Source organism: Dermacentor silvarum, chromosome 8, assembly GCF_013339745.2.
Source record: "Dermacentor silvarum isolate Dsil-2018 chromosome 8, BIME_Dsil_1.4, whole genome shotgun sequence".
Taxonomy (NCBI): domain Eukaryota; kingdom Metazoa; phylum Arthropoda; class Arachnida; order Ixodida; family Ixodidae; genus Dermacentor; species Dermacentor silvarum.
This window is the reverse complement of record NC_051161.1, coordinates 19,081,194-19,153,130: the sequence shown is the minus strand read 5'-3', so window position 1 is coordinate 19,153,130 and position 71,937 is coordinate 19,081,194. Positions and strand designations below refer to the sequence as shown.

The window sequence follows — 71,937 nt, the reverse complement described above, 5'->3', positions numbered from 1 at the left end:
TATTTCCACTTGCTCCCGCAGCTCGGGAAGATCCAGCACTACCACGGTTGCTTCCAAAACGGCTAGGGCGGAACCCAAATCCGTAGCCCGGCTGGACACCAAAGTAACCGTTGCTAGGGAAGGCGTAAAAACCAGAGGGGCCGCCGAAACCGCCGAAGTTGCCATAACCGGTGTCGTAGCCAGAGCCATAGCTGCCAAAAGGAGCATAACCAGCACCATAATAACCTCCGTTGCCGAAGTCGAAGCCGTTGCCGAAACCGTTGCCGAAGCCGCTGCCGAAGCCGCTACCGTAGAAGCCATCGAATCCGCTGTTTCCGTAATACCCAGGGCCATAAGCGGGTCCACTAATGAAACCGTGGCCTCCAGGGTACCACGAACCGAACGAGCCTCCACTCGGAACTACGCCAAAAGATCCTGCAAAGCCAGGCTGTCCTGCGGGCCCAGCGTTAGATCCAAAAGATCCGGAACTACCAGAGGAAGAAGAGACAGAACTTCCGGGAAATGCGCTTGGAAATGTAGGAAAACTGCCAGAAGATCCTCCTCCGAATCCTCCTGATGTGCCTACTGAGGGAAAACCTGAGCTGAAACCGGAGCCAGATCCGACTGGGCCTGCTCCACTTCCGAAGCCAGATCCCACGGAGGCTGCTCCATTTCCAAAGCCTGCTCCACCTCCAAAGCCAGATCCGACGGAGCCTACTCCGCTTCCAAAGCCAGATCCCACGGATCCTGCTCCATTTCCAAAGCCTGCTCCACCTCCAAAGCCAGATCCGAAGGAGCCTACTCCACTTCCAAGGCCTACTCCGGGGAATGATCCGGGGAGCGATCCAGAGAATGATCCGGAGACACTGGAAGGTCCTGCCGGGCGGCGTAGGCCGCTTCCGGAGACTCCAGTGCCGGGTACTCCAACTCCAAAGCCTCCAACGCGGACGTCCACCTTCGAAGAGGGACGGGGTCCAGCGTACGCCAGGGAGGCTGAAATCCAGGAAGAAAAGAGCAATAGGCAAATATTAGCTTCCTCAATACCGAAGTCTGGATCAGCCTTCGATCCATGCTACTCCAGGTAGTCAGCTCAAAGCTCGTCTCCTCCACAAATACCGCTGTGTTGTCACTTATTCTAATTTTCTATCGTTGTTTACCTTAGGTCGCGCACTTATTCTTTATTTGTATTGAATTTAAGTTACCTGGACACACGCAAGGACACAATACACCGAGAACCAAGAGGTTTTCACGCTATAACAAAGATGACAAGCACAAGAGCTTTTATCCCTTCTGTGGCCGTGGTTTCTCGTGCACTAAAAATCGTTTGGTCACAGGACACCAATTAGCATGATCTCTCACATTGGAAACTCTTACAGCAAGATTCTTAGGGTCATACAATAGGTCTCACGGAGCTGGTATGATAGGAACGCTGAGGAATAAATTCACATTTAACCGTATACTACCTTCCCTATTGTACTATTTCATAACTCCTTAGCGACGGCGTCTATAAAAATAGATACGTGGCTCCCTTTTTTTTTTTTTTTTTTTTCTTCAGTAAATTTGAAGAAAATACGGCTGTTACGTATACCGGACAACTGCCACTTTTGTCATTACGCTGGGTGGCTAGGCGGACGTTAGCAGCAGCAACTTAAAGTTTGCCATTTTGCATTACTATCTATTACCTTTAGACCGCATGGTGCAATTTTTCAAGATTACCCATTTTGGCAATTTCAGTCGCATTGTTGTGAGTAGAGCATTAAAGTTATGTCTGCCGAACCTAATTTATGACAGTAGCACTTCTTTCGAGATATTCGTCGTTAAAATATGTCATGAAAAACACTGGCGTTTCAGTTACCTTTTCCAAAAGCGGGTGGTTCGGGTCGATCTTTGTGCGCAATAAATTAATTCCACATTTAGTTTATTCTCGCAATTAATGCTGCTTAATTATTGTGCGCGGGACGTTTGCAACGTCCGTATCATGGACGTAGACATGGACGTAGACATAGACGAATCAACAACTTCTATCTTGGACAACAAGAACTCCAGATTTGCGCAGCCTGTCAAAAATTGCGAATACGCCAATGCTGCCCATATAATACTACAAACGTTTCTAAATACCAGCCGTGGTTTCTCGCAGGGGCTACAGAGGATTATCCTTGTGGAAAATTTAGATTTATACCCGAGCGAGTTCATCTATGCTGTTCTGTTCACTGCGATAAACTTCATCACTCGCACAGCATCTTAAAAAAAACCTTTCGTACAATCAAACCACAACTCCGTGCAGAAGAGCGTGCTGACTGTGTTTAGGTGCAATAAGAGTGGTCGAAATTGAAATATCCTTCCATTTAAACAAAATAGCATTGAGTCCTGCAAACGTTTGTTGCCTTTGCATATGCCAGAAAACTCATCGCATCCCCTCAGTTACGACACATCCCGTACTACACAAACAACCGCAACATTATAGAAGGTAAAACAAACTTAAAATAGGCACTGCATGTGGTGGTCAATGCTGGTGCAGCCGAACCTACCACTCATAGAACAGGGTGCATGATTAGAGAGGGGAAACTCCTTGATGTGAGCCTTTAAATTTGCTTCAGCGGTAACTGCTCCGAAAAATTTCATCCCGTGAGCATCGGGCGTAGAGAATCTTAAGCTCTTAAGCTGCTGCTGTGCACGTGAAAAGACAAACTGCAGTGAAATCATAAAGTCCCAGAACCTTACCGGCGGATAGGAGAGCAATTGCAACGAAGGCCTTCATGGCTGCTGTGTTGTGCTGACCTGCACAAGTGTGAATTCTGGACTGCTGGCTTCGGTTTTTATATGGTTTTCTGGACTCGTGTTCCGAAAACGGTAGGCTCGTGACGGTGTTACTTTTATTCTTCGTTATTGGATTCAATTTTTTTATGTAATTTTGATTTAGTTCTCTCAATTTCATGAAAGTTAAACAATATTCATTCTTTGCGCTGGAATGGGCCCTCCATTTCGTGACGTCTCAGAGAAGGCCCTGTTGTAATAGAAGAGCGCGACCTACATTCCTTTGGTAACCGTAAACGCTATCGGCTAGATTTCGACGTAATGCGTATGATGACGTTGGAAATACAATGCGCACCCAGTGCGTGCTTTGGCAACACAATACGCAATTTTGTTACTCTTGGTTATTGATGTCCCGTCAGCAACGCTGAAACAAGCGCACATTGTCCGTTAACAGCGGGTAGCAACAGCATTCGTCTGACATTGAATTCGACAGTTTGGCAACTTCTTTTTTTCTTTATACCGTTCCCTGACGTGTAGTAAATCTTACCTTCAAGTTCAGTAAATGATTGGTTCAGTGTTCACTACAATTTAAACGTGCAGTCGCCTTCAATATTTGCTGGAACATATTGCCCGTGGTCGAAGAGGCTCTAAGTCTTCACGGCGGCACCCGCACACAAAACATGGGAAAACTGAACACCGTTCCAATTACTGGTATTTATTAAACCAAGTTTTCGCATGTCGGCACCGCCGTGATGTCTTGGAGCCCTTTCGAACACGGGCACTATGTTGCAGCTCATAACGAACGAGAAACATGGTTGATGCTGCACAATTCATTTGCTAAGTTGGCGCTGTGTACTGAAGACTTGTGCAGTGCACTAAATGACGTTTTTGCTTCCTGGTAGCGCTAGCACAATAGCATCTTCTAACCCGGTAGTGTATGAGGATGATTTTTTTTATCTCCCTTGTCTATCAATCGATTATTTTAATATATTCAGCTCTGCAGGTCCTGGCAACGTTCTGCAAAGTAGCAAGTCTACTTCTTCGTAATACTTGTGATACATTTTCTTATCAATCGTATATGTACGATAAGTTGGCGTTATGGATGACACCGGAGCTACTCTTTCTCGCTTAGGCAAACAGTACACAGCAAAGATTGGCTCGCTTAAACAAGCAAGCAAGCAAACAAGCAAACAAGCAAACAAACAAGATGGACTACTACAATAAATACAAATAAATGGTGGAACGTGCTAAGGCCTAGTTCATAGAAAGTTCAAGTTAGTACATTGTACGACAAGTAGTAGCACATGCCAATAGGACAATTGAACTTATTATGAAGTAATAGCACATTCGCACGCAGTTAACATGCAATCGTTGCAGACATATATTTTGCGGGACAACTGGGTGGTGAGAAAGATATTGCACTGCAGAAATCAGGAATCACTCGTCCCCCCCCCCCCCCCTCTCAAATACATGCAAATACCTCTAACCATGCAGATTTCATGACCATATGGATACATGCATATTGCGTGTTTCTTGTGGACGATGCGCGTGGGCGCGCCGACGAAGAAGACGCACTGATTCTGGCTCTCGAGGTGTCGGCTGAACTGGCCAGCGCTGCAGTTATCCTTTGTAAATATATCTTGTAAATAGTCTCCAGTTCTTAATCCTTCGTTCGCGTAACATTTTGGTGGAGAGTGCCGTTCCTCGTCCTCGCCACGGACCTCCGCAGCGGCCGCACCGTCCTGCTTTCTGCCATGGCTCCCGGTGACACCTCGATCGTCTGCTTCTATTCCTGCGACCCCGACAACCACGTACTAATCCCCGGTTACTAATCCCCGCGATCCTGGCGCGTTGACGTTGAGGACTGGCTCAGCCTGCATGAGCGTGTTAGCCGAAACAACCACTGGGACCCTACCATTATGCTAGCGAATGTCCTATTCTACTTGGGCGGAACTCCTCGTGTCTGGTTCCGGACACACAAGGACGAGATATCTAGCTGGGATTCTTTCAAGGAGAAGCTCAGTGACCTGTTTGGAAATCCGACTGGATTCGACGACACTTCTTTTGGTAAGGCCTTGCCCACTCCATCCGGAAATACGTTGCGGTGTGTAAGAAATGCCCGTGCTGAAAAACACCATCGATGCTCCCTGCCGGGTGCCTTCAACCACTCGACATTCCTGCGGAGCCGTTCTTTCGCGTTGGCTTGGACTTACTTGGCCCTTTCCCCCTATCAATGAATTGATTCATTGATGACGGACGTCCGTCCGTCCGTCCGTCCGTCCGACCGTTCGTTTGTGTGTTTGTTTCTTTCCAGGAGTGGCTCATACCCACTAAGAATTATGATTGGCTGGCCAAGAATCGGGTACTTAAGAAAATGAATATACGATTCCAAAAAGAAGCACTATTGTTGTACACTGCCGTCTTCAGCTATTGGTGCTTGAGTCTTCCACATACAAACATGGATGGAACGTATAAACCAAGGAGTACAAACACAGAGCTCGGAGGACTTATATTTAATGACCGTTCCAAGATTAGGTCGCGTGGCAAGCCAGGCGAATAAAAAAAAAAAAAAAAAAAAAACACAGCTGCAGTTCAACTTCCGACATTAACATCTGCCCTTTTTATATTTTGCTAAAATAAAGCAGCCAGTATGGTATGGTATGGTATGGTAAAACTTTATTATTGTCCCTCGGAACGCGCGTCAGCACGTAGCAGCCAGTGTTTAAAAAAATTATGGGGTTTTACGTGCCAAAACCACGATCTGATTATGAGGCACGCCATAGTGAGGGACTCCGGAAAATTTGGGCCACCTGGGGTTCTTTAAAGCCCACCTAAACCTAAGTACGCGGATGTTTTCGCATTTCGCCGCCATCGAAATGCGGCCGCTGTGGCCGGGATTCAATCCCGCGACCTCGTGCTAGGCAGCCCAACACCATAAAGCAGCCAGTGTGAGCCGCATTCTCGCCTCTAATCTGCCATCCAGAAAAACTCTGTCAGCCCAACGCTCTGCCGATATATTATGTTAAGGTCGATATTTCAAAAAAAATTTAATTATGGGGTTTTACGTGCCAAAACCACGATCTGATTATGAGGCACGCCGTAGTGGGTGACTCCGGAAATTGGGACCACCTGGGGTTCTTTCGCGTGCACCTAGTCGATATTTCGACGAGATCTCGTCCGATAGGGAAGTCAGTTGGTGTCAACAGAAATAAAAGAACTCCTTCGATAAAGTTAATAAGTGTTAGATGTTTAGGATTCCCTTCAAAAGCCTTGCTCGCGGAAGATTACCAATGATTCCAAGTGGAAGTCTTGTAGGGAAGCCTTGCTTTCCATCATGTCTTGCATGGAAGCTTGTATGGAAGCTGATACATCCAATACTTCTAACCACCCCTAAGTGATCGGTACCCTTTTCTTCCTTTTGAAGGGCCATTTTCTGGTGATCACTCGTCTCTTTAATGTATTCGGGCTCCCAGAGTGAGTGAGTGAGTGAGTGAGTGAGTGAGTGAGTGAGTGAGTGAGTGAGTGAGTGAGTGAGTGAGTGAGTGAGTGAGTGAGGGTGGGAGTGAGTGAGTGAGTGAGTGAGTGAGTGAGTGAGTGAGTGGAGGAGTGAGTGAGTGAGTGAGTGAGTGAGTGAGTGAGTGAGTGAGTGAGTGAGTGAAGTGAGTGAGTGAGGGGTGAGTGAGTGAGTGAGTGAGTGAGTGAGTGAGTGAGTGAGTGAGTGAGTGAGTGAGTGAGTGAGTGAGTGAGTGAGTGAGTGAGGTGAGTGAGTGAGTGAGTGAGTGAGTGAGTGAGGAGTGAGTGAGTGAGTGAGTGAGTGAGTGAGTGAGTGAGTGAGTGAGTGGAGTGAGTGAGTGAGTGAGTGAGTGAGTGAGTGAGTGAGTGAGTGAGTGAGTGAGTGAGTGAGTGAGTGAGTGAGTGAGTGAGTGAGTGAGTGAGTGAGTGAGTGAGCGAGCGAGCGAGCGAGCGAGCCACACTTAATCCTTGATCCCAGCAGACCGACGCAATAGCGAGCTGCGCCACGAATGAACTAGCTAGGTGTGAGCCGACGAACCTCCTTGACGCCAACTTGGGACATTTGGGTACGTTCCACTGAATATGCGGCTAACGAGGGAGCAATTCTCAGTGAGTAAATACGTGTAGCTAGTGCCGCAGCTGATTTCTTTGAATGCAGCTTTCGTATAGCTCCTTTCCAATTCGATGTCAGCAGCGTTCGGTAGGACGTAACAATGATTCAATACTAGGCAATAGTAGCCGTCATATTGGCTTGTTCAAAGGTATTGTTCATTGTGCCTACACCTGCGCTGACTCAGCGGCGTTGCCGTTCTACTTCGTACAATGCCGCAGGATCGAATTTCGGTAGCGGTGGTCACGTTCCGACTTAGGCAGATTGTAAGGGTGCCACGGTCCTGATATTTATGGACCCTGTAAGGTTAAACTTTAGTAACATCGGTACTGCCTATGGCTGGGAGTGATGTTCACGAACACTAATACTTTCTTTGTGGAAATGACTGAAAGTTCGACGATCAACACCTGTCGACGTGAGGAAATCGTGAAACAGCTGTTTTGCACCTGTTCTCGATATGACGTCCAACGCCTCCTCATCCAGACCGCGATATACAAGCTGGACATCGAACATTTCTTGAGACTAGAACACTGTAAGCGTGACCCCACCATCGCTGACGCAACAAGCTATTCGCGCACTATCGTACTTTTTGAAGTGTACCAGCCTGAGTGACCGTTTGTTGCACTGTTGATGCTTTCACGTGATCGCGTTATTCTCTCGCTTGTCTCCCTCTTTTATTCCGACCAGTACTTCTAGGTTAGTTCACGCAGTTTTTTTCTCTGCAACGATCTGGGTACCCAGCCGATTTCCCCGACCTCTTCAATTAAAAAAAAAGAAGCCTTTAAATCGAGACCATGCCACACCGATTCCTTGATCCCAGCAGACCGACACAATAGCGAGCTGCGCCCCGAATGAACTAGCTAGGTGTGAGCCGACGAACCTCCTTGACGCCAACTTGGGACATTTGGGTACGTTCCACTGAATATGCGGCCAACGAGGGAGCAATTCTCAGTGCTCGCTTTTCACTTAATTATATTATTTGAGATGTTGAATAATTAATTAAGGCTAATTATGTAATTAGGCGGAATGCAAAAAATAATCCGAGTATCTCCAAGTGACGGCAAACAACATTACCCTGGTTCTGTCGAGCTACGTGAGCTACGTGGCATTTAAATCTTGATGCATGATAGTTGGGACACCTCGTATAAGTTGTCTTGACTTCAGCCCGTATTCCAGAAGTAACTTGAACGTTAGAGAGAGGCCGAATTCACAAAGTTTTCCGGCAGTAGGAAATGCTTGTCACGGACTGGCCACTTTCGCTAATACTACATTAACTCTACTATATGATTGGTCGCCGCCTGTGCTTGTGAAACGCACCAGAGTACCAAATATGTCTCTCATTACCACTACGGGGCGAGGACCTTAAACGTGTACAAAAGAGTATGGTGGGAATAAGGGAACCTTAGGTCTTCCCGGACACTTGTAAACGGCACTATGGCAACGATATAAACACAGCCAAGGAAACATGTTGTCCCCCTAACGAATACAAGTCCCCTTTGCAGAAGGGATATATATATATATATATATATATATATATATATATATATATATATATATATATGGTTTGTGAGTGGGGGCGCTGGCTAACACTCCCAGGGTTGGTTCTAGTTGTGAAACATAAATACCCCAGAAAGTGGATGGGAAAACGGCTCCGCGGTAGCTCAATGGTAAAAGCATCGCGCGCGTAATGCGCAGACGTGGGATCGTTCTTCACCTGCGGCCAGTTGTTTTTTCATCCATTTTCATTTCCATTAATCTATCAGTTCTGTAATTCAATTAACGAGTACAAGTAACTTCCCCTATGTTGTCCTTGGCGTCATTGTTTGTTGGCTTCTTATGATATGATTAATAATAATCTGGCCCTCGGTTCCCTTTCATCTCGTTCATGTATATATATATATATATATATATATATATATATATATATATATATATATATAGGCCAGAGCTGCAATGGCACTCAATCGCGTTACCTTGCGCGTACGGAAATTCAGGTGGGAACCTTCTCTTTCCCTCTCCCAACTTTCCATTGCTTTCTTCCCCTTTCGCTGTGTAGGGCTCCTTACCTTGCTCTTTTTACATTCTCCCTCTGCCGACCGGTGCAAACCCGTTTCATTTCACGAGTCGCAACCAGTGGCAGCACTGCCTTCGTGTTCTCCTTTCTATGTACAGAATTCCATACACTCATGACGCGATCCTGTGTATTAAGCTTTCCGCTAACTATTGAGCTTTTCATTAAGCGAGGAGAAAAGGGCGCGCGCCGAGCCTTTCCTCCTCTGGCTTGTGCGAGTCGGCGTGGCGCTGCTTAAATACGTTACCTAGAGTTACTGTATAGGCTCCCTCTATAGGCTCCCTCTAGGGAGGGAGCCTATACAGTTACTCGTGTTGCTATCGCGTGCTGCGGAACAATTTGTAGATGTTTTAAGGTGAAAGCCTTATAGGCCCCATAAGGATAAAAATCCGCCATCTGTTGTTAGCATCCGATGGTACCAAAACCCACGTGACCAAGTGATGACGTCGCGTTTCCGGCGCTGGACCTTCTGCTGCTCGCACTGCGAAAACCCACGGTGAACAACGACGGCGTTGGACGGACGGACGCCGTGGCCCAAACCCCAAAACCCGACCTGATCACCTCCCGAAATTGGATTAGGGTGAAATAAAGTGGATTAAAGTGGGCTACGGCAAATTAAGGTGGGTACAAGTTAGAGCAAGGTGGTTAAGGTTTAAGGATTAAGGTTGAGCTTTAATGTATGGTGATAACTTAGAAAAGCCACAATGGTCTCGCATTCAAATCACACAATCATACTTAAGTGACTGTCAACTTTTAACTTCTTCTCTGTAGAATTTACGTGATGTCAGCTCATACGAGGTCGTCTAAGAACCACTGTGTAGCCTTTTGGTGCAGCGCTAACTACAGGGGGGCTATAACGTTAATATATTCCAAACTGTTTTTATTCCAATCTCCTGACGTCAAATTTACGTAACCACCAACGCAAGCATCGGGCGGTGACCCGCAGCGTTGCCTGAACAACCCAATCAAACAGTCTTCCCGTTTATAGGAGGTCACCTTGGTACGCTTTCAAAACCAATAACATTGCCTGCACTGAGAGGTGTTTGTTGTCTAATTAGCTGACAAGAGGTGAGGAGCACGCTCTAGTGGAGAGGGTTTCGATGGGGCCGAGCAAGCACAGTGAAAATAGATAACCGCATGAAGATGGTGGTGCCGGCTTCTCCGATTGGTAGAAAATCGCTGGTCGAAAATCGCGGCGGCGTGCAACGGAAGGATAAGAATGCCGTTAAAACGGATCCTCAGCAAGGAAGAGTTAGCAGAGCGATGTCGTATACGTGCCCAAAGGGCTCGATAACGTTTTACTGCCACGCAAAAAAGGTTTACCATGCGCAAATAAATACATGCTCACTGGCAGGTGCGAGTAGAGAGGGCCTGAGCGATCGGCAGGCAGCCGTCTTCTATTCCTTTCGGAACGGGGCCATCTCTGGCTATTCCGAAAATTTTTCAGTTTTGTTCGGCATATTAATGCATTTTTTTTCGCGTACACGTCACTTTGACGCGGTGAGTTTTCGCGGTTGCGTGAGGTTGCGTGACAGACAGGCGAAGTGGGCGCAGCCCTAAAACATTGGACCAATAGCAGAGGGCTAATGGTGAAAAGGCGTCGAATCATCAATTATTATTTTTCTTTTGTGCAGTTTAATCATGCATAATCAGTATGTAGACGTTATATTAGATGGGGAGCTATCGCGGTTTTCGTGACGTCGCGTGACAGACAGGCGAAGTTCTGAGTGGCCCAATAATATTTTTGACCAATCGTGGTGGGCTGATTGCAGAATTTGAATAAAAAAGTTTGGAATAGCTTTACGTTATAGCGCCCCTGATGCGGAAATTTCTATGGCTCCGCAAACATGCGACACGCATCATCAGCCACGGCGTGTGTGCGTGTGTGTGTGTGTCTTGTGAACTACTTTGGCTGCATCGGTTTTAGATGCGAAGCATCTTATGCTCGGGGCTATGTCACTCCCTCCCTCCATCCATCCGCCGTGCGCGCACCCGCACTGCGCATGCGCATCCTCCTCCCCCTCCTCTCCTTGTCTCATCTCTCCTCTCGGCATTCCTCCTATCCTCTCCGATGCTCCTCTCCTCTCCTCTCCGGATTGCGCAACGACTGGCAACACCTGCGGCTCCGCGCGCGATAATGCGAAGCAGCTTAGGTTAGAGGCGCGACGGTAGGCGCCCTAGAGGCACCGGCAACAGTCACCAACGCCGCGCGCGTTCGGTGCGAAGGCGGGCAAAACGCCGACGGCGTCCACAACAGTTCTGCGCGTTGCTCGTGCTGCTGCATGTCCAAGTTTATACAGCTAATAAAACTACCTTGAATGGACCCCATGGCTGCTTCGCATACTACTCAGGGTTCCCCTACGGGAAGATGGTGTAATTTTTTACTTGACGAAGAGCAGCGGTGCCTGTGAATTTTCGGCTTGAATTGGAAAATATTCTCCCTATCTCAACGCTTGGCGTAAGAACTAAAACACAAGAGTGTTCCTGTACGGCCACCCTAATGCAACCCCCAAACCTCTAAGCGTCAGTTGTTATACAATTTTTGCTTCAGCCACCGGCACCCTTCTCACACATTTCAAGTATAGTAGACCTGAAATCACTATGCTATGACTATTAGCCTCCTGTATGAGGCCGATGGCGTTGCTCAACCCAGCGATCCCAGCGATTGGCAAGCCAGCATGCTACATATAAGATTTGAGCTTCGGCATTGTCTTTCTACCCTGTAAAACGCTAATATCCGAATGGAATCGCATAAAAAAGAATCCGATGGGTATTTGTGAGGACACAATTTCCGCAAAATGGGTGAGTGTATCGTAGAGGACGGGACGAACAAGACCGAACACTGAAACGGCTCAAGAACAAGAAGAAAGAAAACAAATTGGAAACAATATCCGTTTCCATTCCTCCTTGTTCGCTGAAAAAAAAAACGTCGCTGGCTAATGCCACAATAACACCTAGCATAGTCATGCCGCATGCTTCGACCATGTGCCATATAGAACAAACAAATCTGTAACCTAGCGTCTACCACTGCTTCGGACGCTCGCGCCGGTCGCTCGACAACTCGACAAGCGTGATTCACATTGTGTGGTATGCTGTTATTACTAGCCAAACCTATTTCGTTCCATAGCGGAAACCACGTCCAACAAATTAGGTAGTCGCGCAATGTATCTGCAGAGAACAATTTGACAGCTAGTCAAAGCAGACAGCACAACTTATTCCGCAGCTGAGTGGTACCCACGCTGATATGATCGTCATATATTTCGTAACTACTCCTTGCTAGTAAACCAAAGCTTAGAATCACAGTGAGAATGCTGCGATAAGGCCACATTCGTGAAACAAATTAACAGAGATACACAACTGATCCCCGCGGCTCACGCTTAGGCATCGCGCTGGGTGCACTGTCCACCTCAACGCTGGAACAAACTCCAGCTATGCCGACTTAAATAACTTCTCAATATCTCACAGAATCGTTTCTGGTGTAGAAGACGCGACGTCATAATAAATAGACCGCGGGAGCGCGAAAACAACCACCAGAAATTGCCGCCGCGCGTACACCTGGGATACAACACCGAGCGCTCGCCGAAGCCAGCATGCCTATAGTGGCCATAGATGGCGCCACCGCCTGCGCAATATGGCGGCGCTCCCGATAAAAGGCCTGTACATTAGGCCATCTGGCCATCGAGAGCTGCAGTTTCTAGGCCATTTTGCAAATTATAGAACATTGTAGGTGAGATTCAGCTCGTAACGAATACGAACTCAATCGGACAGTTGCTGAGCGCCTACTACGATAGGAATTATCAGGCTCAGCAATAGGGTGAACTCGAGTACATATTTTGATCCTAGTATATATGACATATTTTCTTCGAATCGCTGCTCACTTTCCTGATTGAATTTAATTGTAGTTTTCAGCAAATACTGTCAGGGATATTGTCTTAACGTTTTATTTATCGTGCTACTTTACTATCGTGCCGCGTGGCAGTGGAAATAGAAAACTGTGTATTTATTGTAAGGCGTCTCTTTCAGTGTCCCAGTTTTTTTTTCTTAATATTTGTTTTCCTCTGCAAAGTAACGATACTCCGCAATATATTGGTAAAGCATCGGTGGTCGCTGCCTACACCCACTCCCGTGTTATAAACGAGGTCACACATTTTCAATAACAAGCTTAAATAACATGGTATTTGTTGGGCCATTGCAAAGGATGGTGATGAGGTGTCCCTTTATTTTGTACACAATCTTCCTTGTTCTTTGAAATAGTCCAGAAGGAACCACCAGAGACCTGAAACAGACCGAAATTGATATTGAATTTACCTTTGCTCCTTTTGTGAAACCCCGAATGTCACATTTCAATGAGAAAATAAGTTTTCTTTGTGCTCATTAGCGTTCATATATGGAGGCATTTAGAAAGGTAATGAAGTTCATCAATATTTAGCAGTATTGAAGTACGTAAAGGGTAACTAATGGTATGGTATGATAAAACTTTATTACAGTCCCTCGGAACGCGCGTGAGCACGTAGCGGGCAGACCATGAAAAATAGGTTAGATTTTCGACCTCTTTGAGGTCTTTTCGTATATTTTTTAGATCATGAGATCTTTTCTACCCTTTACACCACATAAAATATAAACTTTCACCATGTCTATGTTTTAACATGTGACGTTATAATGTAATCATTGGAGACGTAGCTGGCATGCTCATAATGCAAATGTCTCCCTTGCATAAATTCAAGTTAACAAAGCCCACACAAAGATTGTTTCTTTTTAAATATAAAGCTATCGTAAGAATATTTCAGTCAGGATCAAATTTTATTTGATTTGACACATTTAATGTCATTATTGCATCTTAACGTCTCGGTTATCTTGCCTTCCAGAGTAGGTCCCTCTCAAGCAGTATTCTATGCTGGCATATGCATTTTGTAATGATTTTTTCCTTGAATCATATTCCCTTCTCATTCACAGCGCCCAGACTCCCATCCTGTCCTGTCAATTATTGAGGTAGCAAATCATGCGAGTAAATGACGACGACCAAAAAAAGAAAAAAGAACAGTCATGTGACTGGTTATGACGGTGCTTCCCTCAAGAAGCGTACTTACAATGATTTTCCTACGATGATTGGGTATGGTGGCGTAGATTAATTAATGGCTAGATGAAGAAAAGACGAGCTAGAATAGAAATGTAAATTAACGTAAGAATGCTGGTATTCATGAACATAAATAGTTAAATATGCTGGTAACATATATTTCATTGTTTCAGGGTGATTACGATTCTTATTGCTCAAGTACTTGTGACCGAGTCCAAAGGAAAGAGAAGGATGCGGCAAGAACGGGGATACGAATTCCAGCATAGTAGGAGAGGGGGGGGGGGGGGGGGACTTGTAGGCTGTTGTAGCACCAAATAACGTGAATATATTATCTGCCTAGGCTCAATAGCCTGTAGTTGTGGAATGAATCACCGCAGTCGCTAACGCGAGTTTCATATAAGCTCTCAATTTAATATCTAATGCACGACCAAGATAGACGCCGATTTCTTCCGTTTTTTATGGCTCAAGCAGCCAACGAACATTTATTTCATTCAGAACATTAGTGAGAACTTGCCATTAGACACATGTTGCAAGCTGGACTGGCACTGCAACTAAAATAGCGCTTTTGTGTGGTCTCTCGTTAAGAATTTGTCAGTACATTAACCGCAGCTTTGAACGTCAATGGTACTTCGGTAACACAAAGTTCCCACTGAAATTGACGATTTGGTTGTACTGAATCCAGCACCAACCTTCAGAGAACCCAGTGTCCCTAAGCACTCACAATAAGCCTGAGAGTCGTTATGTGTTGAAGCAATGAATTCACAAGGCACGATTGCTAGTTATTCCCTAAAGATCTACTAATCTGATTTGGCACGATGGTACGGGCCATGCCGCGCCATAAGAAACAAACGCGGCCACATTTTAAAAATAAAATGAATTCACTCAACGTCCGTCGACCGGTGAACAAAAATTATCGGCAGAGAAGGAGAAAGTTATGCTCGTTAAAAAATCCTTACCCAGCGCTTCTTGCTGCCGAGCTTCCACTCGCTCGTGCAGACGCTCCAGAGGATCCAAAACTGCGACGGCTTCTGCCAGAACCGGCTGGAGCCGGAATAGAATCCTAAGTCTTGCTGGCCACCGAAGTTACCGCCAGCTGGGAAAGAGAAATGACCACTCCAGGGGGCTCCAAAAGAACCGAAGCTATTTCCGAAGTTTCCTCCATAAACATCAGAGCCAAAACCAGAGCCAGATCCGGAGCCATAACCGAAGCCTGAGCCATAGCCACCGAAAGGAGCGTGACCAGTGCCATAACTTCCATATCCGAAGCGATTGCCGTGGAAGCCATCCAAATTGCCATATCCGTAATATCCGGGGCTTGAGCCGGGTCTAGTGAAGAAACCGTAACCTACAGGGCTCGATGAATCGTCAGAGCCACCTATTGGACCAAAGCCGAAGGAACCTGATGAGCCAGGTCCTCCGACGGATTCAATGCTAGATCCAAAAGATCCAGAACTACCAGAGTAAGATGATCCGGAGCTTGAGGGAAATCCGCTCGGAACGCTAGGAACACCACCTGGAAACCCTGACCCAGGTGCAACTGGTGCGCCTAGGTTAGGGTGCCCTTCACTGGCAGACCCGATTGGGCCGGCAATGTTGAGTCCACTTCCTAAACCCCCTCCGGGCAACGCCCCAGATGCACTGCCAGGTCCGCCCAAGCCGGTGACACCGCCTCCAACCCCAACAGTGCCAGCGCCAGCGGCACCAATATTCGGAACGGGCCCTGGGTCAGCGTAGGCCAACGCGGCTGAAATGGGGAGAAAAAAGAGCAATCAGCAAATATTCTCTTCCACGATGGTGGACTTAAGGTAAAGTGTTAAGGTACTTTGCTTCCTGCAGACGGATCTTCGTAAACTGTGAAAAGCAGTGGTTTGCCGGTAATACTAGTACTTTATGTGTAGCTGCATTAGGTCAAGTAGGAACGTAGGAACACGAAGGGCCATAGTGCCAGTGCAGTGAAACTGTCGAGTGTAGAATTTCGCAGCTGGACTCTTACGCGGGATATGTCTCACACGCATCGCAGCAATACGGCTGCGAATACTAAGCTTGAATTTTATTTTTCTCTCGTACGCTTTTCCTTCTATTTGCCTCCTACTTCGTGACCTCTTAATTACGGCTCCTAGTTAGACGCAGTAGGAATTTCGAGCGCAAAAGGGCAACTGTGATCCTTGCAGCTGGGTCACAACAGCCCTCGCGGAAGCTCGAGGCGTTTGATAACACTAGTTTCCTCGTGCTAATATTATGTGAGCCAGATGGTTACAGGGTCGCAAGACAAACAAGAATGAGTTTCACAGGAACATTGAGGTTTGAAGTGATTAACAATGGTCGAAAAGGGAATTTCACTGAAGCCAATGTTTCGACTGTTTTCGTCAGGGCAGCAATTGCTGCTTTGACGAAAACAGTTGCCCTTGTCGAAACGATAGCTTCTAGAGGCACGTTGTACGTCAGGTCATTTCCGTCCAACCCAGTGCGATGTTATTCCTTGCTCCGGATATTAAGTGCTTGGTTGCGCGTCACCATCATTTAATTGGAAGTTATTTATATGCACGGTGCCATCAGTTTATTTTGTGCTAGTGAGACTGTGACGTGTAGTTTAGCACTTAGGTGAAATCGTCGGAGTATGGTTTTATGCCTGTGTCAGACGCTCTGGTCCTCGGTGTCACTTATCAGTTCACACAAACGACGCTGGCAGCCATTTCTATTCTGCTCGCAAGCGGGGAAGAAATCAACATAAAGCTTCTACACCACGTTCTGCCCGACTGCAGCTTAGTATTACCAACCAACTTCTTTAGAAATGGCACCGCAAATATGCAAGTGAAGTGGGTGTCAATAGGCAGTAAATAAAAGTGAAAATAAATGTAATCAAATCGCGCGCTAGAGAATACGCATACCTCAGGTATTTATAGCAAATATTTTGTCAGGACAAAAGTAAACCACTACTTAGATCTAAGAAGAAAGTTGACGCACCACCCTCGCGTTGCTTCTAGCAGTGCAACCTTTCCATGGTGCCCAGTTGTATCAAATTATTGGCCTAATGCTAATAATTTCGGTCAGACTTCTACAGAGGGGCAAATGCTGCGAAAAAGTCCGTGCAACCCTTTAGAAGTGGAATTTTAATATGGTCTTCTGAAAAAGGAAGGATTCATGGTACTAAATTAATTATGCCACGCTCTACACATAGAGTTGAGCGGACCATGGAGTAATATGACATAAATTTTAAATACCTGCCGCCTGCATAAATAGTTTCGAATCCTCCTGTCATCTGCTGCCTTGCGCATGTAAACTCGAATAATCTCCTTTATGACACAGTTTGTTTTACGCAAGAAAGCGCAACATTTCTCGAAGCAAACGAGATAATAAGTAGGCACTCTACACGCTTGTTTTGAGAAGCGGGTCTCACGGCTCATTATAAAGGGGGAATCATCATGAAGGAAGAATTTCTTGACACGAACCTGCGTGTTATCTTTAGGTCTAGCAGTTGGAATACAGCTAGGGCCTATCGTGAATGGTAGAAGCTGTTACTGTAGAAAAAGAGTTGGAGCGAATTCGTGTAGGACCTCACCAGCGGATAGGAGGACGATCGCAACGAATGCTTTCATGGCGGCTGCGTCGTGCCAGGCAGCTCTTACTGCTCAAGTGGAAACCTTGGTCTGCAGCGTCGCTTATTATATACTGCACTGGACACGTTTCCGTGCTGCAAAAGCAGTAGGTTGGTGACGGAGTGTATTTTATTCCTTCTTTACAATGTTTCCACCAACTTTGATTTCGTTCAGCATATACTAAGCAATAAAAAAAACATTCATTGTTTTTGCGTTCAAATATTCATTTTCAGCAGTCTCTTGACGTGTCGGAAATGTACGCTATTTTAATATAAGCGTCCGAGCTTCCTTCATTTCGCAACCACGCACGCTCTTGGCGCGATTTTGACGTAATATGCTGTCGTTGGAAATACAATGTAGACCGAGTGCAAGCTCAGGTGATACATTGTTTAATTTTGACACTCTTCGTTATTGTTCTCCCGCCAACTACGCCGAAGAAAGCACACACTGCTCGATCATAATGGCCGTCGGACGAAGTCGTCCGACACTGAATTTGACGCACCGCACATTTTGGTGCTCTTCATGCGCACCAACTAACGTATAGCAAGTCTAATTTTTCGGCTGAGTAAATGGGCCGTTTCCTGTGCTCTCTACAATCTAAATGCACGTATGGCCGGCCAAATCTTTAGCTACCTCGTGCTAGCACAGCCTTTTCTGCTTTCCAGTACATTATGAAGGAGGTAGCTTGCGAAACAGTCAAGGTTAACCTCATGCTCACAAAGCGTGTGCTGGATAGGAGAATCACCTATTCGGTTGTTACTGTCCTAAGGCACTGGCATGAAGCAAGTCAGTGCTCGCACACGCCAGCTAAAGATTTGGCCGGCTGTACACGCATATGTGAACCAACCATACTAATTTCTCCTTCTTTCAGCTGCTTTCCTAGAATGCAATTTATGCATGCTTCTTTTCCCATTTGATGTCAGCAGTGCTTGCCAGAAATGAACAAAGATACGGTACTAGACAATGAGACTTTCTGTATTGGCTTTCTCGACGTTTTTCTTCAATGTGCCTGTCCCTTAGTTGGTTCTCCGTTAGGGTGTGGATTCTGAGCACGAGTTTGTGTCATTGTATTTCAGCTGCGGTGGCCAATTTTGACGCTGGCAGAAGAATGTACAAACGTCCCTATTCTGCCACTGCCGCGTTACATTCTTACTTTATCTTGATCTTCTCATCGCCCCTGACGTGCGGTCTTATCACATTATGTTTCAAAGCACGAGTGATCACGTGGCTTAAACTATTGAACGCAGTTGCAATGTTATCGCCATATCAGAATGTCACTTCAACATTAATCTTCCAGCGCATTTGTCGAGAAAACGAGAAATTTCCCAAAATACATATTTTCGCTGAACACTGGCTAATCAACAAAAACGAGAACAAGCATACGAAACCCACAACCGAGATCCTTGGAAACTTAACACATACCGAACCACATGCGGCCTGCAAACATTAGAAGATAGATTACGTCGCTTACTTAAAAATTTAGCCCAAATAAACATTTGTCTTCCAGAGGCATTATTTCAAGAACTACTTTCACACTTTCTTCACTCCAGGTCCGCCCTTAGATAAAGCTGTATTGGAGAAAAAAAAACAACTATTCATACTGCCAACTTTTTGTCTCCTCTCATATGCTTTCTTTTTTTCTTGTATGCAAAATTATGTATTGTACACATTAGCATTGTGTATTTTCATTTGTGACCGCTAATTGTTTATAACTATATTGTATAATTGGTTCCATTGATTGATCGAAACACTGTTAACAGTTGCATTGCGACCACTGGTATAACGTCGCCAAAGTGGGGGTTTGAGACTCTGTCACCCTGCCTTGAGGCAGCTTTTACTCCAGTCTCCCGCCATCATGTACACTTTGATGGTAAAATAAAACAATCCAAACAATAAAAAAAATCTACGATGGTTCTCTGTCAATACGACACAACCCCAGTAAGGTGAACGGCCATAAAACATCGCCAATTACTTGATAGCAACTCATTTCGGCCTCGACAAGCCACCATTTCACCATCGCCAGGTAGATACCGTTCACCCCAAAGTTGGCCGTAGATCGGTCGCCTGTGAAAGGCTCAATTACACGGAAAACTTTACCCGGAAAACTGAAGGCAGCAACCGATCGAGATGCTGTTCTGGTTCGTCTAAATTCCGAAGATATCCGCCCAGGAAGATCCTGCAGAATTTTTTTTATTGTACTCTCCCCCCTTACACAACGCCTCTAGGGGCCTGTAAGGTATCTTTAAATAAATAACTAAATCACAGCTGCGACATAGTATCTACATTGACCGCACGTCATGAGGCCTATAGGAAACTTTCTACGAAATATATAAATAACCACCGGCTGAGAGCAACTACACCTCTGAATCGACGATCGTTGATAGTGCTCGCTGCGTTGGTTGCTATTTTGCCTTGCTTGATTTCTTGTCACACGGTGGTCCAATGAATGGCCTAATTCTTAATTATTTCTGGTAGTGTTCATGATTCTTCTGCGCAACTATACACCGAGGCAATATATAGATATACGCTCGTTAAGAAAGCCTAGGTGGTGAAAATAATTCGAAAGCCTGCACCGCGGCGTACTCCCATCTCACAATGGAGCTTGCGCGTGGCAAATACCAGAAACACTGGAAATCAAATGATGAACTGTTCTGTTCTTGAACTTCTTCAACAACGTCAGCCGCGAACACCTTCTCGTATTAGCGACACAAAAACGTAATCAAAACACACAAGATCACAACCCCCCCCCCCCCCCTCATACTTACTGAAACTCTTCTGGAAGTTGCCATTACGCTGTAAAAGTGCGTCAAATTTTACTAAAGATGACGATATGCTTTTGTAATTTCCCAAAAGTAAATTAAGGAAGACTGCGGACACTGCAGAAAGGGTATGTACCAAGATACATTCCAATAAACATAACGAAAGTAGTTTTGTCAGCGGTGTTACCTTCCATTCCACTATTGTGGCACTCTGTGGTAATCAGAGTACACCTTGCCATCTAGTAAATGCTTGTGAGCACACGCATATACCGTCGACATTACATAAAGAGGCTCGACCTTATCCTGTATTCTCAAAGCTATTGCTTCGATAAAGAGAAGTCGAATTAACAAAGGTCTTCGGACTTTGTAACTGCGAGACTGGACGACCACCTTCGCAAACAAGTTCGTTCTCTCACGATTGACTACCGCCTAGTCTTATGAACGACATGAGGGCATAGAATATATCTAGCTCATCCAATTATTCCACCAAGAGGCGAGGCGCGTATACGAGTTCAACAGAGAAGAGTAAAGATCAGGGAACTGGCGAGAGAGAGAGAGCGACTGAAAGGGAAAGGCAGCGAGGTTGACCAGGGGTTATTTTGTAAGAGTCCATCTAGTGGACTGTCCATTTCGGTTGTCGCCGATTGGATCCAGCTGCACTCGTGAGCGAGAAGGAGACTGGCTGGCGCCTTCTCGCTCGTGCTGCTGGAGCCAATCACCGACAGCCGAAATGGACAGTCCACTAGGTGGACTCTTACAATATGCCCCCCCCCCCCCCTTCCCCTCCAGGCTACGCCGCATTTGCTGTCTTACATTTGAAGAAGGTGAAGCGAGATAAAAAGAAAAAGGAAACGAACAAGAATAAGAAGTGATATGCGCGCACACACAACAGCATTCGCCGTGCAGCTGAAGACGGTCGCAAAACTCAGCGGTGTTCAAAACGTGAAGTAGTGCTCTTGTGGCTTGCCAGCGGAGCATTATGCCATAGTGCGAGCACGGTAGCTTGGAGCCTTCCTTCTTAGCTCACCCTCAGCCGACCGCCGTTTTCGTTTGCGTACCTCGCGAGCGGCCGTTATTGTAACCGCTACACCCCCACATTTGGTCACTTCGGTCACTACACCCCAGTGGGTCATCCTGTGACGCCTCTGTCTTTTTCAGATTAAACGAGCACGACTGATTCTTCGGGTGACAAGCATTCATTTATGTGATATCGAAGCTAAATGTATGCATTATGTGGTTGAGTCAGTGTACAGTGTTTATTTTTCCGACATGTTGAGCTCCTCAACGCTTAGTATGATTGCACGTCCATTGTTTGTTTACGAGCAAGGTATCAGAACACCGACGTTTTCGTTCATCGGCATTGAAGGATCCAAGACGCTATTGTGTATTGCAGTATCGACTGGTCTGGGTCATCGCTTTCTGTACAGCGTGACGTTTTCATTGTGCGCGCAAGTGTTGAGAGAACTTTCTCTATTTCCCTTTAATTTTTCTATTCCCTACTCCCCCTTTCTCTCTGTTGTATAACCAACCAAATGCTCTACAGCTTAGCCTCCCTGCCTTCCTCTCGTAGCAATCTCACTAGTTATCTATGCGGACAAGTTGAATGAATGAATTCTGGGGTTTCACGAGCCAAAACCAGGATTTGATTATCAGGCACGCCGTAGTGGGGGACTTCGGATTGATTTTGACCACCAAGGGATCTTTACCGTGCTCCTAATGCACGCCCTCATCAAACTGCGGCCGCCGCTGCCGGGATTGGACCCCGCGACCTCGTGCTGAGCAGCGCAACACCATAGCCACCAAGCTACCCCGGCGGGTAGCCGTAAAGTTCGATTTTGCTAGCTGTAACCATCAGCAGCAATTGTGTTTATATGCTATATGCAAAGCCTCACATGGGATCTGCCTCCGACGTTGTACGCTTTCAGATCGGCCTATGTAAAGAGCTGAAAGATCTGTATGGCAGCTCTCGACGTCCCTATGTCATTTCGCTGTGCAATTACGAAGTTGTTGTACTGTTGGAAATTGCGTAGACGTTGTTCCGAAATCTAGAAATGTAGGTGAAGTATAACTCGGAACAAATACGAGCTCAAGCTTGGCCATGGCTGAGGAGTTTCGACAGTAAGAGATAAAATTCTATAATATTGTGAACGTGAGTTCACTATTTTTATTCCGCTAATGCATTATTTTTTTTTCACCGAATCGTTTTTCACTTTATTGTAGCCGCGTCCGTGGGACTACAGCCATTACTTGCCTCATCGCAGTAATTTTTGAGCGTTGAGGTCACATTGCTGCGCGTGGTATTGAAACTGGTAATCTGTGTTTTAATAAGTAAGATGTCCTTGTCGGTGTGCCTATTATCTGAATGTTTGTTATTTGTCGCGAAGTCAGCTATACTCCGAGGGGTATTGACAAAACGTGGTACGTCCCCTCCTATGCATTTTCTATGCCTAAAGACAATGACACGTCACACCAATAGCAAATTTGAATGTCATATTTATTGTTGGGTAATTATAATGGCATGGTGGTGAAATGTCCATCGATAGTGTAGGTTGTCTATATTGTTTGTTTTTTTTTTACATCACCGGGAAAAGGCCACCAAAGACCTGAAGCAGAAAAGAAATGCGCACTGAATTAATTTTTTACTGTTTTGCAAAATGGTGCCATCACACTAATAATCTAATAATGTAATAATATTCTTATAATCTAATAGATAATCTCGTACATCAGTCAAATATTCAAATATTTAGAATTGTGAAAGATTTAATTAATATTTACACCTATAAGAAAACGTAATGGAGGGTAGACGATAAACGTTACTAATTCCTTGAGGCCTCTTCGTAGGAATTTTTTAAACATCGTAAACCCTATCTTTTGCACTTAGTCATTGTAACCACAACCTACTATTTAGCTTGCACTGTTGGTCATGCAGCAGTCGGTGGAGACGCAGCCGGCATCATCAAAGTGCGAACGCTCGCGCTTGTACCCACTTCCATTTAACAATACCCGACGGTTTTTCTTTTCTTTTTTTTTTTTAGAAGATAAGGCTACCATAACATTTCATCAGAATAAAAACTGATATTGAAGAAGAAGTTGGAATGATAACATTGCACTTGAGCTCTTCCGTTATCTAGTTCACTAGACATCTGGATCAATATCTTATCAAATTCATTTTGTAAGAATTTCTTGCTATAACTATATTAATTGCTTATCCACACCTTCGAGAGGCCCGGCCTTGCAATAGTTGAAGCTAGGCATCATGAGCGCCAGTTGCTAAGGGAGACATAGTGAAAAATTAAGACAATCGTTACGACACACGACCCTAGTGGTCACGAGTGAGGTTCTATTAGAAATCATACTTACTCTGGTTTTAATAGGATGACTAGGTTTGGCGACGTCCATTAATTATTGGCTGGAGGAAGGAGAGGATGAGCTAGAAGAAGAATATAAGAAAGCTTAAGAATCTAGAAAAAGTTTATTTTATAAAGAGTTTGTTTACTCAGAGTAATACTGCTTCTTGTTCAAATTCTAACGACCAAGGAGCAAGGCTAAATCAACTAGATGCAGCACGGGTGATAATTTGAATCCTAACATAATATCTGGAGAAAGCTTGCGGACCATTGTAGTGACCAGATAATTTCGATTTATTTTTAGCATAGGCTGTTTGACATAGAATTAAAAGCTGAATCATAGGAGTCAACAGCGCATGTTGGATTTGGGCTCTGAATTTCGAATTGAATGATGATCGAGACCGGTGTCGGTTTTTGTTGTTTCTTACCACGAATGTGGCAAACTATGTTTTATTTCCTACGATATACATCCGCGAGAACATGCCAGAAAAGTCACGTCGCCCCCACTGGGTTCATACTCCAACTGAAGCGGCCTTTCTTGTCTTGTAGCATGACATTATTCATGACAAGTCTTGTAGCACGACATTATTAGCTGACCAAAACATTCAGTTAACTACGACACTGAGCGACACGAAAATGATGTAACGTTGTAGTAGGTCTGCTATATTTAGTGACAAAACTACAGGAACATATTTTTTCCGGCTGTATTCGCAGGACTAAAGAAGGAAGCAAAACATATATTTATTTGACGCTACTTGAAAAGGGAGATCACGCGATCGGGCGCACAGAGCGAGCGGAGGTGATGAAGGTGTGTCACACTTCGACGTGACGTGGCATAAACATATCATTCGCTCCACTTGCGGAATAAAACCCGAACACACAAGGCAAGAAAAAAAAGAGAGAAAAGAAGGGAAGCTCGCGCTTGTGTAAATGTTGACCGCAGAACTGTTTTATCGCGAAGGAAAATGCAACTGTCATGTTCTTCGATTCGTTCGCGATCATATCTCCCTGGAGAGAGTTGCAAGCGCGTATACCTTGCGGCCGCCGGAAACGCCAAGCCCGTGCCGGAACTGCTGTGCAGATATGCGGATTTCTTTTCTTGATCGGTCGTCTGGGAGCGCCGAAATAGTGGCGCTATCGCACGCTTATTTGTATACTTCGTGGGATTTCTTTAAAGGCAATACCAGGAAGTTCCATCAATGGTACTTAGTTTCAAACACTTCAGTCGGCCATTTTTAAATATGATCTACAACTTTCGTATTGGCACTTCCTTGATGAAGCCAATATTTACAAAGTTAGGCAATTAGTTGATACTAATTAATTGACTTTGCAAAACCAAAAACAATACCGAATCCCAATACGCGAGCCTCAACACCATTGAGTTGTTTTGAACCTCCTAGCATACTCCGTCGTTTTTAAACATTGGTACTTTCTGCTGGGACACCCTGTATAAAGCAAACCCAACAAATTCAAATGGTAACATACGCCGCTTCAAGCTAAATACTAATACTAACTAAACAATCATAAAAACATTTTCTAAGATGTAATTAAAGGGGCAATAGGGTATGCAGTTCTCTGGGTGATGGCATCGCGAGTATTCGCAAGCGTCACACAGTAATATTAAAGCTGGTGTACTGTCGGTTTTAGTATTTCGCGAGTCGACCACGCAAAGATTAGTACAGTTGAACGAAACGTTGTCGTGGTTGCTGTGCAAGTGCAGAGAAGATTATGAAATATTGTGCGACGGGTTGCTGCGGTGTAGATGTTAGTACGCTATTTATTGTACTTATAGTTGAACGCTTGCCAAGATCTTGGTAGTAGCTGACGTGAGGTAGAAGAAGTGAAACGAATGGCTGCAGAATAACGGGTAAAGTTGGTGGCAAGTCAAACGAGCGGCACTCATGTGTGGAAGCAAGGACTCAACGCTATTTATCTACAATAGTGTTCTTTTGTGGAGACACTGATTCAACTCAGTTCACTGAGGCTTCAAGTTTTAGATAACCCCAACGTGCTGCAGTGATTATATAAAACTTCCAAAGAAAATAGTAGGGTGCCAAGCCGAAAATTTACCAAAACGTTTGTCATTTGTCTGCGAAAAGGAGGGCTTGGGACAGTAAGACGTGCATGCGTCATTACAGGAGAGAATATTTTAGTTTGTTGAGGAATGAAAATTTGAATCTTATGAACAGACCGTTACGAGGGGGACGCCATAAAAAAAAAAGACTTACCTGGAGCTTCTTGCGCTAGAGCTTGCACTTCCTCGTACAGGCGATTGAGAGGATCCGGGCCTACCAAGGCTGCTGCCGGAGACGACTCCAAAGCCTGGCTGGCCACCGAATGAACCACCGGCTGGGAAACCGAAACTGAACGAGGGGCCGTAAAATCCGAAGCCATTGCCGAAGTTGCCTCCGTTACCACCAAAGCCAGAGCCAAAGCCGGAACCAAAGCTGGAACCAGGGCCGAAACCAGAGCTGGAACCAGAGCCGGAGCCAGAGCCAGAGCCTGAACCAGAGCTGGAACTAGAACTGGAACCGGGGCCAAAACCAGAGCTGGAACCAGTGCCGGAACCGAAACCGTAAACGGGGCCAAAGCCGAAACCATAGGCGGGTCCAAAGCTGGGGCCATAGCCGGTGAATGATGGAACGTAATAACCTGCATCACCAAAGCCGTTACCGTAGAGACCATCGAAGCCGCCATTTCCGTAATAACCAGGGGCAAAACCAGGTCCACTGACAAAACCGTGACCTGCAGGGCCTGACGGACCATAGAAGCCTCCGCTCGGGAAACCGCCAAAAGAGAATGATGAGCTAGGTCGTCCCACAAATCCAGTGCCAGATCCAACAGATCCAGAACTACCAGAAGAGGAAGGACCAAAATTTCCGGGAAGTGCGCTAGGGAAGCTAGCCGAAGATCCTGAGAACCCTGCTCCGAATGAGGGCACGGCGGGGAACCCTGAGGCGCCGCTGCCAAATCCAACAGGGCCGGCAGCGTTAGGTCCATTTCCTGAGCCTAGTCCGGGAAGTGCCCCGGAGGCACTGCCAGGTCCACCCACACCAGCCACACTTCCACCAAGACCGCCAGCTGCCAACAGCATCGGTCTTCGAAGCGGGTCGGGGTCCAGCATAAGCCAGTGAGGCTGAAATTGTGGGGAAAAAAATGTCAGTAATTATTCGCGTCCACAATGGTGGTGTAAAGACAAGTGTGTCGACGAACATTGCTACACAAGCGGCTCACAACGATCTGCGAAAAGGAGGATGCATTTGCGGTGACACTAACAATTTATGTGTACCTACGTTAGAACACGCAGAAGTAAAGGAACGTTAACGACTGTGATGTCTCTGCCGCGAAGCTGCCCCACGGAGAATTTTGCAGGTGCACTCTTACGCTGTGTCTCACAGGAAAGGAAATAACTTCTAGTACTACATACGCTACATGAGAAATGTATAAGCTGTATAGCCCGAAATCTTCACCGATAAAATATGGTAAGTAAGCGTACCCATCTGCTGCGTTATCAATCAAATAATAACAAAAGACCTGCCCATATAATGTCGGCTTTGTGGTATCCCTCCGAAGCGTACTGCACGCTTCATGGACTCTGCGTCATAACGGCTTGATTGCTTTTCTTATATTTCTTATGTTTCGGCTACTCGACTCTTAGGCCACGGAGTGTGTGCTATTGGGTATGTGCCCATTCTGCTGCCATCCCCCAGAATGAGTATGCGCCTCTCTTACTCTCTTACCTTAAAACACTCTTACCTGTAATTCAATAATAAAGCTGAAATAACTTTCTGTTTACTGTACCGTTTAAACCATGTGTCCCAGCTAACGTTAGCCAAGCTGCTCAATGGAAAAAAAAAAGATTTGAAAATGCGGTGCAAGTTACAACTATTAAGATATACGGTCTTCGTTCATCAAAGATCCGCCTACCGAGCACCGCAGGTCTCAAAATCATATCTTGTATCGTGTTTTCTTTTTCTTTTCTTTTTTTGTAGATCTTTTTCTTTTCGCTTAACAGTTCGGCTAACGTTAGCTGGGGCATCCTATATGCAGGTTTTTTATATACAAGATACGTGTGACCCGTATTTTGTGCACTAATAACACTGTTACGTGCGCTTAACCAAAACATTAGGTTTTAACGCGATAGCGTTTACGGCCCCGTGTCGCAGAAAATCCGGCATCGGCAACCGGCGTGTGATCGCGGGTGGCGGAGAAAATCATCCAACCACATCGACCGCGCAGGTCCTCCACGTGGTGCAAGGTTTTTGTGAACCAAAATTGAATTTCTTACAGTGAAATCCGTCAGAAAAAATGGTAAAGTACGACTTTACCATTCGGCGTCAGATTCGCCATCGGATTGTTTACCAATCGGCGTTGAATTGTAATTTGAATGTACGAGAAAACCTAATTTTGCTACGAGTAAACTCAAACATTTCTACCAGACCTGCGTGCGTCGGGGCAATAGCAAACAATTAATAAAATAATAAAGAATGTGCTAGGGCCTTCACATTTTAGTATAAGACCACTTATATTGCCCCTGGAAAAACGTCTTTCTAGCAATGCATTTCAGTTTAAAAGTGAAGCCGACTTTAAGGAAGATCGGTGTAAGCTTGTTCTTTGTAAGCTGGCTTTCCCACATTCAGTTTGCAGTGAATGAAGCCTGCTTGCCGTATGCGAACGATGCGATGCGAACGGGTCCCGATAACGCTAGTCGCATTCTACTCTTAAAGGCGAAGCTTAAGTGTCCTCCCAAGTTTTTTGGTGCTTATTGCGCTTATCCAAATCAGCCTGGACTGTGGTCTCACAGTTATGAAAAACCACTTATTCGTTCACGCAAATGACACAGGCAGCAATTTTAAGTACATCATTGATCAGGTAACAAGGATTAAGCAGCACATTAGACGATAAGTGCAAGCAACTTCATTGCGGCAATTTATACCATGAAGGACAATGCCGAGATTCCAGTCTCAAAATACTGAGCACAGCTTTGAAATTAGGCTTCCGCTCGCAAACCACATTCCGCAAGAGTGTACTTTCGTACAAGCCATCCACCTCCTTCAGAAGCATGCAATGTCATCGCTTAACAAAACATTATTCTTCCTGCCCTCTTTCCAACTTTATACTTCCCCTACACCAGTACAAAGTAGTAAACGGAAAACTCGCATCTGCTTAAACTAGCTCCCTGCCTGCCCCCTCTCTCTCTAGTTTAAAATGTGAACAAAGGTAATCGTACAGAACACACAAATCTCGAGCGTCACTGACACATTTTGCCTCTAATTCACCACAACCTAAACCTTAAAGGTAAAAGCTTTCAAGCGTTCTTGTAACATGCTATCCTCGTGGCGTAAGAAATCTCTAATCGTCTAGTCTACGAAGCAATTCGTTTTGCAAATAAAGACGCGAAATTTACAGAAGGGCACACATTTAAAGTGACCACTGTAAATGAGTTTACAGAGAACGACCTGCAGGTTAAACGAACGAAAGAAAGCTAGAGCAACATTAAAAGCCGACTCCTTGACTTCAACCTACGCATTTGCTTTACTGGTAACTGCTCGTGAAGCACTCAACCCTCGTATATCATGCAACAAGCGTCTTAAGCTGTTGCTATAAGACTCACCAGCGGATAGGAGAGCAATGGCAACGAAGGCTTTCATGGCTGCTGTGTTGTGCTGAGTGGCTGTTGCTCGAAGACCTGCACAAGTGCGAATTGTGGATTGCAGCGTCGGTTCTTATATAGTACTGCGGGGACTATCGCCTCTTACGTTAACAGTAGGTAGGTGACAACTTTCTTTTTTTTCCTTTTTTCATTTTTTATTGTTTCAAGTAGCCTTTGCTGTGACTGCCTACATTCCAAAAAAGCAAAGTAATATTTCTTATTCTCACAAGAATGGGTCACTGTCTCTTGACATGTTGGAGATGGTACTGTTCTCATAGAAAGCGGCCGAGCTTTTTTTGTTCTGCAACCTTATATGCTATCGACAATATTTCTACGCAGTATGCTGTCGTCAGGAATACAATGTACACCGAGTGCATGATCAGGTTTGCATGCATGCTCATTTTGGCACTTTTGGTGATTAATCGCTCGCCAAACCCGTCGAAGAAAGCACACATTGTCCGATCACAGTTGTAGCCGGGAGAAGTCATCCAACACTGAATCTGACGCACAGCACGTTTTGGCGTCCTTCACGCTCGCCACTACCGTATAGGAAGTTTCATCTTACGGTTGAGTAAATGGGCCGTTTCCGGGCTGACTATAATCTAAATGCACGCACATGTATATGTGAGCCAACCATACGTAATTTCTCCTGCTTGCAGCTGCTTCCTTCAATAAGTTCATGCATGCTTCCTTTCCCATTTGATGGCAGCAGAGTTCACCAGAAGAGAACAAAGATACGGTACTAATCAATACGGTACGGTACTAATCGATACGGTACTAATCAAGACTTTTCGTCTTGGCGTTCTCGACGTTTTTCTTCATTGTGCCTGTTCCTTAGTTGGTTCTGACGTTAGCATTTTGCTTCGGTGCACAAAGTAGTGTCATTGTATTTCCGCAGTGGCATAATACAAAAATGCCCATATCCTGCCACTGCCGCGTTATGTTTTTACTTTGTCTTATTGTTTTAATCGCCGATGAAGTGCAGTCTTATCACTTTCTGGTTCAAAGAACGAGTGCTCACGTTGCCTAAACTATTCTCAAACTTGCAATGTTATAGCCTTATTAGAATGTCTGTGCAACACGACGCTTATAGCGCCTTCATCGCACATTAAGAGAGTTGTCAATAACCTTCTGCGTCATACGTAGATGCGGACCGGCGGAGAGTCATTTTAGTTGCTTCGACGGTCGCCGACAGTGCTTAGCACAATCACTGGCGTTTTAAACCCGTCGTGGTTGCTCAGTGGCTATGATGTTGGGTTGTTGCATGAGCACGAGGTCGCGGGATCGAATCCCGGGCACGGCGGCCGCATTTCGATGGGAGCGAAATGCGAAAACACCAGTGTACTTAGATTTAGGTGCACGTTAAAGAACCCCAGGTGGTCCAAATGTCCGGGTCCCCCACTACGGCATGCCTCATAATCAGATCGTGGTTTTGGCACGTAAAAATCCGATAACTTTTTTTTCACTGGCGTTTTAGTGTTGCTTCCTTTCTGCGCTAAACTTCGCCCAATAATGACTTCCACTCTTTATTCTTTCAACTAGTGTTCCTGCGTTACTGCTTCTTTACCATCGCTGCACCGTTGCATCTGCTGCAGGTGCTTCTCCGTTCATGTTACAGCCCGGAAAGCTGTCAGCATAACCTGGGCCATTAGAACAACATCATCTACACAACCCAGCGAGGAAATTTCCGGCTGCAAAGATCACTCCCAGAGTATGGACGCATGACAGACACGATCAGGAAAACTAAGACAGCGTCTGCAGGCCACGATGACGTCTCCAGGGTCACCTGCGACCATTTAATTCCAGCGACCCTTGAACTCGCTAATTTTCCGCGTGTCAGTGTCTGGCCACGCCAACAGCTGGCTGGAGACTTCTGAAATAGTCGCCACTTTGTTCAACAACTGGAACTCCGAATACAAGTCGCAACACAGCCATTTCTCCTTGGAGGACGCCGCTCAGACGTGTTTTGAAAAACGAGACTCCACCCTAATGTTAGGAGACCTGTTTCGCAGCAGCTTCCTCAAGACCTTCACGAACGTCACCAGGAGATGAAGGGCCGATGTTTTAGTGGGCGCCCAAGTACAAGTGCCGAGCAAGCGCATCGCTGTCTTCACGGAAGAGATGACCAGTTTTAGTAACCATGCCGACGCAGCCACACCAGAACAGAAGGCATTTGGTACCTGATGCGAAGTATGGTAACAAGAACTGTTTGCACGAGTGATAAGGAACCTGCCGAATACCATGGCATATTTTTTTCGGTAGCCACTCCGATTGATAAGATATTGGAAATGCGCCCCTGGCTACACAGCCACTGAATCGACTAGATGATGTCAAACTGCGCCCAACTTCGAGCACTAGGTTCTGGCGAGCTTCGGGAGACCATCAGAGTCGTCATGCTTGAGAAGTGTTTCTTTAATGGGAAGCATTCTTTGCCAACTTGCGCAACTTGGAATCAGTTAGCGAAAGACACGGGTAATTGAAGAGCGCAGGGAGAGGCTTCGTCCTGCAGTGGACATAAATATATGATGATGATGATGATGATGATGATGATGATGATGATGATGATGATGATGATGATTTGCTACCTGAAGACACTTTGATTATATCTATCTGCATATCTATCTATCAAGCCTCCTACGTCGTGAGGCCGTCGTGGTAGTTTTTTTAACTGGGTTTACCTATAGTAGAATCGGCTTGGGGGGCATGTTATGTATGCATACTTAACATGAATGACATGCCATGACATCAGTGGTATTACATATTTGTCATGGCATATATCATCACGGTCATCAGCCTATTTTTTTGTCGACTGCAGGATGAAGGTCTCTCCCTGCGACCTCCAATTACCCCTGTCTTGCACTAGCTAATTCCGATTTCCACCTTCAAATTCCCTAATTTCACCACCTCACCTAGTTTTCTGCCGTCCTCGACATGGCACATATGTCACGACATAAATGGTATGAATGACAGGATGTCGGCGTATTTGTTTCTCGATATACAGGTACATCAAGATATCAATAGTATACATGCATGTCCTGACATGGATAAGACATGACAAATGCCATGACATTATTAACATGTATGTGATGGGATGAATGACACGGATTCCATGACATATGTAATATGCGTCATCACGATTGACAAGACAGGCATGCGCCTGTCATGACATCATAGACATCACATGCTCGTATGTCATGACATAAATTTTATGAACATGATGGCGTTGTGGTCGTTTTCTTAACTCGATATATATCTCGATATGAGTGACGTGTGCATGAGCTAACATGAATGGCATAACATAAATGTCATCACATATATCACTGTGTCTTATGACATGAATGCCTTGAATTTCATTACATGTCATTAAGTCATGCCATGACAATAATGACAGAACATGCATGTGCACGTCATTCTTGTCATGTCATGCACTCATGTTTCGTCACACATCATCATCATTGTCAGCCCATATTTATGTCAACTGCAGGACGAAGGCCTCTCCCTGCGACCTCCAATTACTCCTGTCTTGCGCTAGCTGATGCCAAATTGCGCCTACTAATTTCCTAACTTCGTCACCCCACCTAGTATACTGCCATCCTCGGCTGCGCTTCCCTTCTCTTGGTATACATTCTGTAACTCTAATGGTCCACCGGTTATCCATCCTATGCATTACGTGGCCTGCCCAGCTCCATTTCTTTCTCTTAATGTCAGCCAGAATATCGGCTATCCCTGTTTTCTCTCTGATCCACACCGCTCTCTTCCTTTCTCTTAACGTTAGGCCTAACATTTTTTGTTCCATCACTCTTTGCGCGGTCCTTAAATTGTTCTTGAGCTTCTTTGTTAACCTCCACACCTTGTCACACATGTTGTGATACATCCGGGTAAAAATGTGGCAACGACTCCATCACCTCATGTCATTTATGCCATTCATGACAATCCCGTCAGGATATGCACATCATGCCATTTATGTCATTGATATCCTGATACATAACTTGTCAGAAATGGAAGTGACATGAATGACAATCATGAAATGGCATGGATGACATGACAGGCATATCATAACTTGAATGTCATAAACGAGATGACAATAATGAATTGCATGACATGACATGTATTGCTTTAGCTGGAAATATTACGAATATGCATGTCGTTATAAGTTTAGTGCTGATGTCATAATTGCAAACGGATCTACAAGGGTTCTCCATGCGGGACAAGAACGACATGTAATGACCTGCACTTTATAACATGATTGGCATGAATGCCATAAACGCATATCATGGGATGTCCAGAATGCATAGCACCTATGTCAAGCCATGACATGATGCCCAGGAATGTCATGACATGCATGACAGGAATGATATAAATGTATAGCATGCATGCATGCACGCACGGCATCCCATTATTACCATGTCAAGAACTTATAGCAACCCAGTGGACCACATCCTCTACTAACTTGGGCTGATGGCTATATGCTCGTGTTCGTGAAGCGGTGATAGTCGTTGCCTCGTCATTCCAGCTTCGTAATCCGACTCTCGCCCCTGATTCTCGCATGCTACCTGCGATCGAGTCAGGTGGCACGCGTAAGATCCCAGGATGTCGACAGCAGAACATCGGGGAAGTGGTTGCGTTTGTTCAAACAGGGATTGAAAAGAAAGCTTCCCACGGGCGTTGATTTCCAAATGCCGGACGGCAACTCCCCGCCACATCGTTCCTCCCGAAGCTCGTACCAGACGGTAATGGCCATTCTCGTCGTTACGAAGTCACTTAATCAAACATCGAGGCCGGCTCTTTCCTCGCGCACTAAGTGCCCGAATACGACAACGCTGTACCGAATTCCACTAAGGCGGCGTCATCATGGTTCGGCCGTGCACCACATCACTCGTCGACAATGGCTATAAAAGGAGACAGGCTTCAGGTTGTTCTACCATTTCGCAATCAAGTCACCCGTTCATGCCTTCCAAGTGATACCACCTTCTAACATCAGTACGCATTTAATTTTTGCGTTTGTTACCCATCTCGCACCTCCATGCCACTCATTCACGTGAATTCGAAACTTCGTAGAAATCATGCCACCGTCGTTACCGTCGTCGTTGTCTTGCTGCTGCCGTCCAGCACACGCACCTTTGCCTTAATTCTGGCTAAATGTACTCGTGCCACACAGACAAATACTGTATTTGCACAAACACATTGGTCAACCTGGTATCGCTTTACGGCATCCCAAACAACGCTCCAAAGCCAGCTGCCTGCAAAATGCTTCGCATAACGTCGGTTCCCGCATTGCGTGAGATCGGCATTTTTTTTGTGTGTGCAAGAAGTTCTCCACATCGCATCCCCAAGTAGGCTCCACTGCCGAGATTGTGCGAAAGAGCTGCTGCCACCAATAAGATTACCCGAACTACGTACCACTCCAGCCGTCACAACCTCATCTAGAAGCGGACCAACTCCGCCATCATCTGTAGTCATGTCTGCCTTTTAAGCCCAGGTCATGTCTTAGCGCCCCACTACTGCTTTCAGTCGCCTACTCCAGCTCACATGTGCCAAGGAAGACGGACGTTTGGCGCACCACCGAACGCCACCCACTAAGCTGTCATGGTGGGGAAGATGGACAAGCTTAGTGCTGATGCCATAATTGCAAACGGATCTACAAGGTTTCTCCGCCAACACGTCATGCCTACAGTAAAGTGCATGCATACAATACCCAAGACGCTATTGTATATTGCAGTAAAGACAGGCCTGTGTCATCGCTTTCTCTACAACGTGACGCTTTCCTTGCGCGCGTGCGTGATGAGATACCTTCCTTTTTAAAAGCGAAACTTTTCTTTGCTAACCTCGCCGAGTATTGTGACCGTGGACGCTGCGGCCTGGCTGTTACCTTGACAAATAGGCCAACCAATCTCAGCGGAACACGCACGCGGCGTACGCACTGGGTTCCTTGCAGCATCACCAGCTGGCGCTCGCCTCCGGACATCCGCGGAGGGCATAGAAAGGCATTGTTATTTACGCTTTATGTCACGCATAGAAAGACGACTGGAAAACAGTGAATTAGGGTTTGATTTATCCTACATACGTAATGGACAAATGGTGCCACAGAAGGTCCCTGGACTGATGTATGTGGATGACATAGTGCTACTAGCGGACAATACAAGAGATTTACAGACACTTGCGAATATCTGATGCAACGCAGCGACAAATCTAGGCCTTAAGTTTAGCACAGAGAAATGGAGAATTATTATTTTTAGTGAATAGATCAGTATTTACGAGCTGTCAATTGAACAGCAAGTCCTACCCATAGTCAAGCAATATAAATAACATGGCATATACAATAACGAAGGAAAGACAAACTCAAGCACCCGCCAGGATAATGTGAAAATAAAGGGGAAGCGGAATGCAGCAATAATGAAACATAGAGTACTGTGGGACCACGATAAGTATGAAGTGGTGCGTAGAATCTGGAAAGGAGTGATGATACCAGCGATAACGTTCGCAAAGGCCATTCTATGCTTAAAATAGGTTTCTTGTCGGGGTTGGAGGTTAACCAAAGATCGGTAGGCCGGTTGGCTTTGGGAACCCATGGTAAAACCACAAATAAGGCAGTGCAGGGTGACATGGGTTAGGCCTCCTTTGAAGAAAGAGAGACGCAGAGCAAATTTAGTTTTGAGGAAAGACTCAGGAACATGGATCAAAATAAATGGGCGGCTAAAGTATACAAGTATCCGTACCTGAAAAGCGTGCACACAGAATGGAGGAAGAGGTCAAGAAAGTTAGCAAACAATTACAGGGTAATGGAAAGTGTAAATAGACAACCAGGAGTCATCAGATAGAAGGTGATAGAAACTTAGACAATAAATTCAATGCAAAGAATGGAAACAAAAAGGACAATGGAGATTTACAAGAATGAGAAGAAAGAAATTACAAGCGAAAATCCGTACGATAACGGAAACGGAATAACCTTGCTATTAGAGGCTCGAGCCGGTTGCCTAAGGACAAAAACATACCGGAGCAAATATACGGAACTAGATGAGGCATGTGTATGCTACAGCAAAAATCCGGAGACTACTCAGCACATCCTAATGGAATGCGAAGGGATTTACCCAGAACCGTAGGTAGCGCACACCTTCCAGGAGCGCTTTAATTTAAATTGGACGGAGGCATCAACCGATCAGCAGTCGATATAAGCAAGAGACGATTAGAGTACTGGTGGAAAAAAAGCAGGGAAGAGATTGATACGACCGGATCTGTTACAATCATGGTAGAGGGTACAAGGTAGATTTTGAAGGGGAAATAAAGATTAACGAGATGTATACGAAAATGCTAGCTTAAAAACATGTATAACGTACCTGATTAAATCAAGCAGGCCAGGTGACTACTTGTCACCGCACCGTTTGAGAGGGGATGTCATTAAATAATCATCAAATCATTATCATCACCGCGAAAGAAAAAGAAAAGCTCGCCTTCGCGCCAACCGCGGCTAATCGGTAATAAGGAAGTAAAGACTTCTTGCGGATACAATGCATTACGTATATATACCTATGCGCATACTGCCTCTGAAACCATGATGCGTTCAAGGCGTCAGTCGCACTCGCTAGTAGCTCCGCTTAGAGCACTGCACGGGCTCGGGCTTACCCGAAAGCCCGGGCCCGGCCCGGCCCGTGGGCCGGGCCGGGCCGGGTAGAGCAGTTTTTTCACGGGCTCGGGCCGGGCTCGGGCACGGCGTGTGCTTTTTGACCCGGGCCCGGGCCGGGCTCGGGTTTTTTGACGCGGGCCCGGGCCGGGCTCGGGCTTTCTGCGAGTTATTCTCGGGCTTCTCAACTCTAAAAGACATGTATTTTTTGGTCTCGGGCCGGGTTCGGGCCAGTTTCGAGTCGGGCTCGGGCCGGGCTCGGGCTTAAGGTAAAGGGGTAACGGGCCGGGCCGGGCGGGTAACGTAGATTATTTTCGGGCCCGGGCCGGGCCCGGGTCTCGCCATAAAAGTTTTGATCGGGCTCGGGTGGGCCGCCCAATGTAAAAACGGGCCCGGGCCGGGCCCGGGCCGCAAAAGTCGGCCCGTGCAGTGCTCTAGCTCCGCTTACCAAAAGGCTCGCCATAATTTGTGTGCGCCAGCGCTTGTGTGTGTGTGCACTCGTGTTGCAACTCTTTATGCGCGTACACAAAGCTTCGCTGTATTTATAATCGAACTCGTTGTATCTGCTGCATTTCTACCTCTCATTTTAAAGCGAAGCATTCTTGCCGAGTTCCAGGCACTTTTTCGCAGGTATATGGCCTCTAACGCCGAACGCGTTTAACGAGACGGCGCCATATAGGAATGGTCCAGCGAAAAAGTACTTAAGTGGTTTACCGTTTCAAGCATAGAGTTTATACAATAATTACTAGGGGAAACTGTGGCGCTAATGTCTACGGGAGGTGGATGCGGTGTGTTTCAGCCAGCATGGGCTTGGTGGTTGGTACATGGATTTGCCTAAACTTCGTCCTTTTGGATTCAAAGTGCTTTGTGGCTTTGCAAAGTCATCTTGTTAAGGCGAAAGCCTTAAGTGACTCGTTGCGTCATGGCCTTGAAAAAAAAATCGAGGTAGCTTGCACTAGTGGCTCAAGGCTAAACACACAGCGGAGTTGATCAGTTCCTAGCTGGTCCTAGCTATACGAAGTGATGCTAACTTTTACGAAGTAATGCCAAGTGATGCTAAGTTATACGAAGTGTATAAGCATTTCCTCGTGGTCCGTGGCATCGGGGAATGCCTCACGAAGCACTTGCAGTCCGAGCACACGTAGGGGAAGTGCGGCGAAAGCTATGCGCAGTGTACGGGCGGCGCGCAGCGGACGACACGCCGGGCTGACGTCAAGGCGCATGCGCAGTAGCGCGCAGCCGTTGAGAGCTCGGCCGAGCCGCCGCCATAGGCGCCTGGTGCAGTCACGGACACCGGGAGTAGAGTGTAGTAGATTGTGGGAGTGGGTCAAACGAGGGCTCTGCGCTGAGGCATTCTTTATTGAAAATCCAGGTGGCGCCACCATCACTTTCTTCCGAATGAGCGGCCCCGCTCGCCGGCCGGACGCTTGTCGCGTCGGAGACCCTACCGCAGCTGCATGGAGCTTTGACAGACGGATACTCGGTGGCGGTAACACTGACATTATTCCCCACCGATCTATTGTAAATAAAATGGAAAAATAGCGGCGGAAAGAGTGCAAACGACGCACCAACTACGGTGCGTCGAGCAGACGACAGCTACTCAGCCCACGAGCTCGCCTCAGCCAATGAGCGCTGCCGAAACGGCCGGAGCCAACGTTTATTGGCCGAAGATTCAGAAGAAGGCGACGGCAGCACCGCTAGATTTTCCGCGTTTTTTGCTTCACCCTTGGCGCTTTTCAAGGCGTCCGCTGGACCCACTCCCTGTATCTAGTACACTCTACCGCGAGCGTTCGGCGCTAATGCGGGGAAACGGAGAAGCGCGGATGGCGTCGGCAACACCTCTGCGCGTTGCCTCGTTGGTGCTGCTACAATTTGTTTCTCTCTCTCGCTCTCATTTTCTTTCCCTCTCAGATTCAGATTCAGACGCTCCGCGAGGTGGTTGCTAGGCAACCCAGTGACAGGCGGCACACATACGACCCGCTTAAACAGCTCCGCTGTTTAAAAAGCCGGCAGATCCCACGCCCTGTGGGAATCGAACTCATCCGAAGCAGTGTGCGGGGAGCCTTACAAGTTAACGAAATGATCATGAGATCACCAAGAAGTAGGCGCCTGTTTTATGACCTACATGACACGCATGTCATGTCATGACTCCTCAGAAGTCCCTTTCGGTACGCCTAAGAGACCATGAGGCGAAAGCCTTAGTCATGCTCATGGCTATTACTTCGACCATAAACCTTTAGCCTTTTCCTTCACTTAGTAGCACATCCGAACCCATTTCATTGTTTTCTGAGCGTTAATGTTTTTTTCTTAGTCATTGTCATGTTTGTTGAGTCATGGTCACGACTATGACTTCGACCACCATCCTTTAGTGTTTCAGTGTTTCCTTCACTTAGTACCCCCGTCCGAACCCATTTCAGTGGTTTTTGAGTGTTAAGCTCCTTTCGCTGTATCATTATCATTTTAGGCGGCTGTTTCATGACCTACATCACAGGCAAGTCATGATATTCATGTCGTGACCTGTCATTTTATGTTCGTCATAAACTATTGTCTTACTAGGCCAATTTTGGTACTTACAAAGTTAACAAAATTGGGTACCGTTCCGGGACTCGGCCTTGGTAAATTCGGCGGTAATGCAGTTCCACTCAACGTGAAAGCTGGGAAAGTGAGAAGCAGTGGTTCGCCGGTGTTTTCCTTGTGTTCTCCTTGTGTTTGTCGTGTTTTATCCTGTGCCAATTTCATGTTTAGCAATCCATCATCCGTTTTTACACCTGTGCTATGGCACAACTGGTGCGAAACTGCCACGCACATGGAGCCAAACCAGCACGCACATGGAGCCAAAGTCATTGTTGCGCGTGACCACGACGACATGAGATCACATTACAAGATTTTCACAATTTTCACGAGTTTCTGCTAATTAATGCGCTTAATGCTTGATTATTGCTGTCTCTTAAATTATTATGAATCAAGTTCGGGCCGGTTTTGATCAATTCTACAATTTGTTTTGACCCTGTTTTTGCGCGTCACTCCGACATGAAATCACATTACACGCCGACAGCCCGTGCCCCTAAAGTTCTTCGCACTTAAATTAAATAAGCATTATTGAAATTGTTCGACGGCAGGATTCGAACACATGTAGGATCTGTAGCACACAAGCCTGAAATTTAAAAAAATTACGACACGGACGCATGCGTCGACAAGCCGCATAGAACACCCTTTCTCGCGGGCAAGCCAGCGCGTTGAGACACTTGGTGCCTTCCGATCTGCAGTTGCACTAGAAGACACCGACGCATCAGAAACACCGCGAGTGCAACACGACACTATGGACACCACTGAAAATTTAACGAATACATATATGACGTACTGGGTGTATATATGCCTATATAATACCCAGCTTGTCTATAATTCACTGCAAACAAAATCATTTCTTCGTTTAACACGCTGCTCTTTTATACCAATGTTTATACCTCGAAAACCACACTTCATATCCACCCCCCACACACACACGTTTCACCAGCAGATCACACCAAGAATTCCTCCATTTACGTAGATGTCATAGAGTTGAATCTGCCTAGTTTTTTTTTTTTTTCTATTCCCTACTCACCCTTCATTTGTGTCGTGTAACCAACCAAACGCTTACAGCTTAGCCTCCCTGACATCCTCTCGTCATAATCTCTCTACTGATCTATGCCGGAAAGTTCTAATTTGCTAGCTGTAACAACCAGCTGCAACGTGTTTCTTGTTGTATGCAAAGCCTCGCATGGGCTTTGAGATGGGCCTATGTAAAGAGCTGAAAGATGGTTGCTCTCCATGTATTATGATATCATTTCTCTAGAGAAAGAAAAATTTTGTTGTAGAGTCGGAATTTCTATCGACGTTGTTCCGAAATCTGGAACAGTATAGGTGAAGTTCAACTCGAAAAAAGAAATTACGAGCTCAAACTTGGCCGTGCCTGAGGAGTTTCGGTGGTTAGAGATGAGATTCTATAATATTGTGATCGTGAGTGCACTGTTTAAATTCCGCTATGCTTTATTTTTTTTCATGGATTTTTTTTATTTTTTTATTTTATTGTGGCCATATCCAGGGTATTTAGGTGTTACGAGTGGGAGCGGCCCGCTGCGCGCTAGAATGCGCCCTAAAGGACACTAATAAAGTTCTTCATCCATCCATCCATCCATCCATATCCAGGGTTCTACAACCATTGCTTGCGTCATCGTAATAACTTTTAACCTTAAAGATCTTACTGTTCCGCATGGTATTCAAAATGGCAATCTATGTTTTAGTAAATAAGATGTCCTTCCCAGTGTCCCTATTATCCAAATATTTGTTATTCCTCGCGAAGTCAGCGATACTCCGCAAGGTATTGATAATACGTAGTCATCGCTCTCTATACCTTTTGTTATGCCGAAAGACAATGACACACCACACCAATTGCAAATTTGAATTTCATGTTTATTGTTGGGTTATCCGAATGGCATGGCAGATAAATGTCCATTGATAGTGTTGGTCATCTTTCCTGTTCTTTTAAATCCCAGGGAAAGCGCCACCAAAAACCTGAAGCAGAAAGAAATGGGCACTTAATTCATTTCTATCGTTTTGCCAAATGATGCGATCACACTAATCATGATAGTCTCCCGCGCGTCTGTACCAGTCATATATGGAAGTATTCAGGATTGAGAAGGGTTTAATAAATACTTACATCTATTAGAAAACGGTGAAGTAGAACTAATAAGGACAAGCAATGAGCGAGATTACTACACCCTTCAAGACTGTTCGTAAAATTTTTTTACCATCGTAAACCTTAGCTTTTGAACTACGTGAAAGACGAGACGATTCATGCCTGCATTTTAGCTTGCACATTTTCTGAATCCAAAATCAGTGGTGACGTAGCAGGCATCATCATATTGCAAACACCGCTCATGTACCCACTTCAATTGAATAAACACCCGGTTATTGATACATTTTATTTCAGTAGATAAGGCTAACGTAACTTATTATCGGGATAGAAATTGATATGAAAGTTTTAATGATAACCCATTTTAGCTCTTCAGTTGTGTCGTCATCTGGAGCAGTATGTTAATATTAGCAGATGGATTTAACATAGAGTATATCGCTATCATTTTTATTATTATTTTTTTTTTTCATTCGTAGCGCTGAGAGGCCTTTTCCGGCAATAACTGAAGCTAGACGTCATGTGCGCCAGTTACTAAAGGAGAAATAGTAGGACAATGAAAACAAAAATTGTTGCGAAACACGGCACTAGTGGTTGCCCAAGTGCTGGTTCTATTAAAAAGTCATACTTACTCTGGTTTTTATAGGATGATTACATTTCGCGACATCCATTAATTATTGGCTAGAGGTAGAAGAGGAGGAGCTAGAAGAAAAAATATATAAAACTTAAGAATGCCGAAAAATATATATTATATAAATGGTTCATTTATTCAGAGTAATACTGCTTCCTTGTACAAATGCTTCGCGACCAGGTCCAATGAGTTAGCTGAAGCGTGGGCATTAGTTTGAATGTTAACATATTACCACGAGAAAGCTTGCGGACCATCGGGCTCACCAGCTAAAATAACTTTAGTTTTAGCATAGGCTGCATAAACTAGAATTAAAGGCTGAATCACAGGAGTTGCTGGCGTATGTTGGATTTGGGCTCTGAATTTAATCTTGAATGCACAACTGAGACCGGTGACGGTTTTCGTTCTTTCTTACAGCGAAAGGGGCGAACGATGTTTCATTTACTACTAAACATCCCCGACAATATACCAGAATAATCACGTTGCACAAACTGAGCTCTGACTCCAACAGAAACAGCCTTTCTTGTAGCATGTCATTATGACTTAACTATGACATTGAGTGGTAGGAAAATGCTGCGGCGTTGCAGTACGTCTGCTCTATTTAGCACCAAAACGATAGGAACAAGTGATTTTGCTGTATTCGCAGGTGTAAAGAAGGAAGCAAAACATATTTATTTTACGCTAGTTGAAATGGGAGGGCTTGCTGGAAATTGTGGCTCAGTTTTTAATTGTATACCCCTTCTATTGACGCAGCGACAGTATAGTACAGTACTGAACTTATGCCCTTCATTTAATCTGAAGATATTGCATTGCATTTAGGTGCCACGAGTGTTGCATAAATAAAAACAAATTGCGTATCGTCATTAGTAGCAGATAATATTTTAGTTCGGCGCTCTTTGTAAAGCAAACCGATCAAATGTTAAGATACGCCGCTTCAAGCTAAATACGAATTCTAACTAAACCATCGTAAGAATTTTTTCCATGGGGTAAGGAAAGGGGCGATAGGGCTTACAGTTCTGTCGGTGATGGCATCGCGAGTATTTGCAGGCGTCACACAGTAATCCTAACGCTGGTTTATTGTCGGTTTTCGTATTTCGCGAGTCGACTACGCTAAGGTTAGTGCAGTCGAAAGAAACGTTGTCATGGTTGCTGTGGAAGTGCAGAGAAGATTTTGAAATGCTCTGTGACTGGTTATGTGGTGCAGGTATTAGTACGCTATTTGTTCTACTTATATCTGAACGGCTGCAACGAGCTTGGAAGTAGCTGACGTGAGGTGGAAGAAAGAAAACGAAGGGCTACGAAAGAAGGTGTAAAGTTTGTGGCAAGCCAAATGAGCCGCACTCATGCGTGGATGCAAGATGTGGACGTTACTTATCAACAATAATGTTCCTAATGTTCCTTGAAAAGGACAAGTCCCCTTGTCGAAACATTGGCTCCTGCTCTCAAATTGTTCTCGTGTTGCTCATCGTCTTGAATTTCCATCTCCCGCGTTCCCCGTGTTTTCCGGGGATGTAATTCAGCTGGCTTCACTGATGCTTCAAGCTTTATATAACCCAGCATGCCGCAGTGATGATAGAAGAAAGACAGAAAGCAAGAAGAGGAAAGGCAGGGAGCGTCCGGTTTGTTACCCTACACGGGGAGCAAGGAAAAAGAGGATTAGAAAGAGGAAAAGAGTGAGCACTGAGTGTACGTGGGAGGATGCCGCAACATAAGCGGTCTCTCAAACCGGTGTGCTTCAAGAACTGCACTAGTGCACGAATCTTAAAACTTCCAAAAGAAGTAGCCGGGTGCTAAGTAGAGCATTGACAAAGAATATTTGCCAGTTGCCAGCGAAAAGGAGTGCTCATGGCTGTAAGGCGTACCTGTATTAGTACAGGGAGTCAATAAACACTTGCATCTTTAAACTAAAGCATTTTCTTAATGGGTTGGTGACTGAAATTTGTAATCTTACAAGCAGACAGTTACGAGAGGCACGCCATCAAAAAAAGAAGGAAACCTTACCTGGAGCTTCTTGCACTTGAGCCAGATCTTGCACTTCCTCGTACAGCTGTTTGGGAGGATCCAGCACTACCAAGGCTGCCGCCAAAGCTGCCAGAGCCGAATCCAAAGCCTTGCGGACCACCGAATGAACCACCGACTGGGTAACTGTAACCGAAGGAGGGGACGAAAAAGCCGAAGCCATTGCCGAAGTTGCTTCCCTGACCAGCAAAGCCAGGGCCAAAGCCGGAACCGAAGCTAGAACCAGAGCCGGAACCCGAGCCGAAACCAGAGCTGGAACCGGAGCTGGAACCAGAGCCAGAACCAGAGCTGGAACCAGAGCCAGAACCTGGGCCAAAACCAGAGCCAAAACCAGAGCCGGAGCCGAAACCATAAGAGGGGCCAAAGGAACCATAGGAGGGGCCGAAGCTGGAACCATAGAAGGGGCTGAAGCTGGGACCATAGCCACCCAATGGAACGAAACCATTGCCGTAATAACCTGCATCACCAAGGCCGCTACCGTAGAAGCCATCGAAGCCGCCATTTCCGTAATAACCAGGGGCAAAGCCGGGTGCACCGACAACACCATAACCTCCATGGCCTGACGGGAAACCACTCGGGAAGCCTCCACTGGGGAAACCGCCAACGAAGCCTGATGAGCTAGGTCGTGGCGCAGATCCAGCGCTAGATCCAGGGAAGCTGGCCGAAGGTCCCGAGGACCCTGCTCCAGGTGAACTTAGTGAGGGCAGTGAGGGAAACCCTGAGGCGCTACTGCCGGACCCAAGGTTGGGTCTAACTCCTAAGCTTCCTCCGGGAAGTGGCCCGAAGGCACCGCCAGGTCTGCTCGCACTACCTGCGCCAAGAGAATCCGTCTTCGAACTGGCATAGGCCAGTGAGGCTGAAATTGGAGAGAAAAGAAGTGAGTAAATATTCGAGCCCAGATTGGCAATGTAAAGGCAGATTAGTCAATGAGCATCACTCCCTGCGATCGGCCCACAACAATCGGCGACAAGCAGCTGTGTTGGCGGTGACAGTAATCCTTTATGTGTACCTACGTTAGGTTACGCAGAAGCGCGTGGACGCAAACGAATGTGGTGTCCCATCCACGTAGCTACACACTTGCGCCTCTATATTCTAAAACATATTGTAGGGAGAAAGTAGTTGAAGTGTTTTTCTCGGAATGAATAAGTTATGGTATACCACAGAAGGTTTACCGATAGAGTAGTGCCAGTAAGCGCGGATCTCTTCTGTGTTATAAAAAATAAATCACCACATTAATTTTGCACCATTAGAATAAGTTAAAACGCGGGCAGGAACGAACGCCCATTGCACGTAATTACATGGAAGTGCTATATGCGTGTAGTAGTTTTGTAGCCGATTTGAAACATTTTGGTCCCAAGTGTAGTCTGAATTAAGTCATTATTACAAATGCAGATAAACCTAGAACCAAAACAACGCATTGAAGGAGTTTCGCGATTGTTCGCGTTTTAATTTATGGTGACAGTAAAGACAATATCGGTTTGAAGCCTTTAAGTATATCTAAAGCACCCGGATTCTTTATTGCGGCACATTATATTCCTTGATTTGCTTATATTTGTGCTACCGTATTCTTGGGCAGCAGGATATGCGCCATTGGATAGATGGTCCCATTCTTGGGCAATCCACCAAGAATGAGTATGTTCCACTGGGAAGCAAGTGATACAGAAGTCTTTAAATGTAATAAAGCGGCGATTGAAAAGTTAAAACGCTGTAGTTCAACCCGACCTCCCAACTTTTCCCTTTAATAAATATATCTCTGAAAGCGTACCTATATACGTCGTACTTCTAAGAGCGAACACACGTCACCACCATTATTCCTTCGGTAACCACCATAGAACGTCTTCGTTCTCAAGACCAAGAACAACATCTGCATGCGTTGGGACCATGTGGTGTCATCCTCTACTATTTCAACCTGGCTCACACAAAAAAGTTTCACCTCATTTCCATTTACGTCATTTAGCAATTTGTATTGTGTTCGACGGGCGTGTTTTTTTATAAATTTTTGTGTGTTGTTCTACATCATTTTTAACCTGCTTTGCACTTCCTATAATTCTACAATCGTATGCATTAATGTTGCAAAACTATATAATTATAAGAGTCGCAGTAAACGTTAAGCACATATTATTTAGCATAACATAACAGAACTCTGCGAGTTCCATCGTGCCCCTTGGTGCGCCATGTTTAACTACTGTAATTATATTTTCTTCCATTTCGTAGACTTAGGTTACTAAAAGGACAGCTTTCATATGATACTCACCCTGGTATCTAATTCTACCTGTACGGACAGAAAACTGACTGTATTTTAGTTATACAAAAGCGCAAAGTTGAGCTTTTTTTTTTTAAGAAACATTCTAAGAACAGAGCAGCAGCAGGACCAAAGAAAGGCAGAACCGCACAGGTGCTGGCATCTATTAGTCCTGTTGCTTGGCTGTATTTCTCAAACTGTTGCCCAACCGACTAGCTCAACTTTGCACTCTTGTGCAGTAATTTGTTTTCTGCACCACGCTCATTCGCGCCACTCGCTTATCGACAGCATCTGTGCTGATTTGTCTTTCATTGGTCATGTTGTTGAGCTGTTTTTCTCCGAATGTATTTCGAATGTCTCACCATCAAGTTACGTACACAAAAGTTTCAGAGTGCCTGAAAATTGTCATTTTCTTTTTAATTCTCTAATGTTTCTAAAAGTAACTAGTTCAGTTTGATGCATCAGCTGCCGCATTTTACAAGAGTTATTCTATAACTGGTATTATCTGTAAATTGTCCAAGGGCACCACCGTTCTCTAAAAGCTAAGGCTAACATTAGGAAGCTTTATAGGTTCACTTTCACACTAACTGCTGCAAAATTTTCACGATGACGTCTCGAATTCTGTAGCGCAAGCGTTTATGGCATTCCGCTTGGCTCGTTAGACTGTTTTCTTTTTTTTTCAAACGTCCGAAGAAATATACTTCATGTTGCCAAATCAGCTGATACATAGCTCCGTACATGGAAGAGAACTGACCGTGTGGTAAGCTCTCAAACATCCTAGTAGCCATGCCGTCCTCGAGGCGGCCAAATTCTTGAATCCTCCGTTCATTAGCCAAGGCAATTTGTTTAAGACAAAAGCGCTAAGTTTCGAAAAGTACACAAAAAAGTGAGCGGTGCACATGTTTGTTTTATAAAATAGAAATCGCAGTTAAAACAAAAATAAACGGCGCAGCATTAGAAAGGGATTACTACTTGACGTGAGCATTCGCGTTTGCTTTGTGGCAATCGCTTCGAGGGAATACGGCCCTTGAACACCGTGCAGGAAACATATTAAGCTGTTGCTATGGAAAAGAAACTTGAAGTGAAATCGTCAAGTTCCAGAAACTCACCAGCGGATAGGAGAGCAATGGCAACGAAGGCTTTCATGGCTGCTGTGTTGTGCCGGGTGGCTGTTGCTCGAAGACCTGCACAAGTGCGAATTCTGAAGCGCTGCGTCGGTTCTTATATAGCACTCCGGGCACGATCACGTGTTGCGGTAACAGTAGGTAAGTGACAGAGTTTATTTTTCTTTATTTTTTAGAGTGTTTCACGCAACCTAAGATTTCCTTGCCTGCATTTCTAGACAGCAAATGAATATCTATTCTTCACGCAAGAATGTGCCGCTGTCTCTTAACGTTTTGAATAACGCGCTATTCTAATAGAAGGCACCCGAGCTTTTTTCGTTTTTCAACTTCACACGCAATCCGCACAAATTTCAACGCAATATACTGCCGTTGAATATGCGCGATACACCCAGTGCGTTTTTAGGTTGGACAATGGACAATTTGGCCACTCTTGGTTATTGATGGGCCATCTACCACGCCGAAGCGAGCACACATTGTCCGATAACAGTGGCTCCCCATCTGCCGAATTTGCCAAACAATGAATTCGAGGCACCGTGCATTCTGACGTGCCATTTTGCGTGTCCGTTTCTTATGGACAATCTCACCATCAGATTGAGTAAATGTACCACTTCTGTGTTCACTACAATTTAAATTTATGTTCATATGTGGGCCCACCGAGGTAATTTCTCCTGCTTGCAACTGCTTTTTTTCTGCGCGATTTCTTCCCATTGAATGTCAGCAACATTCGGCCGGACAGAACAACAAAGATACCATAAGAGAGAATAAGACTGTCCGTGCTGGACTAGTTCAAAGTATTTGTTCATTGGTCGCATACCTGCGCTGGTTCAGCGGCTTTGGCTTTCTGGTTGTGGGCAAAAGATCGCGGGATCAAGTTTTGACAGGCGTGGACACATCCCTGCGCAGGCAGAATGTAAAAACGTGCCTGTAATAAGACCAAGGTGTGTCTTAAGAATCCCCAGCGGTTAATAAATGTGCTGAAGCAACCCCCCCCCCCTTTTTTTTTTTTTTTTTTTTGCTACGAACTGCTTCTGTATCTCAAAGTAAAGCTTTGGTACGTTGAAGGCCAGGGACACTATAAATTAAATTGTAGGACGTGGTTCTGTTAAACTTTTTCTGGCAACAAAATAGTTGAGGTCATAAAGGTTTACAGAAATCCAAGACGTCAGTCCTTCCCAAAACTACGTACAGGTTAAGTAAAACTGTCCTACGTACGGCAGTGATGCGCCACAGTTTGAATCAAACCAACCCGCCGTAGTTGCTCAGTGGTTATGGTGTTGGGCTGCTGGTCGCGGGATTGAATCCCGGCCATGGCGGCCGCATTTCTACGGGGGCAAAATGCAGAAAACACCTGTGTACGTCAATTTAGGTGCACGTTAAAGAACCCCAGGTGGTCCAAATTAATCTGGAGTCCCCCACTACGACAAGCCTCATAATCAGCTGGTGGTTTTGGCACGTAAAACCCATAATTTAATTGGAATCAAACCCAAGCCCAAGGTGTAACTTTGCAGATGAGCCTGTTTAAGTACTGTGGGGCTGTGGGTTTCTGAAATCGAGGTCATGGCCCCCAAGAAAAACACCAATACAACTAACAGTCAAGGTTTATTTTTTCTCAGGCGGAGCTAGGGCAGTTCTGACCATTGGACGTTTCTAGCTCCTGAACCATAACCCGGGCCATCCCTCGCCACGCCCTAGTTCGGGACCTCCACCCAGTATTTGTAAGGACCAGTCCCTTACGGGCTGGTCCAAGCATACTTCCTGTCCCTCCATAGCGAAATAAATGTTTTCACCACCACCACCCTCACCACGCGCAGTATACTTCTCAAAGCTGCCGGAAAGAGGCCCCCTATACCTCTCCCCCCTCGCGGCTAGTAGACGACCCCTGTGTCCAGGTGGGCATGCAACCACGGGAAAAACCATTAGCCAACAAACCCAGGCTTGCATGCAAACTCTGGGCACTTTTAACTATGCCTGTTTGTAGTATCGGCGTCCCATTTAGGGGGGCCACGGCCGCGTCCGGGAACTCCTTGTTGTTGTTGTTGTTGCTTCAAACCACACTGTCCCCACAGTACAGGGAGTGACATCTTGTGCGTAGTGTGCAGCGTCCGAGACGCAGAGTCGCGGAAATGTTATGCGCGCGCATGTCTCCCAGGCCACAGCAAATAGGTTGCTTTTGACACAGGCAGCATATAGAAATTTTCGTACACTGCGAAGTGGCAGTTGGAAATGATAATTAACATGAAGTGGAAATATAGAATCTCAGAAGGTATCGCCTCATCGATAACAAAGAGGTTGAAGCGGGCGTGAACAGGCGTGATGCGAGCTCGACAGTCACGCAAGGCATAGAAAAGATCAAATTATCAAATTTAAATCCAATTTATTTTCACCATAAATACAAAAATACATACATACGCTGAGGGCAGACACAAAACGTCATGAAGGCTTGATGGAGTCTGTACCCTGTTTGCGCAGCTTTGCAGCTTTCTTGTAACGTAAGATCAAGTAAAATAAAATGGCATGTCCCACGTTCACACGAATAAGTTTTGTGAATTCATACGTAGCATCTACGCAAAGAATAATAAAAATAACCGGTGGTCTATTGGAATAACACAATGGGTGCTGAGATTAGTTATAAGCAATAAATAGTGGTGGTGGAAGAGTTGGGCTGATAAGTTAAAATATTCTACAGGCGTGGGCTGCAATTGGCAGACGCCAGGAGCAGCGTAGCCGGATCTCGCTAGGAGAAGTCTTCGTCTTGCAGTTCGCTGAGGAATGATGATGATGGTGATGATTACGATGATGACGAGGATGACAGCTACATTGATCATGATTATAAGTACGCTACGGTACTGGCCAGGGCCGTGTATTGCCCGTATGGCTGGGGTCTTGCCCGTATTATGACTCTAAAAAAATGGATTACACAGGAGTTTACCAACCGGTGCCTATATGCCATAGACAAACATATGCAATTAGAACTTTCACCGGGTTTTAACCCGCGGGAAAAAACTTTATTGTGCCGCCTGCCAATAAGAGGGTTCATTTTTTTACAAACGCTTATTCATTCCTAATTGGAATGAATCATTCATTCATTCATAATTGGAAAGAGTGTGGCGTTGAAGAAACCACCAAACATCTCTCATGTGACGGCCCCAGATACGAAGATGAGAGGAATGCATTTCGTACAGCTTTGGGGCACTTAGATAACAGACCTTTTACAGAGGAGAAGATCTTGGGCCCGTGGCCTCGTGCGTCTGCTGTGTGCAAGGCTACAAAGGCGCTGCGGCGTTTTTTGAAATGCCCCAGTCTGTATGACCGCCTGTGACTAACTCAGCGATGAACGCTTGACTGTGTAACTGTGCAAAGTATGAACTTCTCTCTCTTTTCCTCTTTCAATCACCTTTCCCCCTTCCCCAGTGCAGGGTAGTCTACCGGGCTCAGCCTGGTTAACCTCCCTGCCTTTCCCTTATGACTTCTCTCTCTCTCTCTCTGCACAACATCTTCACGCGTATACTTAAAGGGGATGTATACTTTATGCGTAGTATTACAAGTGTCACTGTCTACTTGTACAGCGTCCCTCGTTTCTTCCAATCATCACCTAGAGGGAGACGTGGAATAACATGCGCGTGATCGAACAAAGTTATGTCGCGTAATGATGGCGCGCGAGCTCAGAGTGCCAAATTGCTTGAGGGCGCCCAGTGCCATACAGCCGGCTTTTGTAGCATTCAGTGTTTCTTTAGATGCACGGCACAGCTCAGCCGTGAAATGAAGCACGTTCAAAACTATCACTGCAAGTTGTCGTACTGACAGAACAACATTCGATTGGATCAATTCTCGCTTCATTCGTCAAGCGACATCTAAGGCTCATATATCATCACATACAACTGCCGAAATTTGTTTTCTCACTGCCATTTGTTCACCGCACCGTTTCACTACCAAGATACATGGACATTTCCTTGTTTGCCTTCACACATACACAAGCACATAAAATAAACTAGTAGCTGCATTGACATGTGCTTCCGGCAACATGAGTTATGGTTCCCTGACAAGGTGCATTCTCGTTTAGGCTTGCATGACAGTTCCAACAACTGTAAATTAATTCTCACTTGCACAGAAGATGTTTCCAAGATCTGAAACAACGTACATGAGAATTAGCGTAGAGATCATGTCAACAAGAAAATCTGTGTAAGGACGTATGCATTTAAGACAACATTATGTAATAGTCGCAGCATGCAAGGGTGTATACAAGAAAACCTTCCTGTTGTACTTCGTTTTGTATATGCTTCTACAGCAAAGTTATTAAAAATTAAATTCGGGGGTTTAACCTACCAAAGCCAAGATATAATTATGAGGCACGCCATGATGGGGGACTCAGCATAAGTTTTGACCACCTGGGGTTCTTTAACGTGCATCCAATGCAAGGTACACGGATGTATTTGCATTTCGCCACATCGAAATGCAGCTGCCCCGGCTGGGATTCGATCCCACGCCCTCAGGCTTAGCAGGGCAACAACAAAGCAACTATGCCACCACGGCGGGTAAAGCGAAGCTAATCTTGCGACTATCCACTCCAAACTTGGCGAAGACGTATTGAAATATTAATTACAACTACATCGTCATGAATTTTGGAGATGTTGGGCCTGTTACCAGTCATGTGCGAGAAAAATCCAAATGGGTGTCTGAAACAATTAGGCACATTGTTAGAAAATATTGAATTTTAGTTATTTGGCATTTGAAGCTCTATGGACAATATTCCATTGTGCGTCGTTTCACAACTGACGATTATGTATCAAGGAGAAACGTTGTAGGAATAAAGTGTGTCTATGACGTAAGATGTTTGACATGTTTTTCAAGTCTTCATGTGCATCAAAGATGCCGTAGAGCATTATGAAATGCGTGCTAATAGGAATTTCTCATTTGGTTACCTCCCTGCCTTTCCTCTATTCTAGTTCTCTCTCTCTCTCTCTCTCTCTCGATGCTTGCCAGGGTATTGAAACACTCGTCGTTTCCATATGGCTAGGCCAACAAAAACTATCGTAAAAAATGTGTATTAGCAATAATATGCCTCACAAATCCTAATTTGCAGGTACTTTGGCAACACCATAGTAAACTATAGAAGTGCGATCTCCAGCATTTTAAATGCTCCTTCATAACCACCTAAGTCAATGCTGTAAGCAACGGCCTAACATTTCTACTAGAACCGTTGCATTATAAGAGTCACCTTTACGGTTAAAATTAACGACTGAAACTATCCAGGTTCAGAGGAATTGAGTTGAGGCAGTTAATAATAAACGGCCGTGCCATGAAAGCCGTGAACAGCTGCCCTACGCCTATTCTTTACGATAGGCATTATCAAAATGTTTGTTTCTTTTGTGTTATTGGTGCCTTTGGTAGTTTGTATTCAGATGCAATTGAGTACGATCCATGACTTTAGCATGGAGTGGTCCGCCTAGGCAAACGCAGACAGTGAGGAGATGGCATGAGCGCAGCGATAAAGCTCGATAGGAACCATGAACCCATCTTTTACGGAAAAATCCTAGAAAGATTGTGCCCGAAGCCGCTATCTCTTTGTCTCAGGCTCTGCTTCGCTAGAATTGAGGTTGCGATTCTGGAAAGTCACACAAGTCTGCCGTTTTTAACAAAGAAGGCTTAATCCTCGAGTTCTCCCACCGATTTCCAATTCATTGCCGTATACTTGCAAACCTATTTGTGATTATTTTCACTGTCCTATGGCACTCAGAGGCCGCGGCCTCTGTGGTAAGGCAGTTTTTTTGTTTTTTTTTCGTAAATCAGATTGTCATAACTTTGTCTCTAACCCTTAACGTCCACTTTTCGCACATACAACAACACTACGGTTACCTGGTTTTCAAACGCTTTGGAATAAATGCAGAAAAAAATACGTCAGTATACAGTCAAACTGAGCAGCAACAAGCTAAAATGCTTCTTAATGGCCTAACACGGAAGGCGACATTTTCACCATTGCTGCATTTAGCACTAGCAAACCCATGAGCCTTTAGATACATGAGCTATTCTTCGAATTGATAAATACATTTTGTGATCAGCGAATAAGAACGTAAGAAAAGTCGTGAAGACGATAGTTAGCTGTTCTCTTGCGTTGAAGTACACGTGGGCCATAGTGATAGCCCGGCGTCGCACCCTCTGTATACATAGCTTATTGGAGGCCAAATCATTCTATAAACCCGGTGCTTTGGGTATCAACGAGTTTGATCAGTACGGACAATACGTTCTCAGGGACATTCTTGCAGTTCCCGCATGACGCCTTCCTGAGCTGCATGCTTTTCTAAAACTTTCTCGTTATGCCTTGCAGCAAATTTCAAAAAAACATAGTAAAGAAAAAAACGGACGATTGCAGAGTCGGAAGCCTATTGTACGGTGTATGATTCGAGAAACTGCGTCATTGCTACGCTCCTTGTCTGCTAGTTCTACCTTAAAGTACTTTGTTCCATACTGCAATCGATTTTACACATAGCTCATCGTGACATTTTAAGCAACGGCTACAAAACAGAGATTTCACCAGCTGGGTACGAAACCGCATTCATACAGATGCGTAGAGAAAGAGTCTGAAACTTTGTACGAAGCTCAATATACAGTACCTGTTCCTACTTCTTTTTAAATGTATGAATCACCTTTGTAAAATGACGCAGTTCCGCTTTTTAGATGGGGCACTGGAAGAAACAAATTTAGTGCGTGAGGAATCGCAATGTTAGCCTACTAAACGTACATTAAAAATGAATGTTAGGTTTAAGTGGTAAATTAAAGTTCTGGGACCCCAGAAACGTTACTCTAACTGCGAGCGGAGTCCGGGTAAGCAATCTGTTGGGGCGAGGAGACGTGGCGAAATGCTGCTGCCGCAGCATTTGTGGCAACAGCACAGGCGACGTTTAGCTGCGGCATCCAAATGCGTATTTATATAAAAACGTTGCGAGGCGAGAACGTGGTGAAGACTTCCAACGCTGCTCGACGAGTTTCCCGTTCTGATCTCGTCGAAAACCTCCGAGCCGCCCCCAGAGGCTCTGGCAACAGTCACCAACGCCGCGCGCGTTCGGTGCGAACGCGGGCAAAGCGGCGATGGCGTCGACACCAGTTCTGCGCGTTGCTGGTGCTGCTGCATGTCCAAGCAGCTGATAAAACTGATACAGCTGATAAAACTACTATCCTTACTCCGTATAGCTCTCTACTAATTTGCTGTCGCAATTGATGCTTCGCCATTCGGAGGAAACTGCGACATTTTTTTCTCGTATATTCAAATTGCAATCCGACGCTATCATATCTGTAGGCTGTGGTTAAGTCCTACTTTACTATTTTTCTCACGAATTTTACTTTGGGAAATTCAATTTGTGTTCACTAGCACCTTGCGCAACGCGAAGGGCCTGCCCGGTCGGTGTGGTTCGGGATGATATGTGGTTTGGCATGATTATTTCCGCCAACGACGCCGCCGCTTACGCCGACGCCGGATTTGCTGCGACACAGGGCCCTTAACACTATCGCGTTAAAATCTTCGAGGTACGTCGCACGTCGCAGAAAATCACAGCGGCTTTACTAACAGTATCCGCGCCTTGCTAGCACGAGCTCGTCGTAGTGCACCTGAAGCGGTGATTTATGAGCAAGACCACATAGGTTAGCTGCATCGCGTGCATGAGACTAACACAGACGTACTTTGAGAAGAGCACTACATCGACTTCGGTGAGCAAGCAGCCTTTTAACAAAGAACGTTATCTCGATCCACACGGTAATGCATCAGTGTAACCCACCGCTCTCGAGGCTTTAACGGCATTCCGAAGAAATAGTGACAGTGTCTAATTATTGATATACAGCGAGATTTAGGATTCGTTATATTATATTCTTTTCATTTTGATTGATTTCTTATCTTGCAGTTCGCTTTGTCTCTATAATTTATTTGATCGGAATTGTCTGTGTGTATTCGGCTTTGATGGTGTCTTATATTATTCGTTTGGTATGGTAAACACCCGTGTACTTAGATTTAGGGGCACGTTAAAGAACCCCAGGTGGTCTAAATTTCCGGAGTCCCTCCACTGTGGCGTGCCTCGTAATCATATCGTGGTTATGGCACGTAAAACCGCATAATTTTTTTTTTCGGTTGGTGTTTTAAAATGCGTGAAACGTCATTTTTTTCTCGTTTTAAGTGACTATCCGTGAAGTGCTCGTGAAATGTCTCTGAACGTTATACGACTTTCATATACGGCCCATATCACAGACTATACAGAAAATGATATGCTTCTTTGTCTGTACCTTTTTTTTTTTTATTGCGTTTGACTGCCACTCATTTGGTAGCGAACTGCACAATAGCTGAAAGGTTCAGCGCAGCTATCATTATCCTTCCTTCATGCAACACTTCAACACTATGGAGACTAGACCAGACCAGACCAGACCAGACTAGAAAAAGAAATTGGTGAAATATGGTTTGCTTAAGAACAACAAATTTCCTCACTCGCACTACTTTGTGGGTCATAATGTAGTCCTATAAACGCCTGTTCGGTGATGACTAGCATTGTCTGAAGAGCGAGAATTATGTGCGCATGGATGTGTTCTACCCTTAGTTTTACAGTGTGTAAGTTTATAAAATGTAAGCTCTAGAATTAGTTTATTTATCCGAATTTCATGGGTGTTTAACGCGAAACCTGATGTTGTACGATTCGTGGTGATTTGCGACGACCTACGCTGTCCTGCAAAAGAGCCTGCAGGAATAGTAAATTGAGTCATGAAGACAATGGATTCAGGATCAAAATCATTTCATATTGAGTTCCTAGTGTAATTAAGGATGATACAAAAGGAGGTCCTGGAGCGCAGGGCTGCAACAGGACCTCCCATCAGGTAGGACACAAAGCAATTGTTACTGACTAGCTGATTGACTAATTGACTGTTGTCAATAACTAAAGATTTTCTAGGCTGCTCCTGTGGCTCACCTCCATGCGTTTTGCCCACAAAAAAGGACGCTTCCGAAAGCTACGGGGCGCAGTTAATGTGTGACCTTCTAGCGGTCCCGTAGAAAAACTACAATGCACATATTAGGCACGTTCCATGCTAGGCGCTTCATGAGCTGCACATAACAGATGACTTCAGAAGCTATGTGTCTGTCCAGTCTAGAATGCTATATTTTTGTAGAAAAGGTGCATTTATTAAATAAAAGTGGATGCAAATTTACAATTGGCCCCCGTAGAGCACGTGCAGCAACTTCCTTTAAGCCGAGACCACACGTACGCTCGCGGACGCGCGCAAGCTCACGTCTACGCGCCTTGCGCCTGCCGCGCCTAGCCAGGAATGGCGGTTTGCATCCACAAATACGCGCGATAGCGCGCGCTCACTGGCCTCACACCTGGCCTCGCTCGTTGACGCCTTGGCAGACGCCCCTTCTTACTTTGTTGTTGACAGTGTTTCAAAATGCGTCGATATTTATAAACGTAATTGTTATATTTTCAGAGCTGTTAAATCAGCACAAGACGTGAAGTAGAAGCACTTTCTTGCATGGATAAATCTGCTTAACTGAGAGTTGAATGTACCGCGCCGTCGTTGCGTAGCCAGGCGCCCCGACGCGAGGCAGCCCGAGCGCGCAATATCAGAGAGGAGCTGATCACCGAGATCGCGCCGCGTTTCGACCCGTACGAGCCGTGCCGCACCGACTGCGCATGCGTGGGCGCGCAGGACGCGAGCTTGCGCGCGTCCGTGAGCGTACGTATGGTCTGGGCTTTAGGTTTAAAACTTAAGGTACAGGTACAAGCGCCTAAACTCGTCATGATGTGCCTGCGAATGTGACCGTCTGCAGTACGTAACCAAATTTACACATTTGTGGCCCCAGCCTCCGAGACTGCAAAGGCGTACGATCTTGGAAGCCACGCTGTGGCATTGCTATGAGGCTGCCAATGAAGCCTATGTCAGGCACAGACCACCGCCGCTTTTAACACTTAGACGTCATTTGCAGCGAAGCACGCAGAGACGCAGCCGATTTTTTCCGCCGTGCTTCTTTCTTTTCTTTTCTTTTTTTTGACGAATACAAAAGGAAAGGGAAGACCAACCCATCAGACACCTGGCTGCAGACACAATACGCAGAAGGCATGCACTATGGACACAATACGTTCGCGGTGCGCAGGAAATAATGTAACACTTTTGCGGAACACGTGCTAAAACTGCTCTTTTACGTGTATTCTGGTCTAACCACGAGTGCGCACTTGCAAGCCTTAAGTCTGTCTCAGCAGCACTGTGCATGAAGGGGCTCAAAAAAAAAAAAGAAAAAGGGACAGCGAGGTTTTTCGCATAACCAAAGAAAGAACGCACAAGGGACATTTTTTTTTCCTTTTTTTTTTTCTTTTTTATGTGCGCACAACTGTCTGCGCCGCGAAACCCATTTTAGCCTGTGAAAACAATGCGTAAAACTATTCCAGAATCGATGCTTAATCTTGTGACTTAGCCGGAGCTTCTTGTTGTCGACAGCCTAAGGCTTCCGCTTTGACCTGTGGCTGCGTTTTTGCATCTTGTTGCTACGCGCTGTTCTTCGGGTTCACTTGCGCGACGCTGGGGCTCGACATGCTTGCCCTTAGGTTGACCTAATGCTGACTGGGAAGAATGAGTAGGTAGCTTTTGTAAGCGATGGCCTCAGTGGCGTTAGCAGGCCAATCCACAAAACAGTACACCTGAATAATCAGATTCGCAGGCTTTTTGCAACTCTACTTACACTGACCGCTTGCTTGCGCAAATACTTGAATGATATGACATTCAAGATTGTTCATATAATTGCGTTTTCATTGCGCAGTTACTATTACCTTCCAAAAAGTTAAAAATTCAGGTCACGCTCTGCTGTCAGACATTTCGTGATCACTCATTCCGATTCAAGTCTCCAGGGGTCATGTTTTCATGGCAAATATGGCTTGATAAAAGGAAACATTGCATTATGGCAAATCATCGTGTAAGTCTACATATACACGTTAAATAATGCGCACAGGTGGTCAAAATTAATCCGGAGTCCTCCCCTACGGCGTGCCTCATAATCAGAACTGGTTTTGGCACGTAAAACCCCAGAAAGAAGAAGAAGAAGAATAATGCGGACATCAGACCTGCTTCAATAACGGAATTACTAATCCGAAACTTGTCATGACGAGGCATAACAAACAAACATCACGATGCGGTGCACTAAGCAAGCTTATAAATTTTAAATGCAAGTTTGACGGGCTCACAGATGTTACCGCGCTCTCAAGCGCCAGTGCGTCTTGAACGCATGACTCGAAGGATTCCCTCCGGGAAAGTCAGAAGCCCGCACTTTATGAGGCGTCAGAAGCGCAGTAAAACAGCCACGGTACGTCAAGCGCTCCGTTTACGGCCAAAAAGAAGGGAAAAAAGGAAAGATGACCAAAACCAAAGTGATGCAAGTGTCGGCTCAGCTAGCAGCAGCAATGCGAGACGAGAAAAGCTCCCAGTAAATGGCGGACAAATTTTACCGCGCTCCCCGGCGGCGTAGATAAAAGGCGGGAAGGTGCTTTCAGCAAGAAGATGACAGCTCGTTTAACTACATTTCGCGGTCATCCTATCGTGGCTTTTTCTTATTAACTAAGAGGCGAGTAAAAGCAAACGAACTCCACATAAACGACGACATAACCTGGAAAATTATAGACGGAAGTGCAAGAGCGCGACAAATTCAATTAGGGAAACGAACCGAGCGGACAGCCCACTTGTTTTTGACAAAAGACAGACTCATCAGAGAGCGTGTCGGGCTCATTGGGGCGGAATTCGTGGCACGCTGCTCAAAAGTGCTACAAAGAAAAGTAAGATAACCAACACAAATCGGGGTAGCTGATCCAATTATGTATATAGAGAGAAAATATGAAGTTAGGAAAGGTACGAAAGTTAACGGGAGAAGCGTCTGGTTGGCTGCCATCACTGTGTACAGAGGAAGAAGAGGTATAAATATATATAACCAACAGATAAACGGCGATCACACGTAAAAGGTTCTGATATTGTTTTATCACTTACGTAGTTAAAACTTAAAGAGAACTAAAGAAACTAGAAGAAATAAGAAAAACCAGAACTGTACTTCCAAATTCCGCATACTTGCCTTGCAACCATGAGCTCCCATTTACAATTAGGCCTTTTATTACCTTTATGCAATGTTCATTTAGCTTTGGTTTTATCAGGTTCACTGCACTGAACCAACCAATTTTTACGTACAAAATCTGCACAAGAATCACTCCAAAACGAAGATCACCGTAACGAACTGATCACAGATTTAGACGCGCAGCGGAGGGACGACGACGAAGTGTCTCTTGGCGGAGTGTTGTTTTTATACCTCTGGCTATTTTTGTGAAATCTCCAGTGTATCGATCAGGCGTCCCGCCGTGTTCGGTGGCGATGGACGTGGACCGCCCAGGGCGTCTGCCGGATCCGGCGGCGTCAGCGACGGCCGCCTCCAGGAAGCGGATCGGGCTCCACACTGACAGCGACAGCGAAGGCACCCATATCTACTCGCTCAGCAGCGAGGACCCTTCCGACGACGAAGGCTTCGAACTTGTGCGGAGCCGCAAGGCGAAGAGACGGAACACCAGGTCCTCTTCGTCCTCTAGTACGCAAACTGTTGAGCCCATGCGGAACTCCGACGCCAACACCATTCTGTTTATGCCTGTGATACCCAACGGTAACATGAAGCGGCTTAACAGGCAATCTGTCTCGATGCTGCTGGAGACCGTGGTGCCAAATGAAATCACGGACATTAGAGTGAACACCCGCAAAAATGTACTGGCGGTTGATGTTCTGCATGCGGGTGCTCTTAGCACCCTACGCAAGGTAACAGATCTTGATGGCATGCAGGTGCGCTCTCACATACCACTGGGCTCTGATGTCATCACTGGTGTAATATATGATGTAGACTTGGCCATCCTCAACAATGACTTGCCGATTCTGGTCAAAGCAGCGAGTGATCGTGACGTCATTGTTGATGTCTACCGCCTGGGCAACTCACGTTGCGTGAAGATTGTTTTCAAGGGCAACTGCCTCCCGTCTCACGTTAAGGTAGGCCACTTTCGACATCCTGTCCGGCCTTTTATTCCGAAGCCTCTACAGTGCCGCAAATGCATGAAGATCGGACACGTGAGCAGCGTCTGTGAGAACGAGACAGTGTGCCCCCGCTGCGCTGAACCACACGCCGCGGATAAATGTGCCGCCACTGTCATGAAATGTCCAAACTGCCACGGATCTCATGAGGCCTCATCGAAAGACTGCCCCAAGATTAAGAAGGAAATGGCTATCTTAAAAGAGATGGCAAGAGATCATTCCTCTCATCGAGAAGCCGCCGCTAAAATCAGGAAGCGACGCTCCCGTCGCCGACGTTCTTCAAGAAAAGCTTCTGCGCCGGTGATGCGTATGCCATGCCCACAGTCACCTCCTCCACTGCCACCCAGGCCATTGACATCAGAAAGGCCTACAAAGGACAAGGGCACCGGGAAGAATACGGACACCGAAGCCTGGCCTGCGTTGCCAAAGCGGCAACCACCAGCAGAATCGCTGCACGCCGATGGAAGTCGACCATCCCGGGCATCTCCTGCCGGTGAATTGACTGAACAGGATCGGCAAGTGGTTATAATGGTGCGATCACTAATGAACACGATTCGCATGCTACTTAACAAGCTGCAGACACCAACAGCTGAAAGCGCATTGCAAATACTGGAGGCACTGAATCCAGTACTTGCAAGCCTCCTATAAGCACCATGGCTCCCCCAGTACTTTCTTTTCGCACTGAAGTTAGAAGTGCGACGATTTTTCAATGGAATGCCAGAGGCTTGAAGTCCCGCATCTCGGATTTGCGCCAATTTGTCTTGAAGAATCGGTTCCCTATACTTGTTATTTGTGAACCGAACGTATCGAAGCCCTACAGACTATCTGGTTACGAAGCGTTTGCTTCTTCCACGTGCGAGGAACGGAGCAACGTTCTCATTTACATCCGCACGGACTTGAACTATGTTTCGCATGCCGTTCAGCCTCATGACTACAACCAATACGTATGCCTCCGCGTCAAAAAGAACAAAATAGCCTTTACTCTTATTGGTTGTTACATCACCCCATCAAGGCGGTTTGACCCTGAAAGACTGAAATACATATTAAAGGAAACTGACGGCCCCTGGGTCATCACTGGGGACTTCAATGCGCACCACTTGCTTTGGGGAAGCACCAAGATAAACTCCACGGGAAGGAATGTTGCGTCGTTTGCCTCTGATTATGACCTCTGCATCATGAACGATGGTAGCCCGACGTATCTACGGGGTCTTACGTATAGCAGCTGCCTGGACTTGACTTTGGTATCACGGAACTTCACATCACATGTTAAATGGTTTTGCGACATCGAGACTCATGGGAGTGATCACATTCCCACATACCTAACGATTAATGGACTCACTCGGTCTTTCTCTCGGGGTATCTTGAAGAGCACTGACTGGACTATGTTTACGTCGCTTATGGAAGAAGCATGTGGGGGAGATTTCGCCGGCGACATCGCCGACACCATCGCAGAAGCACTTAAAGTTTCCAAGTGTTCATCATCATTATCGTCAAGCCGAACAGATTTCGACATTGAACTTGAAAAACTTCGTGCGATTCGACGACGTGCAGAACGACGATACAGACGCACTAAATCAATCTATGATCTGAGAGACGCACGTCGCATTCAGAAGAAAATTCAGCGTCGTGTAGACAAACTAGAGAGAGAACGATGGAAGACATTCTGCGAGTCACTGGACCCTCGCAAGCCGCTTTCACATATCTGGAGGACAGTACGTGGTCTTCGTTCATCCCCACAACAACGACACCCATTTGCAGCTTTGGCCCTCCATCTTGGCCAAACAGAGCTTGGTGTGGCGGAGGCATTCTGTGCGAGATTCACTGGCGAGCCTGTCAACATCAACGTTGATGTAAGTGACCTCCCAGCGGCTAAGGTACCGGAAATGGACGTGTCATTTACCATGGAAGAACTCGAGGCTGCCCTGGCAGTCTCTAAACGATCATCCTCTCCAGGCCCTGACGGCGTCACCTATTCTGCCCTGGGACACCTTGGACAAGAGGCAAGAAGAGCGCTTCTGAACAGCTTTAACAACTCATGGCATAGAGGCACAGTTCCCCGACAATGGAAGTTAAGCCGGCTGGTACCATTACTAAAGCCTGGAAAATCTCCGTTGGACTTGGCGGCATATCGCCCTATTGCTCTTGCCAGCTGCATCGGCAAGGTTATGGAAAGGATGGTCCTTGCACGTCTAGAATGGTATCTCGAGCGTTGCAATATCTACCCCGCTTCCATGGCAGGCTTTCGTAGGGGTCGTTCTTCAATGGACAGCGTCATTGACCTCACGACATTTGTGCAGCAGGAGAAAAGCCGTAAGCGCATATCAGTTGCGCTCTTTCTCGACGTGAAAGGCGCTTATGACAACGTTGCACATGAAGCCATCGTCACCTCCCTGGAGACTATTGGAATCGACGGCCGCATGCTTCGTTGGTTATCCGACTACATAACTCGCCGGTCGTTTTTTGTGCAAACAGAAGACGGCCCCACAGCTGAACATTACACGTACTGCGGCGTGCCTCAGGGAGGAGTATTGAGTCCGACGTTGTTCAATGTGACACTCATTGGACTAGCTGACATTTTACCTAAGACAATCTGCCTCTCAATATACGCAGATGACATCTGCCTTTGGACTTCTGCAGTTACTCGGCCTCAGGTGCGTGCGCGTTTGCAACGGGCAGCAACCTTGACATCAGGATATCTTCAAGCACAAGGCTTGACTGTATCAACCGAGAAATGTGCATTGGTGGCATTCACTCGAAAACTTATGACGCCATACCCAGTTTCTATTAATGGACACACTATTGCCTACGGAAAGACCCATCGATTTTTAGGCGTAATAATCGACCGCAATCTTTCCTGGAGCCCTCATTGCACGTACCTGAAGAAAAAATTGTCGTCGATTGCCCAGGTACTGAGATTCATGTGCGGGAAAACATGGGGCACATCTGTACGCTCCATGCTTCAGTTGTACAGAGCTCTATTTCTAGGATACCTACGCTACAGCCTTCCAGTGTTGTCCAATACGTGCAAGTCAAATGTTCGCTCGTTGGAGAGCTTACAGGGCCAAGCATTGCGCACTTGCCTAGGACTTCCTCGCGGTGCGTCAACACCTGCAACAATCGTCCTCGCCAAAGATCATCCGATCCAAACATACGTTGCAGTGGATTGTCTCAGGGCGCATATCCGTCATCTTTCCCGCGTCCCCGATCATCACTTGGCGTTTTTGCCTTCGCAGAGACCTCGTTCCACGTTTTCTGAAGTTGTTGTCACCAATCAAGATTGCCTTCCATCAGGATATACCCCAGCAGCAAGGCCTTCATTCCCCTTGTGGTGCCTGCAACAGCCTCAGGTGCACCTAAGTATTCCGGGCGTAAAGAAGAAGGCCAATCACCCAAGAATAGCTCTGCAACAGATGACGCTGCTATTAATGAATGAGACCTACTGGGACCGAATACACATCTATACCGATGGTTCCGTCTCATCTACCAGTTCTTCAGGTGCCGTTGTCATTCCGGCTACGAAAACCACACTAAAGTTCAAACTGTCACACGTCACAACATCAACGGCGGCAGAGCGTGCTGCCCTGCGTGCTGCTGTACAATACCTCCTGCAAGAGACACCTCAGAAATGGGTCATATTTTGTGATTCTAAGGCAGCACTTCAGAGTCTGCATTTTGCCATTTATCACAGGACTCATGAGCAGCTGGTATATGAGATAAGAGAAGACCACCATCAAGCTATCGCTAGAGGACATGAAATTATATTTCAGTGGCTACCGGGACATACCAGCATTGCTGGTAATGACCTCGCCGACGAAGCCGCCCGGTCTGCTCATCTGGAAGGCCGACCAGTCCTAATCCCCTTATCCAGGACCGACGCTGCAGGAAAACTTCTTTTCGTGGCTAAAGCTATGACACACAAATATTGGTCTTCTCTTAACCCGAAGTGCCATCTCCATAAAATTGACCCATCCTTGAAGCTTCAAATGCCATCAAACATTTCCCGCTCTGAGGCGACAGTATTGTGCCGCCTCTGGCTCGGGGTGGCATTTACAAAGGCCTACTCGTTCCGCATTGGAATGGGGGATACGCCCATGTGCGACTCTTGTGGAACCAGTGAAACGATTGAACACGTCTTATGTCTCTGTCCCCAGTTCGACGTCGAGCGTGAAGCTCTCCGGACAGCATTGAACCGGCTGGATTCTCGACCATTTTCGGAAATGAAGATCCTTGGACCATGGCCGTATGCGTCGATGGCACAGAAAGCCACGAAAGCCTTGTTCCACTACCTCAAGTCGACAGGTCTTGGCGACCGTCTGTAGACTTCGTGCGAAGTGTCAAATGTGCGCGAAACTGTGCTCTCTCTATTTTCTTTCTCTCTCTTTTCATCCCTATACCCCCTTTCCCCAGTGCAGGGTAGCAAACCGGACGTGCGTCTTGTTAACCTCCCTGCCTTTCCTCGCTTCTATTTCTCTCTCTCTCTCTCTAGACGCGCAGCTTTTGTTTGCCAAATACAGGAGCCAGATTGGCTTGTAAAGACTGGTGTAAGAGGAAGTTGGGAAGGTGGACCAATTAAGCCCTCTTTCGACCAGGTCCAGCCTCAGCAGAGCGGACCACTCGTCGATTGACTTGGATGTTGTTCAACACGTCATCCTGAGGCCGACTAAACGAAATCTGGTCGTCTAACGATTCATCCTTCTCCCCACAGAGTCCAACCCCCCAATTTTAAACAAGAAGCAATCAGTCAATCAGTGTTTAATCTACAATGGGCTGACTTTCGAAGCCTCGAGCGAACATCGATTCACTACGTGTGTGATTGCTTATATGTGACACTATTCCTTACTTTTCAAAGCGCAAGTAATGCAATCGGTACCTAAACCCCGTTCTGAGTCAATGAGGCATCAAACACTCCGCTGCTTAAATCATCTGTTGAACGCTAGAATCGTACTGGCAGTCGCACGTGCTTAATACGAGGTCTGAGTGGTCAGTTGGCGAAGCAGAGGACGTTTCTTCAACAATAGGCGCCAATCAACAAGATCTAGTTTATGAAACACATGCAGAAAATATTTTTAGTTGTGCCTGTTTACCCTAACATTGATGAATAAAAGCAGCAAGAGTGACCAAAAAAGACCATTGTATACAAGTACTGAACATGTGTGCAACACACCAAGTAAAAGAAATAAATGTTTCTGAGGTTTTACGTGCCAAAACCATCCTCTGATTACGAGGCACGTCTTATCGGGTGACTCTGGATTAATTCTGACCACCTGGGGTTCTTTAACGTGCACCGTAATCTAATTACACGAGCGCGTTTCCATTCCACCCCCATCTAGATACGGCCGCCACGACTGGGATCGAACCCGCGTCGTAGAGCTCAGCAGCGCAACACCACAGCCACTGGGTTACGTGGTGAGTAGCACGCAAGTAGCGGACACTAACAGCGAGCTGTGAAAAATATCCTCCGCTCTTCAGAGAAACACGCCCTTAGCATTCAGCCCAAAATAGCTGCATTTATTCTTCAAAAAGCTGGTAAGACATCTGACGCCCAAATATAAGATACAAACGGGAAAGGACAAAAAATGTTGAAAGGTTTAACTGCAGGTGCTCAGTTCAAATTTAAGCTGCTAATTTGAACACTCTAATACTAATGCGGTGTTTCTATAGAAGTGGACGGCCATGTACAGCGGTTCTCTCACATATAATCATTTCCACGTGCTGTCTTTTTGTATTTAATTAGGTGTATTAATTGGGTTGGGAACGCACCAACCCATACCATTGCCAACACATCGTTCTGCTTTGGTTTGAGAAGAAGGGAAAAAATTGAGCATATACAACGCACGTGTGAATCGAGGCTTTCGTGAAGCATTTAATGCTATAATTGCCCGCAGCACTGTTGGCTATTCCTGATAGGAATGGCCAGCAGTGCTGCGTGAAATTTGTGCGGGTGCGATAAATCTCTGGAGCACCTTCGGTGTAACTGCCCATTCTTTGACGCTCAAGACGTACTCTACAAGCTAAACTCAACCTGTTAGATAATAAAGCGCTCTCGGAGGAAAGGATCCTGGGATCATGGCGTATGCATTATTGAATGCGAAAGGCCCGTCTGCACTTCTTGAAGGCTACTGTAGAATAGTTAATTGTTGGGCTAGTTGGTTCTGCATAACTGAACAAGTGACTCAGCGCAATATAAAAGACAGAAACAAGAAAGGGACAAACAAGGACAAGCGCTACCAAAGACTGCTGAGGATACACACAAAACGAAGGGCCCAATGTACGAGAAATGTATTCTAGAATAGTTAATTGTTGGACTAGTTGGTTCTGTCTTCGGTAGCGCTTGTCCTTGTTTGTCCCTTTCCTGTTTCTGTCTTTTATATTGCACTGAGTCACTTGTTCAGTTATGCAGAACCAACTAGCCCAACAATTAACTATTCTAGAATACATTTCTCGTACATTGGGCCCTTCCTTTTGTGTGTATCCTCAGCAGTCTTCGGTAGCGCTTGTCCTTGTTTGTCCCTTTCGTGTTTCTGTCTTTTATATTGCGCTGAGTCACTTGTTCAGTTGTGAGGGCTACTGGACTGTACGAACGTCTGTGACAGCTGAGATTCCTCTGCGACCGACTCTGCGAATGACTGACTATTATTTTTTTACAAGCTTGTTATGTCTAGCCTGAACCGCCGTGCCTGTTCGCAGAAACTATCATCATCAGCAATGGCTCGAGCTTCGTCGTCTTCTTCCACAGCTGGCACGTTGGCGCCCATCGTGCACCGAAAAAACTTACCTTAGCCAGCACTCAATTTTTGCTTTCTTTCTTTCTTTTTCTAACCCCATCTCGCGTTCAACGTCGTCGCCGTCGTCTTCCAAAGCTGGCTCCACTGCTGCTCATCATTCCTGCGTAGAGTTTCACTTCTTTTCTGTCGTCGTAATGGGGAGCCCGCGGCATTTACGGGGGTATGAGCCATTGAGATTAACTAGCTAAGAAATTGGTAAGTTCATCTGAAGGGTCAGACTTTTTTCGCTATTTTCATAATAACAAATGCCATTACCGGGTTTATGCGAAAAAACTAGATCAAAATAAGTTTACAGAAAACGGCTATTCAAGTCAACGTTCAAGAAAAATGAAAAATTAAATTTAGAAGGCCTCGAACGAAATTAATGGAGGGCTCTAAAACACGAAGGCGATAAAATTGAAGAAAAAAAAGTATAAAAGATACAGTGCACGATTTCAGACCACCAACGTTAGTTGGTATGCTTGCTTATTGTAACATTGATTATGACAGGAAAGAAAAACATATCACCACACGTTACTTTTTTTTTCGCTGAAAGGAATTGGAGTATGGATGGATATCCCTAGCTGACAAATGGCACTGAGCATGTAAGGGGCCAAGGCCACCACGTTGACAAATTTCGCTAAACGAAAGCCACAAAGGGAAAAGCGAGAGGACAGAAAATTGGATTTGCTCCGTTTAAAACGTTGCCATTGGAATCACTAGTCGCATCGGGCTGCGGTCTTTGTCATCTCGGAATGCCTTCTTTTCTGCCGTCAGTCCGCACTTCTGTATTCAGATAGCGCGAAATTAGATTATGCACGAAGAAGATGAAAAATCTAGGTCAGCCTTGTTCAACTTCCCTGACTTGACGAGCAGCCTCGGCCATTTGCAGCAACTTTTGGACTCTTCCGGGAAAGGCGAGAATGTACGGAAAGATTCGTAAAACGTGCAACTTAGGCTACATTGCGATAACAAGTATTATAGAAGAAGCGCGCGTTTAATAAACTATAGTATAGTTAGATGTACGAGTAAGTAATCAACAATGTACAGTGAACTTAATGTAAAATAATAACGTCGTACTCGTGCTACGTCATTAGACTGAAAAAAAAAAAAACACGAAAGAAAGAAACGATTGTCGCTGCAAAGCGATCATGTGTCGAATCACAGCAATACCAACCCCCGGGAATGTATTCGGTGCTGAGTAAAAAAAAAAAAAATTGCAATTTCGCAGCACTGACAGTGATAGCGAGGTTTATCGTTGCGCTTGGATTTCTCGGACGGTGCTGATGCTGCTGCTGATGATGATGATGATGCTGATGCTGCTGCTGATGATGATGATGCTGATGAAGATGATGATGATTTATTGGCGTACTCTAAGAATCAGGGTGGTGAGAAATAGTCACCTAGCCTGCTCGAGTTACTCAGGTATGCTAAACATGCTTTTTATTCCAACATTTTTGTATACATCTCCTTAATCTTTTTTCGCTTCCTCAAAGCTTCTCATCTACCTTGTACCCCTACTTATGCCTTAACGAATCCAGTAGTATCAATTCCTTCCCTGCTTTTTTTTTCACCAATACTCTGAACGTCTCTTGCTTATCTCGACTGCTGACCAGTTTGATGTTTCCGTCCACTAGAAATCCAAGCTCTTCCGAAAGGTGTACGTTACCTACGAGTCTCACTGCGTGAATCCCTTCGCATTCCATTGGGATTTGCCGATTGGACTCCGCATTTTTGCTGCAGCATACACATGCCTCTTCTAGTTGCGAATATTTGCTCCGGTATGTTTTTGTACTTAGGCGACCGGCTCGAGCCTCAAATAACAAGGCACTTCTCTTCGTGTTATCGTACAGATTTTCCCTTCTAATTTCTTTCTTCTCAATCTTCTAAATCTCGATGGTCTTTTTTCTTTCCATTCTTTCCATCCCATTCGCTGTCTCTGTTTCTGACTTTCTTTTTGGTGAATCCTGGTTGTCTATTTACATTTTCAATTACCCTGTAATTGGTTGCCAACATTTCTTGACCTCTTCCTCCATTATGTGTCCACGCTTTTCCGGTACAGATACTGGTGCACTTTCGCCACCCATTTATTTTCATCCATGTTCCTGCTCTAAATACCTGCGGCCAGCGCCATTAGAATTACACCACTTTCATATTGTGAACCATGTGGCGCTTTTTATTAATCTGAGATGATTTGAGATAAAAGGCATGCGCTGTGAATGAAATATTCATGATTTGTTAGCGCGCTGCAATACTAAAAAAACTCAAGGAATAATTTAAGATTATGGGGTTTTACGTGCCAAAACCACGATGTGATTATGAGGCACGCAGTAGTGGGGAAATTTGGACCACCTGGGGTTCTTTAACGTGCACCTAAATCTAAGTACACGGGTGTTTTCGCATTTCGCCCCCATCGAAATGCGGCCGCCGTGGCCGGGATTCGATCCCGCGACCTCGTGCTCAGCAGCCCAATACCATAGCCACTGAGCAACCACTGCGGGTCGAGGAATAATTTAGTCAAGGGCATAAAACCTTGTTTGAGCAACGTTTGCGGTTGAATAGTATAGCATCCACTTTGCATATATGGCATGAACATGTAGCATACATATACAAAAATATTTGAAGAACATGACGCCGACGATGAAAATTCACCTGGAGTGTCCATATAATTGCTATTGCAATAAATCTTTTATGTAGAAATCAAGTCGCTGTCTCGCCTATGTTTTACTGCTCACGTGTGTAGGCCTCCTGCGATGGTATTGCACATTGCGATTTGTCATGTCAGTATAATGTCAGCACCCCCAAGCCGTATATCTGAAGAGCTTCAGTGGTGGCATTGGCGCTATCAGCTATCCGTGATTGCTTGCTTTCTTTTTTTTTTCTGCGTATGCACGTAGCCATAGACAAAGCAGCCGGTTTGTGAAAAAATATGCAATCTTTAGACTGCATACGTAGAAGACAAACTAGCAGTGTGAAGGTTGCAACGTTCAGCGTGAGGACGGCTCATTATTAGTCAACTTCACAATACATAGGCACCTATGCGCAATGACAAATACGGCGAACTGATAGGCGTAGGTTAAAGCAGCAAATGTCATATCATGCAGCAGCGAAATGCGGTCCCACCGACTTAGCGAACGCTCCTTGGTTGTAGAGCTTCTGAAGCCTCGAAAGGCCTCGGGGTCGCGTATCGGATTATTTTCGTGGCTCTAAAGCGGGCTAAGCCCTTTCCCGAACATCGCTCCGCGGATTACACGTCGCAGGTTTGCGTCAGAGAAGCGGTACGAGCTGGATATGGGACTCTAGGAAAGTTCCGACTTGCTGTCAGGATTGCGCTGGGCAAGAGCTCAATTATGTTCATTTCGCATGCGGCTTCTGCCAAAGCCTACAATGGAAGTCTGGCCATGTTGGGTTTGGCATATCTGGCAATGTTCCTATTAGGTTGTTTGTCCTTTTTAAGCACATTGAGCTTTATTTGCTCTTTCTTACATTCGTTGCTGCTGTATACAGGAAAGCAAGGAATCATATAGTTGAACGAAATGATGCGAGAACACTCCAGAATATTCAATACCGCCTAACGCTACACTTGAAATAAATGCATTTATTGATTCATTCACCGATATGCCACTGCTACATAAAGGTTTAAACACTTAAAACAACAGACAGCAATCGTTCAGCATTATGAAGCCTGTTTTTGTGAATAAAGTGGTGATTAAACGAGCATGGAAACAACTGACGCTTGGTTTCCATAAGCTATACCGCGTGTAGTAGATAGACATTCGATTCCTAAACACCTTCCACACTGTCATGAAACGCATTGACCACATCAAAGCCTGCCGCGGCGTGGCGTCAGCAGCATGCGTTGAATACATCATCAGAACTGCTGAGAACGTCTGTAGATTATTCTCGTCTATCCGTGCCTTTGTCTAGCAATCAAGCGACGTGGCTTGCTTGCACACGGTCGTCCTTTGCAGGGAAGACACCTCAGGACGGCCGCCAAATTTCCGGTTGAGAAGAATTGGACAATCCGGGGCCGGCGCGTCAAATGAGGTCCACTGTCGCGTCGTCTCTGGCGATGGTGGAACCCCGCAAAACGAGTCCGCCCGAACCCGACGTCCAAACGAACTCATTTGCGAACTGGTTGGGAAAAGTACTCGAGGGGCGTCGATTCTTGGCGAGGTTGTTAGTCCCTTCTAAATCACCTTGGACGACACCACGCGCGCGTGCGCGCGAATTTCAGGAATGAAGCCCAGGGATTTTTCGGGAATCCAGTAGGCACAGGCGTGCGCAGGGTTCTCCATTAGGGGAAGCCAAGTTTCACCGCTGCGCCATCCCCCCTCATCCCAACCCCCTCCCACTGAGGCCCTTACTGTCAGAACGCAGTGCAAAGACGAGGAATGGTTATAAAACATGAGATGGAATTGTAACATATACAAAATATTATTGAGGAGT

The 71,937-nt window shown here is 45.7% G+C and overlaps 3 protein-coding genes across 7 annotated transcripts in view; all 3 read right to left on the bottom strand.

The window, feature by feature from the left end:
* LOC119460746 (uncharacterized) overlaps positions 1-2,762 on the bottom strand; it is a 4,005-nt gene extending 1,243 nt beyond the window's left edge. Inside the window, exons 1-3 of one of the 2 annotated variants that reach the window (XM_049672049.1) lie at positions 2,701-2,762; positions 754-972; positions 1-669 (exon numbers count right to left, since the gene is read on the bottom strand). The exon at positions 1-669 is cut by the window's left edge and continues 19 nt beyond it. In XM_049672049.1, the coding sequence (XP_049528006.1) occupies positions 1-669; positions 754-972; positions 2,701-2,737 (925 nt within the window). In that variant the 5' untranslated portion in view covers positions 2,738-2,762. Of the gene's footprint in view, positions 973-2,700 lie in introns of both variants that reach the window. The other variant, XM_049672048.1, reaches the window with a different exon arrangement.
* Positions 2,763-14,081: 11,319 nt separating this feature from the next.
* Positions 14,082-18,907, bottom strand: LOC125947518 (uncharacterized). Its single transcript, XM_049672402.1, has 2 exons — positions 17,561-18,907; positions 14,082-15,745 (listed from the first exon to the last, which is right to left on the bottom strand). Exons 1-2 carry the CDS (start codon positions 17,595-17,597, stop codon positions 14,943-14,945), a joined length of 840 nt encoding a protein of 279 aa, XP_049528359.1. The 5' UTR covers positions 17,598-18,907; the 3' UTR covers positions 14,082-14,942.
* A 3,924-nt stretch (positions 18,908-22,831) lies between these two features.
* LOC119460743 (uncharacterized) lies at positions 22,832-47,799 on the bottom strand. 4 transcript variants are annotated; one of them, XM_049655151.1, is made up of 5 exons: positions 29,318-29,449; positions 26,236-26,839; positions 25,932-26,205; positions 23,717-23,786; positions 22,832-22,959 (listed from the first exon to the last, which is right to left on the bottom strand). In XM_049655151.1, exons 2-4 carry the CDS (start codon positions 26,825-26,827, stop codon positions 23,759-23,761), a joined length of 894 nt encoding a protein of 297 aa, XP_049511108.1. In that variant the 5' UTR covers positions 26,828-26,839; positions 29,318-29,449; the 3' UTR covers positions 22,832-22,959; positions 23,717-23,758. The 4 variants fall into 4 exon arrangements, with proteins under 4 accessions (XP_049511108.1, XP_049511107.1, XP_049511106.1 ...); XM_049655150.1 differs by lacking the exon at positions 29,318-29,449 and adding an exon at positions 47,642-47,749 and having other exon boundaries at positions 25,932-26,839; XM_049655149.1 differs by having other exon boundaries at positions 25,932-26,839; positions 29,318-29,448.
* Positions 47,800-71,937: the final 24,138 nt, after the last annotated feature.

Excerpts from the sequence above, each read along its gene's own strand:
- LOC125947518 (XM_049672402.1), bottom strand. The coding sequence starts at position 17,597 with ATGAAAGCATTCGTTGCGATCGTCCTCCTATCCGCTG. Across the intron at positions 15,746-17,560 it reads GATCGTCCTCCTATCCGCTG|CCGCGTTGGCCTACGCTGAC; the intron begins GTGAGGTCCTAC and ends TCCCCATTTCAG.
- LOC119460743 (XM_037721816.2), bottom strand. The coding sequence starts at position 47,678 with ATGAAAGCCTTCGTTGCCATTGCTCTCCTATCCGCTG. Across the intron at positions 45,147-47,641 it reads CATTGCTCTCCTATCCGCTG|CCTCACTGGCCTATGCCAGT; the intron begins GTGAGTTTCTGG and ends CTCCAATTTCAG. Across the intron at positions 42,346-44,272 it reads TCAAGTGCAAGAAGCTCCAG|CTCCTCCTCTTCTACCTCTA; the intron begins GTAAGGTTTCCT and ends TTTTTCTTCTAG.